This window comes from Notolepis coatsorum (genome assembly GCF_963971535.1).
Source record: "Notolepis coatsorum genome assembly, chromosome: 5".
NCBI classification, from domain to species: Eukaryota; Metazoa; Chordata; class Actinopteri; order Aulopiformes; family Paralepididae; genus Notolepis; species Notolepis coatsorum.
In genome coordinates this window covers 54058622-54119031 of record NC_140169.1, presented here as the reverse complement: position 1 = coordinate 54119031, position 60410 = coordinate 54058622, and the positions used below count along the sequence as shown (strand labels likewise).

The following is a 60410-nucleotide window of genomic DNA, read 5'->3' as shown; positions in this document are numbered from 1 at the left end:
TCCAAAGTGGAACTGTAATCAGGGACATTAAGTTGACTAGCTTTATACTTATTATGGCATAATTAATTAACATTTTGGGCTTAGGGAAAGTATGGAGTCTTTCAAGTCTCAAAGAGTCAACAACTACACATTAATCTGTAGTGGTCATTAGGATAATAGCTAATGAACCGTTTGTACCACGTTGAAATAAACAACACTGATATGTGCTTTAGTCTGCAGTTTCAACCCAACTTTCTCAACATACTTGAGACAGTGGCTCAGGAGGTAGAGCGGTTGTCTGGTCATTGGAAGGTTCCCGGTTCGATTCCCGCTCCTTGAGCGAGACACTTACCCTAATTGCTCCCGATGTGCAGGTCGCCTCCGCCGTCTGTGTGAGTGAATGGGTGAATGTGAGGAACAAATTGTAAAGCGCTTTGGATAAAAGTGCTATATAAATGTACCATGTACCATTTACATACTTGTGTATGAAATAGATACAAACTACTTCTCAATGATCATATTAAATAGATAAACTATTTCTCTCAATGATCATATTAGATACAAACTACTCCTCAATGATCATATAAAATGGATACAAACTTTCTCTCAATGATCTTATTAAATAGATACACAAACTACTTATCTCAATGATCATATTAAATAGATACACAAACGACTCAATGATCATATTAAATACAAACTTTCTCGCAATGATCATATTAAATACAAACAAACTTTCTCTCAATGATCATATTAAATAGAAACACAAACTACTTTGAATGAATGAATTTATTCACACACGATATATTACATATACATATCGTCATGTAAGAACATCATCGTCGAGATTGTGTGCCACGTCTCCCAAGAAGCTATTTTATATTAAGTGTCTTTGAGCACCTGGAAAAGCGCTATATAAAATAGATGTATTATTATTATTATTTAAAGCTTTTGGAGGGAGCCTGATCACAAATATAAACAAACAAAAACATACAACGTGGGTAGGCTTACACACCTATTAACATACATACATACATACAACATAGATTCATAAATACAGATAATTAATATTCCTAAGTATGGATTCTATTTAGAGATATGTTTTGAGCAATTCCTCTTTCAGTGATTTTTTTAAGGTTGAGATGGATTTTGACAGTTTCAGACTCTCGTCGAGCTCATTCCAGATCTGCGGGCCCCTGCATGCTATGCTTAGGCTGCACATTTGAGTTTTCTCTTGCTAAAGATAAGATGCCTATTTCTTATGGATGTGCAGTGGACGGCAGAGGACAAGCTCAGACAGTCTGTGATTCATGTTATTTACAACTTCAAGTTCAAGTTCTTTAATAGTTGTCATACAGAAGTACAGAATACTTTCATACAAAATGCTTCTTACTGTTACGCTCCAGAGACTGTGCTAGACAAGATAGTATCAAATAACATAATAACATAATATAGCATGAATTTAGAAGAAGAAAATGAAAGAAGAAAATGAGGTCACAGTGTTCGGTATAGACATATGTACAATGTTCTGAGTTACCATATAATATACAATACTATGCAGTGTACTAATGTACAGTACTATCTAGTGCAAAGCAGAAATGGGATGAGGTACAATTTTAGGTACAATTTACAGTAAGGTGTACGAGTTGTAGTGCAATCCTTCATCCATAAATATAAAGTGTGGGGAGTGGGTGCTACAGTGTGTTTGTTTAAAGTGGGTGTGTGCTATAAAGTGTGTGGAGTGGGTGTTACAGTGTGTTTGTTTAAAGTGAGTGTGTGCGTGTGGATGTGTGTGCTATGTGCGTTTGGTGGTTGTTGTTGTGTAGTGTTCATTCATTGTTCGTTTAGCTGCCTGATGGCCTGGGGATAGAAGCTACTTCTGAGTCTTTCTGTGCTCGCCTTGAGACTCCGGTATCGCTTGCCTGACCGCAGCAGTTCAAAGAGGCAGTTGTTCGGGTGACTGGAGTCTTTAATGATTCTCTTAGCCTTGCCCTTGCAACGCTTGTAGTAAATGTTCTGGAGGGTGGGGAGCCCCCCTCCAATTGTGCGTTCGGCTGAACGTGTCACTCTTTGTAGTCTGCTTCGGTCTTTTGCAGTGCTATTCCCAAACCAGGAGGTGATGTTGCCGGTCAAGATGCTCTCTATTGTACATGAGTAGAAGTTCTTAAGGATCTTCTGGCTGACTTGGAACTTCCTTAGGCGCCTGAGGAAGTAGAGGCGTTGTCGTGCCTTCTTCACCACACTGTTAATGTGTGTGGTCCATGTCAAGTCCTCGGATATGTAGGCTCCGAGGTACTTGAAGCTGTTGACTCTCTCAACCGGTGCCCCGTCGATGTTGAGGGGGCTGTAGTCCTTGACCCCCGACCTCCTGAAGTCCACAATCATCTCCTTTGTTTTGCTGACGTTCAGGGAGAGGCTGTTTTCCTGGCACCATCCCGCCAGGACCTTGACCTCTTCCAGGTAGGCCCTCTCGTCGTTGGCAGAGATCAGGCCCACCACCACTGTGTCGTCAGCAAATTTGACGATTGTATTGCTACTCCGCTGAGCCACACAGTCGTGTGTGTACAGGGAGTAGAGGAGGGGACTCAGAACACAGCCCTGGGGGGCCCCTATGTTGAGGGTGATGGATGAGGAGGTGCAGTTGCCTGCTCTCACCACCTGGGGTCTGCCAGTCAGGAAGTCCAAGACCCACTGGCAGAGGTCATAGCCCAAGCCCAGGTCCCTGAGCTTGGCTATGAGTATGGAGGGGACTATGGTATTGAATGCCGAGCTGTAGTCGATGAATAGCATTCTCACATAGTTCCCCTGCCTCTTGTCCAGGTGTGATGCTGCTGTGTGCAGCACATGGGATATGGCGTCCTCCGTGGACCTGTTGGGGCGGTATGCAAATTGCAGGGGGTCCATGTTGATGGGGAGGGAGGAGCAGATGTAGCCCTTTACTAGCTTCTCAAAGCACTTCATGGTACACAATTGATGCGTTTGTGTATATTCAAATCAGCAAGCCTCAGGAGACCAAAGCGATGGAACAAAGGACATGAGGGGGATCATGACACTACTCGTAGTATTTTTTTTTGTGTAAACTTTCAAGTTTACAAGTTGACATTACAATAAATAATGAGGGGTTCATACAATGTTTTATAGAGAGTGAGAAGGGCAGAGTCCTGCTGGTTCTCCTGCGTTAAATTGAAAAAAATAATCACGCATGCCGTACCCATGTACATGTCAAAATACTTCCCAAAGGTCAGTGAATACCACGATCACAACACCAGAGGGAGCTCCACAAATCATGTAAAACCCAGATTCGGCTCAAACAAGGGACTAAACACGTTTCGCAATTATGCCACAACAATGTGGAACGCCCTACCCAAAGCTGTAAAGGAATGTGAATCACTACCCACCTTCAAAAACACTCTCAAAGAACACCTACGGGAGACTGCAATTCAAAACTGGCCCCTACAAATGTCCTAACCCAGTTGTACAATAAAGACCAAGCATGGCTTTGTCAGTATTCCAATGTACCCAACCCCCCCCCCACCTCCAATGTACAGCCCCACCCAACCCCACCCCACCTACCCAACCTCCTCCAATGTACAGTTTCTATGTCAAATGTATGTCAGTATTCCAATGTACAGTGTGTCCCCCCTACCCAACCACCACCCCCCCCCACCCCCCCCCACCTCCAATGTACAGCCCCACCCCACCTCCCCAACCTCCCCCAATGCACAGTTTCTATGTCAAATGTATATACACTCTTTTTCTGGATTTTTTTTGTATCACAAACAGTACTGTATTTGAAAATCTGGTATGTCATAAATGTATAGATGTAGCAGTACTGTCTATATCTGTATGTCGTGTGTGTCATGATGAATTGAAAATGGGGGACCCTGATGGAAACAAGACGAAAGTCTTTCTCAGGTCTGCATCCTCTTAACAATTGTATGTATTGAGCTGTACTGTACTGTACCCATTCTGCAATCTGTTAATAAACTTTTCAATCAATCAATCAAAACACATCCGCAGTACTAATACACTCAGGTCCTTCTCTCTCTCTCACTCTCACTCTCACTCTCTCTCTCTCTCTCTCTCTCTCTCTCTCTCTCTCTCTCTCTCTCTCTCTCTCTCTCTCTCTCTCTCTCTCTCTCTCTCTCTCTCTCTCTCTCTCTCTCTCTCTCTCTCTCTCTCTCTCTCTCTCTCTCTCTCTCTCTCTCTCTCTCTCTCTCTCTCTCTCACACACACTCACACACAAAAATCATGGTTGTTACAAAATCAGGTCTGCTGTGAGCCTGTGACCATAACCATTAGCAAGTCACATCGCAGTCCAGCTGCCCAGCCCTTGTATGCTTGCCTACTAGCCTGACTGTCCTTATTGTGATTATGTGATTTATGATTATGTATATGTGTGATTATCATATGGTGTGCCTGCCATATGTGTGCCTGCCTATACGGTGTTTATACATGTATAGCTTTGATTTGTCCCTGTACACTGTTTTTTTTTATTTATTATATTTTATATAGATGCACAAAATGCCTAGAGAGTGAATGTACAGAATATGTTTTAAACTGTTTTTATATTAGCTTTAATATCCTATTTTTTCTGTTTCTTTTCTGGCTTAAACACCTAGCCCAGGGACTACAACTGAAAACTAGCAACCCTGCTAATGTTGGCATATTTACAGTTTTTAATTTGTATTCATTTATACATGTATAAACTGTTGATTGATATGCACTGTCCCTGATCAAATAAACTGAGTAAACTAAACTAAATACCTTCTATGCAAGGTTTGAGGCTGTGAATAATAACAACATCAGCCTACAGACCACTGAAATAGAAAGGAGAGCCACTGCCGATGGAGACTCAGTGTTCAGGATAACAGAACATGAGGTGAGCAGGACCTTTAAGAAAGTGAATATCAGGAAGGCAGCAGGACCGGACGGTATCCCCGGCCGCGTCCTAAAAGTCTGTGCCGACCAACTGGCCCCGGTATTCACTGACATATTATTCAACCTGTCCTTAGAACAGGCCGTCATCCCCACCTGTCTGAAGAACTCCACCATTATCCCTGTACCCAGAAAATCCACGCCCGCTTGCCTCAACGACTATCGCCCTGTAGCTCTCACCTCCATAGCCATGAAGTGCTTTGAGAAGCTAGTGAAGGGCTACATCTGTTCCTCCCCATCAACCTGGACCCCCTGCAATTTGCATATCACCCCAACAGGTCCACGGAGAACGCCATAGCCCATGTGCGGGGCCCAGAGAAAGACTTTCGTCTTGTTTACATCAGGGTCCCCCATTTTCAATTCATACTCACTTTAAACACTTTAACACACTTTATATTTATTAGCAAAGAGATTTGCACTACAATTCATACATCAAGTTTAAGTTTCTCAAGTTTCTTTAATAGTTGTCATACAGAAGTACAGAATACTTTCATACAAAATGCTTCTTACTGTTACGCTCCAGAGACTGTGCTAGACAAGATAGTATCAAATAACATAGTATAGCATGTAATTTAGAAGAAGAAAATGAGGTCACAGTGTTCGGTATAGACATATGTACAATGTTCTGAGTTACCATATAATATACAATACTATGCAGTGTACTAATGTACAGTACTATCTAGTGCAAAGCAGAAATGGGATGAGGTACAATTTAGGTACAATTTACAGTAAGGTGTACGAGTTGTAGTGCAATCCTTCATCAATAAATATAAAGTGTGGGGAGTGGGTGCTACAGTGTGTTTGTTTAAAGTGGGTGTGTGCTATAAAGTGTGTGGAGTGGGTGCTACAGTGTGTTTGTTTAAAGTGAGTGTGTGGATGTGTGTGCTATGTGCGTTTGGTGGTTGTTGTTGTGTAGTGTTCATTCATTCATTCATCATTGTGTAGCGTGATGGATTCTGCGTTGTGTCTGGTGTGAGGTGGACGTCAACACGCAGACAATTGTACCCAGTTTGGTGATCTTTATTGCCTGTTAAACACAACAGCACAGCCCGTAAGACACGACGGCGTTATTGTCCATTTATCAGCGTGCACTCCACCTCTGCTCTCATGCTGCACATACACAAAGAGCGCGGCGCGCGTACATTCAACACGGCGCGCCGTCTACAGTTACAGCCAGTAAATACATTTAGCTCCGTGCAAAGTAGCTTCAGTAACAACATAGGAAACAATATGAAATAAAAGCAGTGTGTACACATTAATAAAACCAAAATAAATACAAAAACAGCGGTTCATACCTGTTAAACACAACAGCACAGCCCGTAAGACACGACGGCGTTATTGTCCATTTATCAGCGTGCACTCCACCTGATATTTGCCACACAGAATGCCGAGTTTAGTACACAAACGTACTGTTGCTGTTTTACACAGGTGAATTAATGTCATTGCACAACAAGGTATTTCAATAGCAAAACAAGTTATACAAAGCATTTAAATCCCATATTAGATAAACAAACGCTCGTACCTCTGGCTCTCATGATGCACATACTCAAAGAGAGCGAGCACTTCCCACCGGCGTGTCTCTCGTCGACAAACCGGCGAAACCATTTTACACATTAGTTGAACGTATTTACAATACAACAATTGTTCAATGGAAAGATATCTTATCTTCTCTAAACCCATTATAAAGGACCCAAACGGTATTTCGTTTGTGGAATTGGTAACTCAATGTGAGGGAATTAATATACAGTAGTAAACCAGACACCCCTCCAAAACCTAGAATGGACTCGGTCCACGTTGATCCACTTTTGTTCCTTCAAAATAAGAGTGTTTCTGTTTTGACCCACATATTTAAGATAAGAGATACCAGTTTCTGTCCATGATACTAGCATAACCACTTCACTCTGCTACATACTCCCCCACTGACTTATGCCAGATCATGGACAGTGTTCCCTTCAATCAGCTCAACAGCGTAAGTATAAACCAAAGAAACAGAAAATAAAATAAAATAATTACAGCAAGTCAACGTGTCACCTGTAACTCAATGTATTCCCTTCATTCCAGACCTAGAAAATAGGTCGACCAGCTCAAAAGCTATCCGATAAAGGATCAGGAAAAATAAAGGGTAGCTAATCCCTTATCCAACCACAGGCAAAAAAACATGCCATGTACATATTTATACCACGGAATACACCAAAATTACCAAATCATGTCTAGTGCAATAGACACCCGTAACTACCAGTATGACTCAAAGAAAATCAAACAGCAAAATCAATGAAAGAAAAGAAAAAAAATTCCAGTAATAAAAATAATAACTCAAAAGAAAACAAAAAAAATTGTATCATCTTCTAGGATGACAGCAGAGCCCTGACTTGTACTGCCATCGTCTGAATGAGCCTGTTAACTGGCCTGATTAGTCTCCCCCGCCTAGTGTAAACCCCTTGAGGTGGCTCAACTACACTTGGTGTGACATCGACAATGGCCGATTCAGGTTCACTCACTGGTACCAATAAGGATGCATTACAAGGGGCCTCCTCCGAAGCAATCATGTCTCCAGTAAATGATTCCACAGTTGTCGTGTCTGACGACTGATCACTATCCTGATAAACAATTACAGAGTATGACTCCTCTGATTCAACGTCTGCATCTGGCCCCTCCTCCCAAAAGTGGCGTGGTTTCTTCAGTTTACACTCCTGCTCCTCACCACTATGTGACTCAAGTGCAATATTATGATGTTGATCACTACTCGTGCTCCCCACCTGCTCCCCTGCTGGCTCTGATACACCCATTGGTGTCGTGGTATCTACTACCCCCTCCATACTGGACTCAGGAAGATGAGCAACCCACCGGGCAGTTCTCAGCTCATCCTGATCAGAATCATCTGTCATTTCCTCACTCGGAGCAGTGCCAGGAATAGACACCTCAATCTCTGGCTCGTCCCATGACGGCAGAGGCAGGAAATTGACGGGCATAATCAAGTTCCTATGAACAGTCTTAATCCTCCCTGTGACAGGATGACGGATACTGTATACATTCAGCCCACTGTTCTTACACACTACAGTATAGACGGCACTCTCCCAGCGGTCAGCCAGCTTTTTCTTGCCTCGCTCCCCCTTATTTGCCAGTAAGACCCGATCCCCCTTCTCTACCGCATGTCCCTTTAACTGTCTGTTATACACCTCAGCTTGCCTGGTCTGTTGCTTCTCAGCATGCTTTTGAGCAAGTGCCATCGCTTCCCTTAGATCCTTTCCCAGTGACTGGACATACTTATCCACATCCACCGTATCTCCATCTAAAAGGACACTCTGAAACATGACATCGACAGGTAATCTTGGAGTGCGGCCAAACATCAAAAAGAAGGGTGGGACCCCCGTGGTCTCATGCACTGTGCAATTATAAGCAAACGTCAAAGTGTTCAACATCTGAGGCCATTTCACCTTGGAACGAGGTGGCAAAGCACGGATCATACTACCTAAAGTGCGGTTTAGACGTTCTACTTGTCCATTTCCCATAGGATGGTATGGCGTGGTATGGGATTTTTCAACCCCTGCCATCTGAAGCATTTCTGCTATGAGTGCACTCTCAAAATTAGCTCCTCTGTCGCTATGAATGCAGGCTGCAAAACCATAAACAGAAAAAAAATTATTCCAGAGCACTCTGGCCACCGTCTTTGCAGTTTGATTGGGACACGGATAAGCACACGCTAGTTTGGTAAAATGGTCAGTTATAACAAGCACATCAATGGACTTATTATTGGCATCCTCAGCCGACCAAAAGTCAATACACACCAACTCCAGTGGTGCAGTGGTGACTATAGATACCAGCGGAGCCTTAGCCTCCGGATCAGGTGCTTTGCTCAGTACACACCTCTTACAATGACTCACATATTCTTTGACATCCTTTTCCATGGAGTCCCAATAGAAACGTTGTCTAGTGAGCCACAATGTGCGCTGCTGGCCCTGGTGCCCAGCCTCGTCATGTACCCCTTTTAGCACCTGTCCTCTCAGAGCGCTCGGTACAACATATTGAAAGACCTTCTTCCCACTCACAACGTGTTTTGAAACACGGTACAACACTCCCAATTTTGTTGTGAGTTTTCCCCACTGTCTCAATGTGCGGTTTGTTTCTTTCGACTCATGAACTCTCTCTCTTCGAGATGGGCGGCGGCCTCTATCTACAAAGAATTTGACTCTACCAGTAACAGGGTCCTGGCACTGTCTGTTGTACAATTCCTCGTGAGAGAACAGGCAATGGGCTCTGTCCCATGGACACCAACCTCTCTAACTGCTGCACGTGAGAGACTGCTCTCATAGCTGCGCCATCCTCCCAACAGCGATGTGTGTGGAGTACAGCAGATACCTCTTCACGAGATATGCTCCCACTGTCACTACCCACCTCACCACTGGCCTTAAAGGAACTCTGAGTTGACAGTCCTAGACCCTTCCTCCTCACCTCTGGTTCCTCACAGGTAAGACGGAACATGTTCTGCACGTCATCCACTTCTAAACCTCTAGCCTCCCTCAACAAGACATCATACGAGGTCCTTGTCAGCCTGTGCATCACTCTAGGTTTAGCAAACGGCTCCCTGCTCAGTGCATCAGCTACTGTATTCTTAGGCCCAGGGATGTACTGAATGTCAAAATCAAAAGGTGCCAGCTTAGCCACCCATCTCTGCTCGCATGCATCGAGTTTTGGCTTTGTGAGGATGTACTTAAGGGGATTATTGTCTGTCCACACTGTAAATTTATGTCCTCGCAGCCAATGGCTAAACTTGTCGTGTATAGCCCATTTCATGGCGAGAAACTCAAGCCTATGAGCGGGATATTTAGACTGAGCATGATTCAAAGATTTACTAGCAAAAGCTATGGGCCTGGCTGTGCTACACCCCTCCTGCACCTGTGAAAGCACAGCTCCCAGTCCGCTAGTGGATGCATCTACAGACAATAAAAATGGCTGAGAAAAGTCAGGGTGAGCCAATAGCGTTTGTCCCACTAATGCGGCCTTTAACGCCTCAAAGGCCTCCCTACACTCCTCAGTCCAGTCTGCTGCACTAAGCCTACGAAGGGGGGCAGCTCTCTTGCTTTTTACTTTGCCTCTCCGTGGCTTCTTCACACCCGTGGTCAACTGAAACAGTGGTCTTGCAACTACAGAGCAGTTCTCAATGTAATGCTGATAATACACCATCATTCCTAAAAATGACCGGATCTTATTGGCAGACGGGGTGACCCCATCCGACTCCATAATATCGCTCTCCGTCACACCCACTATCGCCTGCACCTTATCGGGGTCTGTGGCTATCCCCTCCCGAGAAACAATGTGTCCCAAAAACTTCAGTGACTTTCTCAGAAAACTGACACTTAGATGGAGACAACTTCAGGTTGTGTTCTCGTAAACGCTGGAATACCATCTCCAGCCTCTGCAAGCTCTCTTCCTCCGACTTGCCAAAGACCAGAAGGTCATCTAAGTAACAAAGCAGACTCAGCGAGTTCTGATCACCAAAGATTGTGAGCGTCATTCTCATGAACGTAGCTGGACTGTTACACAGCCCCTGGGGCATACGGTTATATTCATGTAAACCGAGAGGAGAGGAAAATGCAGTGTATTTCTTATCATCCTCATGCAGTGGGACATTGTAATACCCGGATGTCAAATCCATGGAACTGAAAAAGGCATTACCTCCCAGCGCTGCAAGTACATCTGCTTGATGGGGTAATGTATGTGCATCTTTCACAGTACGAGCGTTTAACCACCTGAAATCTGTGCACAGTCTCAATTCCCCATTCTTTTTCCAACAGAGAACAAGGGGAGATGCATACTCGCTACTCGACTTCCTAATTATCTCCCTGTCCTCCATCTCGTTCAGAGTCTCTCTCAACTTTTGGTAATGGGCGGGGGAGAGCCTCCGGTAGGGTAACCGAAAGGGCCGATCGTCTGTCAGTCGGATACGGTGACAGAAGCCACCAGCCTCCCCACAATCCAACCGGTGTCTAGAAAACACATCTTCATAGTTCTCAATCAGATCAGTCAGTCTATCTTTCCAGACTGGTGAAACCTGACAGTCATCAACTGACAAGTTCTGGAGCCCTAGACTAGCCAGTCTATCGTTCCCCCTAGCTACATTGTTGCTATCACAACTCCTAGCTGTCAGACTGCCGAGAGAGCTGTCACTACTCACTCTACCGGCATTCTGGTGTACTGACGTGTCCGTATCATTGTCAAAATCTTCTAATGCAATGCATGGATATACGTCAGCCACTTTTGCATTTCTTCTCAAGGTGATAGCCTTGTTAGTCGGGTTTATAATCTTGACAGGAAGCCACCCATCCCCCCAGAGAGGTGTAACTACCCTGCCAACTAGTATGTTACGGTGTACACAACGAGCGGCGCTTGGCTCAACAATAACAGTACTTCCCATAGACAGTTTTGTCTTGGGTGGGAGACGACCCCACACTACATGCTCACTCATCGGCTCAAGAGTTACGGCCTGTTTCAACTTGACTGTTCCCACTTTGTCAGGAATTTCCTCCCCCCTCCATCTCTCAAGATTGGCCATGAACCTGATAAACTGACTGTTTTCGTCCGGACATGGTGACTCAGCTTTTCCCAATATGCGCCAGTAGGCTCCCGTGGATTTGAATTGTCTAATTAAGGGCTTCATTACATTGGTGCCTATAATGAGCTCATCTACCTGACCCTCCACTATCAATACTGGTACTATGTATTCAAACCCGTAAAGCTTAAGTTTCAGCTCACACGTTCCCACCGGGCTAGTTTGTTTCCCACCACACCCTACAAGAACAACATTGGTAGTCGAGATTAGATCACCCGTCACTACCCCTGCCTCCCTCAGCCGAGGAACCACATCAGCGCGCAGAGACGTAGCCATGGATCCACTATCTAACATCCCCTGTAACTCAACCTTGTCTCCCGTCAATACAGTGGTGAAAAATAAACTGTCACTTTGGGATGTTCTGGTCACATTCTGCATAATTACTGTCTTGTCCTTGGGTGCTGCTTCACAAACCGACGTATATACAGACTGGATATCATCATTGCCATTGGAGGAAAAACCATAGGGGCCCACATTGTCCTCCTTTGAACGAGGGCCGGCTAGTTTTCCTGAGAGGGACCAGCCTGTCTCTGACCAGGGGGCTGTCTCGGAGTGGTCTGCCCACAATAGATACCAATATGCCCTGGACTCAGACACTTGAAACACAGCCTGTCCGTCCTACAATGCGTCCTAGTATCGTGCTCCGAACTGCCACAAACCTGACATTGTTGAGAAGGTCTGGGGAACTGTTTCCGGGGGCCATTTTGTACATAAGGACCATTTGGTACGTAAGGACCATTTTGTACCGACTGAGTGTTGTTGCCTAACGCCATTTCTAACACTCTCAGCACCCTCTCCATTGTGTTATTCTCAGCTACAGGCGTCAGCTGCTCTAGCTCTGGGCTACTGACAGCCACTGGGGGCGCGCTTTGTTCGTGATTAACAACCACCCTCTCCTGTGATGACTCAATGGCGACCACTTGTTGTGTCAACCGACCTCGACTCGCTCTATGTTCTCTCAAGTATTCATCCAAATGTCCCTGCACCTCACCTGCTGTCCACTCACGAGATGGCTTACTTTTGAACACTAAGGACAGCTCCTTATCGGGGCAGTGACGGATGAACATGAGAACTAGATGCTTGCTCAGGCTAGTCTGGGATTCCCCCGTGCTAAGAAGACACTGCTCTGTGGCTTCTGCTGCTTTGTTAAGCCTAATCCAATAGTCAAGAGGATTCTCGCTTGCATATGGTTTGACTGCATAAAAGTCAGCTAATGGAAGTTCTGAATGAATAATATCACCAAAATGTTGTCTCAAAATGCTAAAGATAACACCCACTTCACTGTCAGTTGAGTTGCTACGCAGCCATACTTTGGTAACGTCCCGGGCCCTCCCCATTAGCTTGTTCATAACCTCTTCAACTTGTTCAGTTCCAGTACAGTTATTTTTCTTTCTGAGATACGTCCTCATGAGTTCCTCCCACTCAAAAACAGAGTACTTATCTGTGCTATCACCTCTAAAATAGGGTGGGGCATTTGCATCTGAACGTAACACGAGATTCATTTTGGATGCATCAATCACAGTATTCCCACATTGGTCAGGTTGGAACGTCTGTCGGAGATTTTGAGAAGCTAAAACAGGTGAAATCCCCGTAATTGTGTTCTGCATTAACGTCACTCTAATAGCTTCCCCTATTTCGGACCCAATGGATCTTATCAAATTGGCCATTTGACTGGGGGATGTCTCAACACTAGTGTTGTTGATTTCACTAGTTGAGGGAACAACCGGCGTGAAAAGTAACTGTTGGGCAGTTCCCTCTACGTGACCCTCTTCCCTCCTCCTTTCAGGGCTAGAGGAGCCCGAACCATTTTGACTCCCCGGGGTAGACTGCATAACCGGTGTGTAGTCGAGAACCCCTCTCCCTCTCCCCACATTCAAGTCCCTTGTAGGAGTGTTTCCTTCATTCAAAGTCATTTTCAATCTTCAAATGGTGCTTTCACCTTTTTTTTTCTCTTCAGTGTGTTCTGGGTAACACACTTGAAATAAATAAACTTGATTAGAGACTTTTTTTAAAGGATTCAGTGCTCTCCAGCCCCCTCAGGAACAGACCTCAGGACTCGGCGGCGAATGCAGCGTCCCCGTGGCTAGGTCGCGCCAGCAGCACCACGCGTCTAGGCCGCACCTGAAGCCTCCACGTCTCCCCAGCTACACCGGTGGTCGGCCTCTGCTGACCCGTTGATCCGGTTGTCTCGGCACCAGTTGTAGCGTGATGGATTCTGCGTTGTGTCTGGTGTGAGGTGGACGTCAACACGCAGACAATTGTACCCAGTTTGGTGATCTTTATTGCCTGTTTTACACAGGTGAATTAATGTCATTGCACAACAAGGTATTTCAATAGCAAAACAAGTTATACAAAGCATTTAAATCCCATATTAGATAAACAAACGCTCGTACCTCTGGCTCTCATGATGCACATACTCAAAGAGAGCGAGCACCTCCCACCGGCGTGTCTCTCGTCGACAAACCGGCGAAACCATTTTACACATTAGTTGAACGTATTTACAATACAACAATTGTTCAATGGAAAGATATCTTTTCTAAACCCATTATAAAGGACCCAAACGGTATTTCGTTTGTGGAATTGGTAACTCAATGTGAGGGAATTAATATACAGTAGTAAACCAGACACCCCTCCAAAACCTAGAATGGACTCGGTCCACGTTGATCCACTTTTGTTCCTTCAAAATAAGAGTGTTTCTGTTTTGACCCACATATTTAAGATAAGAGATACCAGTTTCTGTCCATGATACTAGCATAACCACTTCACTCTGCTACAATTGCACCTTACCCTGAGTTGTACCTGATCCCATTGCTGCATAATCTGCATTGTACCTCACTGTTATTCTTGTTTTGCTCTGTATTGTATATTGTGACAGATCTACTCTCCCCTCCTTGGGATATGTGAGGGAAGGCAGATCTATCCGTCACGTGGGGAGAGGGTTAGGACTGGTGTAGCACCTGCACAGCATTAGGCACATGCACACACACACACATGCACACACACACGTACACACACACACTAGCTGATGGCGCTGATATAATACACCTGCACATAATTAGTAGAGACACACCCCACGTGCCTCACAAGCATCTCACCCAGTACAGTAACCAGGGGAGGGACAGAGATCACAAGCATCTCACCCAGTACATTAACCAGGGGAGGGACAGAGATCACAAGCATCTCGCCCAGTACATTAACCAGGGGAGGGACAGAGCACTCACAAGCATCTCACCCAGTACATTAACCAGGGGAGGGACCGAGATCACAAGCATCTCACCCAGTTATTTAACCAGGGGAGGGACAGAGATTACAAGCATCTCACCCAGTACATTAACCAGGGGAGGGACAGAGATGAGTTGAGCGGAGTTTGGTGTGGGAGTGTTGGAGTTGAGAGAGAGAGAGAGAGTTATTAGTGTTCAGAGTTTGACGGTGAGAGGAAGTAGAGGAGAGGAGATAGCGTGATAGGTGTGCCTTGTTGATGACCCCTGGAACGGCTGATTGATTGATTGAAAAATGTATTAACAGATTGCAGAATGGGTACAATACAGTACAGCTCAATACACACTATTGTTAAGGGGATGCAGACCAGAGAAAGACTTTCGTCTTGTTTACATCAGGGTCCCCCATTTTCAATTCATCATAACATATATGACATACAGATAGACAGTACTGCTACATCTATACATTTATGACATATCAGATTTTCAAATACAGTACTGTTTGTGATACAAAAGTGTCCAGAAAAAGAGTGTATATACATTTGATGTAGAAACTGTACATTGGAGGAGGTTGGGTGGGTGGGGGCTGTACATTGGAGGTGGGGGGGGGGTTGGGTAGGGGACACACACACATTTTACACTGTACATTGGAATACTGACAAAGCCTTACTTGGTAATTTACTGTACAACTAGGTTAGGACATTTGTAGGGGCCAGTTTCGAATTGCAGTCTCACGTAGGTATTTTGAGTGTTTTTGAAAGTGGGTAGTGATTCACATTCCTTTACAGCTTTGGGTAGGGCGTTCCACATTGATGTGGCATAATTGCGAAACGTGTTTAGTCCCTTGTTTGAGCCGAATCTGGGTTTAACATGATTTGTGGAGCTCCCTCTGGTGTTGTGATCGTGGTATTCACTGACCTTTGGGAAGTATTTTGACATGTACATGGCTAAAGAACCCCCCCTGTGTACTGACCTTGTTTGGACCGGACGACGATTCTGCTGGACAATCCCCCCTTCTGTAGGCAAGCCTGATTTCGTATATCAACCCGGAACGGAACCCGACTATTCTACTGCTTAACCCTCTGGATTACTGCCTAAATCAATAAATATTCTTATTGATTGATATTGCTCTTGTGTGGACCTTCGCTTTTGTTTGTATTTGAACCTGCATCCTATCAGGTTCGTCACAATATGTTAAGGCTGTCAAAGTTAACGCTGCATTAATGCGTTAACGCACAATTCTGTTAACAACACTATTTTTTTAACGCATGATTAACGTTTAAAATAAATTAAAAACTAGACTTCACTCAGGTGTATTATTGATACTCTCATTGATACTATGTTTGTTTCTGACTCAAAGTGTGTGAGAGAGATAGAGAGGGGGGATGAGAGAGATGAGGAAGGGGCAAGAGAGAGAGAGCTGGGAGAGTGAGGGGGGGGGGTCATCAGCCCTTGTGTGGGTGAATGTAACAAGTTCCTAACGTTTTCTTTTCCCTATTATTTTTTGCACACTTTATTAAATTATTATTTTCAGTTATTTTGTGCATCACTGTTTTGAATTTGATGCAAATTTGCAATGCATGAAGGTCATCCTTTTGTGTTAAATGGCTGCATAAAGCAAGCATTCGTTGACTCATGTTGATAAGAGTATTAAAACTTGAAAAAGATCTGTTTATGGTTTAGAAAAGAAAATAAATGCGATTAATTTGCTATTAATCGTGAGTTAACTATGGACAATCATGCGATTAATCAGATTAAATATTTTAATCGCTTGACAGCACTAATATTATGTATATTGATTGACTAAACACTTTGTTTACGTACTCTTGACTTTTTCTATTTTATACTTTTTATCTATCTTATCTAGCACACTCTCAGGAGCTCATACAGAAAAAAGCATTTCATGGAAAAGTATTCTGTATTTTACTATGACAACTATTAAAGAAACTTGAATGGTTTTTAACGTTAAACAAATAAAACTTCAAATTCACATTCAGGTACTCAAACACTGTGATTGTCGTCCATGGTAACGCGGCCCCTGGTCATCCAGTCCGGTAGGTGGCGTTGTCGCGAAAACACGATGGTATCCGGGGCTGCATCCACACGCTACCTTCCCTAGGTAGAAAAGAACCCGATGGTTGTTGACGTCACGTCAGGTTTTTTGAGCCTTTGACGCTGGAGAGAGGGAGTAGCAGGCCATGCCGCGGGTTCGTGGGGGGCGGCTGTTGTTTGGAGAGGAAGACAGGAGTGTGGTTTGTTCATGTGGGAGGGTGGATTTTGAGAGGTGCGCCGGTGTGGCGGCGTCTGCGTCCGTCGGAACTGTGCCGCGAAGACTTGCGTGGGAGTGGTAGTAGTCGGTGGTGGGAGGCGCAGGATGTGGCTGTGAGGGATCAGGCTCAGCAGAAACCTGTTGATTGGTGGCCCCGGCCTGTGAACGGCTATCCAGGGTATTGGGAGGATCGTGATGGAAGTAAATGGTGTGAGGAGGGCGAGGAAGACAGTGGTAGGGATGAGAATGGCCATGACGACGGGAAGGGGACGGGTGGGGCCAGTATGGAGTGTAGTGGGGAAGAGAGTGGGGGAGAAGGGTGGACGAAGGTGGAGAAGAAGAGTAGGGTAAGTGAGGGGAAGGGGAGTAAGAGGAAGAAAGAGAGGGGAGATAGCTTGAGTGGGTCAGAGGATGAGGGTGGAGGAAAGGGTTTTGGAGGGTTGAATGTAGTGGTGCGTTTTGAGGGAGGAAATGGAGTTGGGGATATAGAGCCGAACCAGCTGTCGAAGCTCATTAAAGCGCAGTTAGGTGAGGTAAGGTACGGGAAGGTGTTGGGGGATGGGAACTTGTTTATAGCGTGTGTAAGTGTAGTGCAGGTAGGGAGGGCAAGGGAAATGAAGAGCATTGGGAAAGTGGAGGTCTGTGAAGTAGGGATAGTAGGGGAGAAAAGGGATAGTGGGTGCAAGGGGGTGATTGGGGGAATTCCAATTAGGGTTAGTATGGATCAGCTGTTAGGGGATTTGAGGAGTGACGAACGCAATGGGAAAGTTAAGAGTGTAGAGAGGATGAAGAGAGGGGCAGAGAAGGAGGAGACAGGGACCATAGTTATTCAGTTTGAGGGTGAGGTTAGTCCGAGAGTGGTGTTTTTAGGGTATTTGGCATATAGGGTTAGGGAGTTTGTGCCAAATCCGTTGAGGTGTTATAGGTGCCAGGAGTTTGGACATGTAGCTAAGTGGTGTAGGAAGGGACAGAGATGTGGTAGGTGTAGTGGGGAGCATAAGTATGGGGAGTGTGAGCTGGGAGTGGAGCCAAAGTGTTGTAGTTGTGGTGGGAAGCATAGTGTAGCGTATTGGGGTTGTGAGGCGATGAAGGTAGAGGTAATGGTCCAGCAGGTGCGAAGGGAAGGTAGAATTTCATATGCGGAGGCAGCTAGGAAGGTAGGACAGGGACAGCAAGACAAGGGACAGGGGATTAGGGAAGGGCAGTTGGCAGTAAGGATAGTGCAGGAGGATCAGGGAAAGCAAGATAGGGGGCAGGGTTTTGGGGTAGGGCATCGGGTGGTAGAGGAATTTCAGGCGAAGAAAGAGAGGGTGTTTAGGGAGAAGTTAGGTATGGTGGCCTTTGTGGCAGTGGCAGGAGTAGTGAATACGACAGCGGCGGTTAGTAGTAGGACAGAGAGGACTAGGTTGATAGTTTTAGCAGCAGTGGGACACTTGGGTATGGAGGGGTTGACAGTGGAGGATGTTTTGACGGAGTTAAACAGGGTGGCTGATCAGGTAGCTTTAGAGAAGGGGGGTGTGAGTGAGCGAGTAGGTCAGAGTCAGGCCACGGGGGGCGAAGCATGTGTCACGGAGGGGGAGACAGGAGGAAGCAGTGTTAGCTGCACGTCATTGGACAATGTGTGGGAGGAAGGATTCCAGTAGATGGCGGTAGAGTAGAAGGAGAAGGGAACTTGTGAGCAGATAAATCTGTTAGGCAGCAATACGCCGAAAGGTGTCCAGTCTGCCGGAAAGTACACGAAGAAGAAGAAGAAGACGTCACGTCAGTATCAGCGCTTCCTCCAGTGAGTCTCGGCTGCTGCCTCGAGTCCTCTGTGCTGCTCATGTCCTCTAGTGGGACCGACATCTGAGCCCCGTCCTCCTGCTGATGGAGGCTCGTCAGGTAGTGACTGACATGTGTTTTCTAGCTGCATGGAGAGAGAGTTTGAGGGGAGTTCTCCGTGATGTTATCTGTGTTGTTAGCAGCCTCCACGGCTGCTGCTTATTATCTCTCGTCGTGGTGGTTGATGTTGGCCTAGTTAGCAGAGCCAGTCATTAGCTCTCTCTCTCTCGCTCTCTCTCTCTCGTTTCAACTGCTCCTGCTTTGTTGGGAATGGGATGTATTTTCTTTCGGTCTTGCTCCACGTTCATTCCAATAGCTATTTTCGTCAGTTAGTAGTTTTCCTTCTGTAGCTGGAGCGAGTATTTTCTTAGCTGGTACCGCAGTATCTGGGACTAGTGTTAGCTTAGCTGGGGTTAGTGTCGTCTGTGATTGATTGATTGAAAACGTTAACAGATTGCAGAATGGGTACAATACAGTACGGCTCAATACAAACAATTGTTAAGAGGATGCAGACCAGAGAAAGACTTTCGTCTTGTTTACATCAGGGTCCCCCATTTTCAATTCATCATACATGACATACAGATATACAGCACTGTTTCATCAAGACATTTGTGACATACAAGACACATACACAATATACAGTACTGTTTAAGAGAGAGATCTTAAATGAAAAATATATACATTTGAGGGGAAGAAAGTGTACATTGGAGGGGGTTGGGTGGGTGTCTTTACAGGGGGGCATATCCGCGGGGTGATGTCCTCTTAAAAAGGACCCTAAAATATCATTTGACATTTTTATTTTTGAGCTCTTCCAGACATGTAAATGAAAAACAATCTATTGTTTTTAATACAAATCGACCTCCTGTTCACTGTAAAGTGCCACGTTTTGATACATTGAGCTTTACAATTCACAATGATGAATTGAAAATGGGGGACCCTGATGTAAACAAGACGAAAGTCTTTCTCTGGTCTGCATCCCCTTAACAATTGTATGTATTGAGCTGTACTGTACCCATTCTGCAATCTGTTAAACTTTTCAATCAATCAATCAACAATCCTATTAAAGAAACTTGAAATTGGAACTCACAACCTAAAACCCCTCCCTACCTCTCTCCCAAAGCGTTGCTACAACAATTGTTTCATATTGCGTGATCATGTATATCATGTACCTGCACTTGTCCAGAAGCTAATGGGGATAATCCCCTCAATAATCAAATGGTTCTATTCTCTTCTTACCAACAGGACACAACAAGTCAAGGTGAATGACACACTCTCTGAGGTCAAATTCTGCAGCAGCGGGGTGCCTCAAGGTGCGGTGAGCTCCCCTCTCCTATTTACACTGGACACCAATGAGTGTAGCAGCAGTCGGCCTAACAATCATGTCTGGAAGTTTTCAGACGACACACTTATTCTAATCCTATTGAAGGCTGGCGACTGCCCTCTACTTACTTTAAAGAGATCGATTCCTTTCAGGTCTGGTGTGAGAGACATCATCTCATTCTCAATACCACCAGAACTAAAGAGATGATCTATGACCCCAGAGAAGTGAGAGTACACGACCCTGTGGTAATTGGCGACTGTGATATAGAGCAGGTTGCATCATATAAATACCTAGGAATCCACATGGATAATCGACTGAAATGGGATGTACATGTTGATGTTCTGTGTTCCAAACTAGCCCAACGACTGCACGTCCTCCGTAGTATCAGACTGTTTGGTGTGAGCACAGCGATCGTGACCACATTTTATAAAGCTGTCCTAGAAAGCCTGATGAGATATGGGATGGCAGCGTGGTTTTGTACACTCGCAGTACAGTGTAAGTCGAAGATCGAAAGACTAGTGAGAGCAGCGATGAAGGTGACAGGGCTCTACAGTGCGAGCATTTCACCTGCATTTGCCCCTTAAAAACAGATTTGTGCGAATGACTTGTTTTGTTTACATCAGGGTGAACGCTGTTGCGCGCCACCACCCACTTCAATGGCAGAGCTCTCATATTTGCGAATGCAACAGCGTTCACCCTGATGTAAACAAAACAAGTAATTGATAAGCGACGGCCATATTAGACACATAGCCATAATTTAAGATATAGTTTATGCATTCGCAAATATGAGAGCTCTGTCATTGAAGTGGGTGGTGGCAGCGTAACAGCGTTCACCCTGATGTAAAGTAGCGATTTTTTATTGGTTTGTAATGACAAACCAATTACATAATCCAACATATGTGTAAAGAAACAACATATTCCAGTTAACAGTATATTTTTTTAATGATTCATTACGGTATAAATTAGGTTAACTGGAGCTGCGTATTGCTGGCTCTCATATTTGCGAATGCAACAGCGTTCACCCTGATGTAAACAACAAGTCATTGATAAGCGACGGCCATATTAGACACATAGCCATAATTTAAGATATAGTTTATGCATTCGCAAATATGAGAGCTCTGTCATTGAAGGGGCTTGTCGCGGCTCATGCGCATGTGCGGGCGTACGCGATAACTGGCGGCGATAAGGGGGGCGTGCTAGCGTAGGGTCACGTGGGCTTAGTGGCCAATCAGAGGAAACCTGGAAACCGAACAGCGTTGTAGAAGGCATAGACGCTCTCTGGTCATATGGTCATGTTCTTCTGTTATGTAAACTATATGATCATAAAAATACTGTGGTTTTTTGACAACTTGAACATTTCTGAGAAAAGTAATGAGACGGGATTGCAGACGTTTCTCAACCGGAAGCCATGATAATTGTCTGTGCATAACTCCAATGTTAGTGCGCTTTGAACAGTGGAGAGCTAGTCTTGCAGCCTTATTTTGAGCTATTTGTAGTTTCTGTATGTGTTTTTGCTGCTGATGACCATATGACGGGACATGGGCGTGTCAAAGCGCAATTGTCATTTCATAATATACACAGAGCAGTGCGGACCTTCAATTTTAGAAGCTACAGGTATGACATCTAACTATTCAGCCCTGCGTTTGACAGCTCTGTGACAACTTATCTCACGAGTCACGCTGTTTTTATGTGTAAGGAAAACTGCGAGCAATGGTCTAAACTAGAGATGCCCCGATCGATCGGTCACCGATTGTTATCGGCCGATAATCAGTATAAATATGCGATTGGTGAATTCCGATAATGAGTCATATTCGCCGATCGCGGAAACCGATCAAGCGGAGATCTCACTCGCTGTCTGTCTGACACACAGGACCTGCAAACTGCCGCTGCTCCTCTTCCCTAGCCCCGCCCGCACCCGTGTACAGTTAAACACAGAGGAGGAGGCTCTGCTCGAGTCTATAGTGCATTCGACCTGAGCTAACGTTAGCTACCTAGCTATCGTTACTGTTTAAACAAAATTACCCAGTCAACTATTCACTTTTAGTAGGCATTGTCTAACGGTATTTAGCCGGCTAGCTACTGATAGCTCCTGATATCAACAAATGCTCCAGCAAGTCTAGTAGTCCATGTTGATACCTCCGTTAGCTCGCGTTAGCCGACGTTAGTTCACTGTTCAAAACGAAATGTCCCATTGAACTAAATAGTTCCCTGAGGCGTCGTCTTAACTAGGGATGCCCCGATCGATCGGCCACCGATCGTTATCGGCCGATAATCAGTATAAATATGCGATCGGTGATCAGTGATAATGCTTTATTTTCGCCGATCGTCAAAACAGATCTCACTCGCTGAGTTCTGTCTCAGACACCGGGAGCTGCACACAGTGCTGCGCGTCTGCTCCTCCTCCAGCTCCTCCCGCACGCATGTAAACACGGGTCTAGTCTAGTGGGACGGGACCTCCATGAGCTAACGTTAGCTACCGTTACAAAATGACCCAGTCAACTATTCACTTTTAGTTTAATACATGATGAGGCATTGTCTAACTGAACGGTATCTAGCCGGCTAGCTACTGATAGCTCCTGATATCAACAAATGCTCCAGCAATAGTCTAGTTATCTAGTACTAGTGTATGATACCTCTGTTAGCTCACGTTAGCTTAGCTCACTGTTCAAAATGAAATGTCCCATTCAACTAAATAGTTCACTGAGTCGTTGTCTTAACGTTATATTTCCGGCTAGCAGTAGCTACAGACAGCTCCTGATATCAATGTCTTATAACACTCATTCGATGCATATTCGAAGCCCGGCTTGCGTCGCAGTCACTAACGGGGATAGCTGAGGGAGTAGGGTATATCTGCAGAGCCTAGGGTAAATCTGCAGAGCCGAATGTGATTTGATCAAAGCAGAGTATGTACACACAGACAGTGGAGATAGCGAGCATTTTGACTTGTTGCGTGGTGGCGTTGTCTCGCAGATAATACAACTACAAGTACAAGTCTAATTATATAATATATATATTTAATAAAAAAAAAAAAAAATTATATATATATTTTTTTTATTAATCAAATCGGATCGGTATCGGCCGATATGGCTCAAGACGATCGGTGATCGGTATCGGTGGCAAAAAACGTGATCGGGGCATCCCTAGTCTTAACGTTATATATCCGGCTAGCAGTAGCTACAGATAGCTCCTGATATCAATGTCTTATAACATTGATTCAATGCGTATTCAAGCTGAGGGCTTGCTGAATGTGATATGACCAAAGCACAGTAACGTTATACCAATAGGGTCCAGCTGCAGCGCAGGAGAATCCTTGCTGGAGCTGGAGGCTACTAGAGTACACACAGACAGTGGAGCTGTTTGCAGATAGCGAGCATTTTGACTTGTTGCGTGGTGGTGATGTCTCGCAGATAATACAAGTACAAGTCTAATTATATAATATATATATTTTATAAAAAAAAAATTATATAAAATAATAAAAAAAAAAAGTTTAATCAAAAACGATCGGTATCGGCCGATATGGCTCACGACGATCGGTGATCGGTATCGGTGGCAAAAAACGTGATCGGGGCATCCCTAGTCTAAACGCACCTCGTTGCGGTAAAAACCTCTCCCTCTCTCTCGCCACTGTTTCTATGTGTAAGGAAAAGTCTCTCCTCTCTCTCTATGTCTCTGCTCCCTCTCTCTCTCTCTCGAAAACTCTGCAAGCTTTGCATCCCCTCTCTCCTGATCCTATTTCATTCAAAAGGAAGATATTGATGGACATTAGCTATAGTATAGCTCAGCAGCTGTAACAATCATTTGATTATTTATGTTTCAACAGTGTCAAAATATTAATTTAAATTATAATGAAATAAAGAACTTTCCATGTCTGTCATCTAATAATATATTCCATTACCTTTCATATCTGTATCGAAGTCAAAATGTTGGTATCGTCGTGACAACACTACAACATACAAAATCAGCTGGACAACCTATATCCTTTGTCTAGTAGGCATGGACCAACGTGTGATTTTGGTGGTGCTATTGCACATGTTTGTCCCTTAGTATGCACACACAGTATAATATGCATGTAATAAATAGTTTGTTAATAAACTGGTACTTTTTTCACTGCCCTCCTAAATTTATTTGTGTGCTCCTAAATTTTTTCATTTAGGAGCACATGTGCTCCTTGGGAAAAAGGTTACCGTAGAGCCCTGCCATGTATCCTTCACTCCAATCTATCTTCGAGAAAGTAGTGGTCAGCCAGGCACAGAGAATCTTACAGGACCCTTCTCATATTCTTTATCCTGAATATGAAGTTCTTCCCTCAGGGAGATGGTTCAGAGCAAGTAGATATAAGAGCAACCGCTACCAGCTCTCCTTCCTTCCTACATCCATCGCTCTCCTAAATAATACCAGTGTTTCCCTTATATGCATTCAGCAGCGGTGCAGCTATGGATTAAGACTGCCGCTGCTATGAACTAGAGCAGGGGTTCCCAACCTTTTTTCCCCCAGGGACCCCCAAACATCTCTGATGAAATTCCTGGACCCCCCTCCTAATAAAATACCATAAAATACCTTTTTTTGTCATTTTAATAACAAACCGCTTATACACCGGCATATGCATCATAATTAGACCCACTATGCTTCTTTGACTTGTGCCTTCAATCAACAAATCTAATCTTGCACCATATGTATTTCAAAATGTTGGCCAATATTCAAATCCTGTATTCATCCTCTCAAATCAGGCCCTAATGGTGAACGGTTTGCATTTATGTTGAATGAAGTAAGAATCCACTGCAGTAAAAATATCCTCACCTCGAGTGGTGGTAGTAAGGTTGACTGACATGAGAATGTCCTGCTTCAGATCCTCATTTTCGATATATTGCACATAAACGATGAGCACAGCCTCGTCTGCGACAGTTGTAGTTTCATCAAGTTGTATGGCAAATGGACCCTTTCTAAGTGTAACTGAGGGGTTACAATACCCTGACTGTATTAAAGATTGTGATATATTAAACCACTACTAGTTATGTACTTTAATTACTGGCCATACAGTACATGAATATATATGGTGAACACCCACACAAGAATATGGCATTGACACATAAAGTTCTATTGGAGGGTTATTTATTATTATTAAGCAACATTAGGTTACAGATTGAGAATTAGGCTCGCGCTTGTATGGCGAAGAACATACGTAAAGTCAGTCAAGAGCATAAGTCAATGAGAATAGTAGGAATACTAGGATGGGTCTAAGCTGACGCCACCTGTGGTATAGCAATTATATGGGCCACACCGGTACCAGCTGGAGACACTGGGGGGTTCCCTCCGGGGTGTAAGGCCGGTAGGGGTAGAGGAATGTTCGGGTACAAAGTCTGGGTCAACGAGGAATAACGAGGCTCCAGATACAGGAGCCGGTGCATGTACTCCCTTGATCAGCAGACAAAGCAATAGTTGTAATCCAATATGCTCGATAGCATTGACGACAGCTAGCCAGCCCCTTCCAAGAGGCGGGCCCGAGTGGTGATCCTCACGGGGGTAAATCCCAAACGACAGTGGAATCAACGGTGCTCTTCTCCAGTGGTCACGGTCCCAAAGCAATATAATCCAACCAGAAATGGTTCTGCAATCGCCGGTGTAGATTCTCATGTGTACATATCCAACGGTTCTCGCCTAGGACTCCTCGGGTGTGGGCACGGATTTAGGCCGCACAGCCTGGATAAGTGCACTAGCTAAATACAAGTTTCAAGTTTCAAGTTTCTTTAATAGTTGTCATACAGAAGTACAGAATACTTTTATACAAAATGCTTCTTACTGTTGCGCTCCAGAGACTGTGCAAGATGGTAATGCTGGTCACTGAAGAACTGTAGCCGCACGATACACTATAAATGATCGACTATTACTTCACATTAGATTAAGTCGAACTCAACGTTACTGCGTTAAACTCTGACACTTTAGCATTCTATTCGCACATGGTTCTCAATTAGGGCTGGGCGATATAACGATAACGATAAATATCGTGATATATTTTAATAATCTATATCGAATATCGAAAAAAGAAAAAAAATCTAAAAATCGTTTTTTTTTTTTTTTTTTTTTTTTTTTTTACCTGCAACAGGGCAGTTTTAAAACCAGAGACAGTGGACAGACTTGTCTTTCTTGCCTGCAACTTAAAGTAATGGCTTTGCTTGTCCAAATGACAATACTGACCAAATTCAGATTTCTTTTTCTCTTGTCCATTTATTTTGTTTGCTTTCTAATTTAAAATACATTTTGAAACCGTCTGTACACAGTAGGCTATGTGTGCTAGCAGAACTAGACTCCAGTCACGAGTCACAGTGCACATGTGCGGTGGTTTGTCCACCAAAAAAGCGCCAAAATATCGAAAATAAACTAGCAGAGCCAGAACTGTTCAACTCCTCTGGAGCCACAGCCAGCAGAGAAGCCGGTTTACTTTAGCTTTTAAACCAGCTGCAGCCTGAGAACTGGAGTGTGAGGGGATGTAACACTAAAGATGGCGGCAATGACAAAGAATTGCTGCAAAATAAAATGTTGGTAAAAAAAAAAAAAAAAAAAAAAAAAAAAAAAAAAAAAATTATACTTATAGGCCATCTTGGTCTATGTAATTTGTTAAGTAATTGGTAAAGTATATTAGTATATACTTATTGTTATGTGTCTTGTAAGCCCATATGGGCTGGGCATACATCTGTATGTAAGACACGAAAATAAAAAATATCAAATCAAATAAAAAAAAATAACAATTCGATAATTATCGATATCGAGAAATAAAATAAAATTATCATATCGTTATCGCGATATGATTTTTTTCCATATCGCCCAGCCCTATTCTCAATGCTCTATTTAGATGCAAGGTTGCTCACTTCACTGCACGTTGACTCGTGGTGAAGGCATTAAGGTTTTGGTAAGACTACTGCTGTTTACACCTGCGCCGTATTTATACGTAAGGTGAATATCTAGTCCCAACCTCAGTTCTTGTCTCGTATTACTACGCAGACTCTGGGCATGTACCGACATGCCCGGAGTTGCCTTTGAACTTGCCGTTGGGGGTTTGGTCGTTGGCGCCTGGGGTCGCTGTCCAATAGGAGAGCGAATATTACTCTGGTTTGTACGCAGGTAAAGGGATATTCTGTGTATATATACAAATAATATACAAGGTATATCAAACGATACAAATATATATTCAGTTTAATCTGACCCTTTGCAACACTAAGCTTTTCTGACAGCTGCTGCTCGCAATCACTTGACATCTTGACGGTCTTTCACTACATTGTTCGAGAGTGGTACTGATTTTAGTTTATCCGCCACCTGTGGGCCGCACAGTTTCTAAACCATTTTGATGCAGGCTGGTTTGATGAGCTGCTCGCCAATATTGTGCGGTTTCTTTGCTTTTGCAATTAAAAGCGAACACTCAAAGGAGGCTTCGGTAGCCTTCTGTAAATCACTGCCACCCCTGCTCCACGCTACTCTAACATCAACAGGCTTGTTCGCCTTGAGAGACTGTTCTTTCCTCCGAAAAAAGTCTGGATCCTTCCCAACGGTTTCTGGGTGCTTAGACGCCTGATGTCTCTTCAGCTTGCTGGGCTTCAGGCTCGAGTTTGCCAACTTTTCTCCACAAATCACACACTCAGGTCGTTTGTCTGGTCCCTCAGTGAAGCCCATGGTGATGTAATTTTTGCGATTGCTGTAGGTCCTAACTTTTTTTGCAGATGAGCTGCCGTCATCTCCTTTTCGTTTGTCACACATTTTCGCCTCTGGCGGCTGACTGCAGACGAGCCGAGAAAGTTAACTAGCGTGCTAGGCTAGCTACAGAAAGTGATACAGTCAACTGATTCGCGTTTTAGCGGCTACCCGGTAGCCTACTGTTAACGTTCAAAAATCATGTCTAGATGTTTATTTATTTATCTTTATTTTTTATTGTAGTGGAGAGACTATTCATGCTTCTGATGATAAAAATATGCTAATTAAATATTTCTCTGAAAGAAAAAAAAAGAAAAAAAAAAAACTCAAATCATCTGTGGTCTGGCGGACCCCCAGGGGGTCCGCGGACCCCAGGTTGGGAATCACTGAACTAGAGTGACTATTAAAAAAATATATATATATATTTTTTTTAATCCTTTTATCATTTAATTTGGGCTGTGGGGGGTGCTTAAAACACTTTGAGTGCCACGGACGCTTTTTGTCGTTAGTTCATGCCGCCAGTTGAATGCCAGCAATGGTATATAGTGTTTGTTTGTCTTTTTTTATTAGCGATTTGAATTCATATTTCATCAATCGAGCCTCACGCTAGTGCTGCAGACTCTCTCTGAGCTCCATTGGGAAAATACTGCCCCCTATCGTCTCTCCCTGTGTAACTGCACCCCATTGGATTAGACTGATGGGGGGTGGGGGGGGGGGGTGGTCCAGTTTCCTCATTTTACTTATCCGGCGAGCCATCTGAAGAGACCGAAGTGATTGGCGAGCCGGAAAACAACGTGGAATACATATTTACAGTACCCAGTGCTGAATCAATAAACGCCATCGATATTTGGAATGGTGATCAGGAATTGGAATAATCTTTTTAGAGAAAATCTGATCTGAGGTAAGCAATTTATTTTACCAGTCTTGGGGTACGGATCTGTTTTCACCTATATATCAGCGTTTGCCCCGTGTGTGTGTGCTGATCAGGAAATGAGAGAATATATTTTTCAGCCCGCTTCTCTAGTGTGCATAAGTACACGTATACTATCAATAATCTAGCGTTTATTTGAAAACGATTCATAAATAGGCCGAAAAATGACAGTTTTTTGTGTATTCCAGAATATTCCAGTAAATGCCGTTTATCACGGAATCTATATTTTTTCCTGAAACTTTCAAGAAAACGAGTTTTTTTCAAAATGCTATAAAATGGAAATGAACCCATTATTATTAAAAAAAAAAAAAAATTAAAAATCCGTTTAGACAATGTTGACTGCAAACAAGTCATTGATAAGCGACGGGCAGATTAGACACATAGCCATAATTTAAGACATAGATTATGCGTTTAGAGCGCGATCATTGAAGTGGGTGGTGGTATTCAACCATGTTTTACCATCTTAACCAGTGGCAACCTAAGTGTAAAAGACTGACCTGAGGAACAGGCTGCAGGGAGACCATCTGGCCGCTTGTATGCGTCTCAGCATCAATGGCCCCTACCAGTGAATTCCCCACCAAGAGCCCTGGAGCTTTTCTTTCAAAAGCCCAGGAAAATGAAATGCTCTAAGGCAGAATGTAGCCTATGCCACTGAGACTTCTTGGGTGTAAAGTGCTGTTGTAGTGTTATGATTTGTGTATGTTAGACAGTATGTTAGTATTTATATTATCTATTAAATCATCTATATCTATGTTTAATACAAATAGTGTACAAGTGTTGAGGCATGTCATTAATCTTGACATTTACTTTGATTACAACTACACTGCAAAAAATGTATCTTATCAAGTGAACATATCTTGTATTTGGTACAATAAGTCTATTGAGTAGAATTATCTTGAATTATCTTATCCCACTGGCAGATAATTTAGCTTTTTTCTGATTTTGGTCAATTTAATCTTGTTTTAAGAAAACAAGATTAACATTTTCTTAAAACAAGATTAAATTGACCAAAATCAAGAAAAAAATAAGCTAAATTATCTGTGGAATAAGATAATTCAAGATTTTTTTTTTAAATCTTTTTCTCCTCCTGATTTTTCTGTATTTTTTTCCTCATCCCAATTTAGTCATTATGCCAATTCCCCCATCCCCTACCTGGTCATTGCGCGTATGTGCCCCCTACTGGTCATTCTAGGGAGCCCTGAGGTCTATCGCATGCTTCCTCCGATACATGTGGAGACAGCCAGCGGCTCTCTTTTCACCTGCCAGCACAGACTCTCATTGGCGAGGAGTAACGTGTAGGAGGCTCACACTGCCCCCGCCATCTCCTGTCTTCTGCTGTGCACGCAACCTGACCGACCTGTAGGAGTCGCTGTCCACAACGACCAGATTACCACCCATCGACTCTCCTCCCGCTGACTCTGCCAATTGAGTCAGTATGACGGTGGGGGGGGGGGTGTGAGTCCGGCTTCCACCAGACCTATAGGTGTTCAGCAGTATGATGGAGGTTTTTGTTAATGTAATGTAATCTACTTGCACAGATGTATGTTATATAGCCTAGTACTATTCTTACTGGATTAAACGTGCATTTAAACAATTCATCTTTTGTGGAAGCTCAACAACCACCCATAGAACTATGTGTTGGCGATAAGGGTTCCGCACGGACCATATTGTTGGTCACTTTCCTGTCAGCACACTAACTGTTAGCTTAACGTCAACAGAGTAAATAAATGTTTATCGTCGTCTTTCGACATCCCCGCCTCAGACTCCTATCCTTCTCATGATTATGAATATGTAACGGAACGTAGGCCAATCTCGCTAACGTTACTCGACCGAAATCAATTAGCAATATGATTCACCGGTACTACTAGCTAGCTGGCTAACTAGCTAACGTTAACTATCTCCCGTCAAAACGTTAGCTGTAATGGATCATACATGATGTGGTGTGCTGTTAGTTATCTGAAAATAATGCTCTATACACAGGGGGTAATTAACGTGAGCTAACGTTAGCCCTTCAACAAGTGGTTTGCATGGCCACTGGACAGTAACGTTAGCTACAGCTTCCGACGTTAGCCTAGCTAACGTTAGCTACATATCTAGCAAGCTATAGACAAAGAACCTTTAATGATTTTATTTTATTTTATTAGACATTTTTAAAGATACAAGATTCCAGAAAAACGTCAAGTATGCTACACAAAAAAGTCAAGACTTATTTCCATTGTGGTCCTTGGTCTCAGACAGACAAGCAATACAAAACGGGACCATAAATAACAATTTGACAAACTACATAGACATGAACATTTTAAAAGCAGTACAAACGTAGCTGTAATGTAACGTAGTAATGTGACTGATCTAGTGAGCTAGAATCAGAATATTCCACCCATCAATAGCTAATGTCAAATATAAATAACGCAATGGCCATACCAACCCGTTCGTTTTGACGGAAGCTAGTTAACGTTAAGTTAGCTAGTTAGCCAGCTACTGACAGTTTGTAAACAGACAGGCAGATTCGCAACATACCGTCGGCGCCTACCGTCTTGAACGTAATTTTAAAGGTTTTGACACCGCAACATTTTCAAACCGCGGTAAACTGTGAAACCGGCTACCGGGACATGCCTACAGTACAGTAGTAGTTGAACTTGAGTAGATAATAGTTAAGCATTACATCACACGCAGGAGTGGTTTGTGACCAATAAACCATGCCTAGGGGTGGTTGTTAGGCCCGAGGCGCAGCCGAGGGTCGTTAGACCCCCCTAGGCATGGTTTATTGGTCACAAATCACGACTGCACGTGGTGTAAAGCTTTTATACAACTGCCAGATTCATCCAACCTTATTTCTATACAATAAACACACATTAATCGAAGATTTATTGAAAAAACCATCCGCCAGAAAAAGTAGTTCCCACAACTCCATGTGGAAGCAGCTTGAAGTGCATCCAACCAAACTAACACATCCAACTGTGTATTATTGGAATGATTGAGAGAAGTTGCCTCATGTGGAAGCAGCTTGAAGTGCATCCAACCAACTAACACATCCAACTGTGTATTATTGGAATGATTGATTGAAAATTTATTAAAACGTTTTCTTTGCCCTATAGGAAAAAAACGTTTTCTTCGCCCTATTTTTTTATTTATTTCTTTTAGCCTAAACTTAACCAGTTGGAAACCAGGGGTACAGTAATAAAATTAGCAATCAACCAATCAATCAATTCAATAGACCATGCTCACTTAAAACAGCGCTGCTTCTCTCTCAGTCTGACTCCCCCGCTGTTGCAGACAGGAGTGTGTGTGTGTGTGTGTGTGCGTGTGTGTGTGTGTGTGTGTGTGTGTGTGTGTGTCACAGTGTGTGTGTGCGTGTGTGTGTTTGTGGGTACGCCAGCGTCGGAGTGTGAGAGAGAACGCTGCAGTCGGAAAGTAGGAAGGAAGAAATTTAAATCAATCAATTAATCTATCAATCAATCCGCGATTTTTCTTTTGTTCTAGATTGAGTCAAGACCCATCAATTACATCATCCAACATTGTTTAAAATACTAACACGTTCCCCTTGACAGAATCGCTTTATATTTAGTCGTTATGACGCTATCAACATATCCATTTGTTAAAGATTATTGTCCGCCATCTTGTTTTTTCCGACGGAGTGATCCGGCGGAGTGATGTGATTCGGTGGTGGGCGGGTCCTGGGACCAGGAGCGTGGATTATGAAGGATACATACGTGTAAATGGACTGTTTCAGCCAATCAGAATAGAGAAATTTGCATGCCGTTGTATAATAGTGTGTATAGTACGCACAGTAGCAATCTGATTGCAATCTGCTTGCATAAATGATAAATCGCATTTTGAGGTTGGTGTGTAAAGTGCCACATGGTGATGGAAGAGGTCTGGTTAGGGGTTAGATTTAGAGGACCAGACCTAGACCACCTCTCTGACTCTAACCCCTAACCAGACCTAGACCGTCCACCTCTCTAACTCTAACCCCTAACCAGACCCCAGGAGTATATGTTCAGTCTTATCTTCTGGAAATAACAAGCACTGATTGCAATGAAGGATGCAGTGAGACCCTTTTTGGACCATATGTCTAAACCTAAGGTTACTTTGCGTGCCATGGACAAGCTGTGCCTGCATTTCTCTTGTTGTTCCACAATCCACATACACTTTGTCCACCAGGTTGGATACTTTAGTCTTTTTTGGCACTCTGAACCTTTTATCAAATGTTCGCAACATCATTATGAAATCCTCATCTTCCACTGTACGTGCAGGGAGTGCTGAACCTTTAGAGGTGGTCTAGGTCTGGTTAGGCCCTAGACCAGACCTAGACCACCTCTAACTCTAACCCCTAAGTTAGGGTTGTGACTTAGAGGTGGTCTAGGTCCGGATAGGGGTTAAGAGTTGGTCTAGCCCAGGGGTGGCCAACCAGTCAGAGACTAAGAGCCACAAAAAAATGACTGTGGTACCACAAAGAGCCACACCATATACCAGCGTTTCTCAACCTTTTTTTTCAGTCACGGCACCCTTCATGTGTTTATAGGTCTCACCCTCTGGCCTCTGAAGTTGCTAATGTCTTTTTTATTTGGGCCTCACAGGGTTAAAAGTACCCTGTGAGACCCACGGTTGCAAAATTACAAAATCACTTTTAGCCATTTAAAAAAATAATGTTTATTTAAAAAATGTTAAAGGGGAACTATTTGACTATTTCTTTCACTATTTGGGCACTTTTACACAATTCCTGTGAGTCTATGGAACACCTAGGTTTTTTTCAAAAAAAATGCATTGTTTTGTATTTCTAATCAAGTACTAAAAACCGCATTTTTCTACCTCAAGATCTTAAGCCGTTTTGAGGCTGGGCTCCAACCACTGTGTGGCCTGGTGCCAACTGCCACATCAACTGCCACATTATTATGCAGCTGAGAAATCTCTGACATCACAGATATGCACATTTTCAGATGACTCAGTTCAGTGAGGGTGAATATTGTGAGAGGAGAATTGGAAGAATTCGCCAATATGAGAATTAGAGACATATATCCTATTAATATAAGTCCACATAGCTAAGAAACAATGGTAAACACTGAAAAAAGCCATTTATAAGATAGTTCCCCTTTAAGCACATGTATAGTCAATTGGTCCTGTTGTTCAGCCTCACAATGCTATTTGATAGTAAATGTGTTTATATGTCCCACCCTCTGGCCTCTGAAGTTGCTAATTTCTTTTTAATTTGGGCCTCACAGGGTTAACCTCTTAAGCCCGAGATATACAGTAAAAGTGTATATTTTCAGCATTATGTTTGTTTACCAATTATTTTAACTGTTATTAGTGAAATATAAGATTATAGAAATCTCAGGGCATTGAGTCGGAAACCGGCGCATATTGACAGGAGGAAGTGGCACAGCCAAAAGTGAGTGTAGTCTTTTGAAGGAAGAGACTCAGGGCTTTCAAATTTCGAAAAACTACCCTACCCAGCTCACACCAGCCCGTCAATCATCTGACTTCTGGATTTACTTTTTAATTTCTCTTATTTTTTGGGATTATCTCCCACAAACCTGAACGTTATTGCCATAAAACAGAACGCAGTTAGTTTCTCTACCTTTCTGTGAACGTCTTGCAAAAAACGGTGTTGCAATATGATGAAAAATGGTGGAGAAATTTACATTATAAAAAAGATGGCAGAATTCAGTACTGTATCTACAAAACCTTCTGTTTAATCATCTTCCCTTTATTCATTTGCTTAGATTTTTCAGGTCTGGTCAATTTTAGCATGGTGTTATTTACAGTCAAAGATTTTTTTTTTTTTGTTTAAATAGAATTGATATTCTCCTTTGGTTCATTACAATTTACTCAAGCCTAGTAACAGACACACTATTTCTGACACTGATCCATATATGTCCCTAGATTCAGATACCAAGAACATGCAAATGGACCATTTAAAAAAAAATTTTAAATGTTTATTCTACGTCCTTATGGAATGAGTGACATAAAAAAATAAAAAAGTAAAAAAAAAAATTTTTTTTTATTTATTTTTTTACTTTTTTTTTTTTTTTTTTATGTCACTCATTCCATAAGGACGTAGAATAAACACGGATGGAAGAGCCGCACATTGACGGGCAAAGAGCCGCATGCGGCTCGCGAACCGCGGGTTGGCCACCCCTGGTCTAGCCCTTTACATCCATCTATCTAAATAATAATAAATTATAATGAATGCTACAATAACAACCTAAATTAAAATGTTGAGTTTGTGTCAGTCTGTCTGTGAAACTGAACTGAAAACGTAATGAACATATTTTGACCAGTCAATGGATGAAAGCAATCTGAACCTTACTGTCCTGTCCTCCTCCTCCCAAATGTCTCAAACACGAAACACCGTCTTTGATACCTGGAAAAGAAAATGTCAGCATTACCAGTAACTGGAAAGTGGTAACCATTACCGCATTCACAATTGAATATTTAGACTTGTTCTTGTTCATCTTGAGAAAAGCACTTTTTCCAATATGTCTCTTGCTCTGTTGCAGCGGCCATTTGAGAGGTAACCAGTTACACTGAATACCTCTTTCTGTATAAATAAATGCACCTTTAAAAAATATAGCTTCGTATCTTTTCAATGTAATGTAAATTATAACGGTAACCTCACGATACGAATTAATAAAGTAACTAATAGTAGTAACTTAAAGTGTGTATATGTGTTAATACTTAATGCCACACAACGTTACGTATGCCTTTGTTAATCATAACGTTGATGCAGTAGCGTATGGCATAGTGTTGGTTGTAACGGACATTGAGAATAACAGCAGCACTACTGCACACATTGAAATTGCGATTCTAACATTTTCAAATCGATGCAGTTGAATTGTCACCTTAGGTTACTGTTAATCAATCTGTTGGTCATTAATTGTGTTCGTCTGGCTCACACAGTCACAGTACGTTGGCTAGGTGTCACGTGGCTAGCGTTAGCAAGCATCAGGGGCCTAGCTAGCTAGTAGCTAGCAACAGACGGGCTAATCCACCACAAATGGCTCCATGGTATACTAGTCCATACAAATTATACTAGTCCATACAAATTAACTCTGTCATATGGTGCTAATGCATTTTCACATTTACCTGGATTTCCTTGTGGAATGTCTTCAGATGTCGTTTGAGATTAGTGGTGTTTTTTCCCTTAATTCGATGACCACATTTCTCCCCGGGCTGAGCGGGCTCTCCTCGTGTTTCACTTTTTTCAACAATACATTCTGTAGCTCCTTCGAGCTCTATATATCTAAAGTATGCCCAGAGGTCTGGTCTTCGTTTTCTTCCAAGCCCACGGGATAATGGGTCATTGTTGAGACGACCCTGTTGCTGTTGGCCCGCGGCCGCCATTGTCTGACTGAGGGGGGCGGCTCAGCTCAGTCAGCTGAGCTATTTGATAATGCCAGTAGGTATGCCACCTACTGGGCTTTCGACCTCCGTGCTTGTGCTGTGTGAGGGAAAGAATGAGCCAAAGCCCACGCGCTGCTTTGGCTGCAGTCACAGCCGGAAACGGAAATACTGAAATAATAATGTGAATTATTCGAAAAGTTATAGTCACGTTAGCGTGACATGGTCTTCAATAACGTGACGTCACAAAGAGCAGAAGAATTTTGCCAAAACAAACCAATAGTAGTATCCAGCTGCAGAACGGCAGACTAGCCACACTCACTTTTAATTTTTATTTTTTTTAATCCCAATTTCTCACATTACATTCACCCTGAATGTTGACGTTATCCAGGTGAAAAGTTAACTTCATTCAAGCGAGGCATTGCAATCCTTGACATAAATCATTTGATGTATAATTAAATCAAAGGAAATGCGTTTGAGTCTGATGTGGCTGGTCTGCCGTTCTGCAGCTGGATACTATTGGTTTGTTTTGGCAAAATTCTTATGCTCTGTGTGACAATAAATAAATGAATGATGATGCAATTTAAAACCAAAACTAAGGCCTCAGTATGAGTTTAAGACGTGAACATGGTCATGCTTGTTGAAAAAAAATAAATAAATAAAAAAAAAATATATATATATTATTATCGGATCGGGAAAGATCGGTATCGGTAGATACTCAAAATCACATGATCGGATCGGGAGCAAAAAAACCTGATCGGGACATCCCTAATTGTGTGTTATCTCTCCACTCCATGCTATGGTAGTGCTTTTGCCAGCACAGGAGATACGATTACAATTTATTTTTTATATACATATTTAAAACGATATCTTCCTTTTGAATAAAATAGGCTCAGGAATCAGGCTTGTTAAAGCTAATTGGCCTAATCCATGTCAAAAAGAGTAGCCTATAGTAAATGTATACACACACACACACACAAGAGAGAGGGAGAATAGCTTATAGCAGACTTAATGATTTTACAATATTTATAAATTATTATATAATTTAACTATCCAGTTCGTTTTTATAGTGTAACGTTTGGCTACTTTATTGAACGTAGAGTGAGAAAGAGAGAGAGAGAGACAGGCTCAGCCCCCCCCCCCCTTTCCACACTATTGGAACTCCACGAAACTAATTTCTCCTGTATCTGTGAGCTATTTAGCTTAGCTTAGTTAGCAGCTAACGTTAGTTAAAGGGGACATGCATTGCTATTCCTTGCATTATTTGGGAAACTTTACACAATTCCTGTGGAAGACATCTGTCCTTTTTACTAACTGAACGAATGAATGATTGTATATATTTTTTCTTTGTTTATACTGTTATCGCAGAATGATGCAGCACTGATGTTTCAAGTAAATTTTCCCCTCTGGGACAATAACGTTTATTCTTATCTTATAACACCCGTCCGTTACTATGACATTATTTATCAGTACATACAATGTATCCATGCCTGTAGCTAGATGCTGAAAAACAGGGATAGTATATGTATTGTGTGTAGGGATGTCCCGATCCGATCACGTGATCGGGGCCGATCACGTGATTTTCCGAAGATTACAAGATTACAAACATCACAAAACAAACTGGTCAGACTACTACTTGACCTTACCCCCAGAACCCACCTCACCCCTGCCCACTTTGACAACCTAGGATGGCTTAGAGTAGACGACAGAGTACAGCAACTTGCAATGGGCCTGGTCTACAAGATACATTATACGACTAAGGTACCCATGTACATGTCAAAATACTCCCCAAAGGTCAGTGAATACCACAATCGCTACACCAGAGGAAGCTCAACAAATCATGTTAAACCCAGATTCGGCTCAAACAAGGGACTAAACACGTTTCGCAATTATGCCACATCAATGTGGAACGCCCTACCCAAAGCTGTAAAGGAATGTGAATCCCTACCCACATTCAAAACCGCTCTTAAAGAGCACCTACGGGAGGCTGCAATTCGAAACTGGCCACCGTAAATGCCCAAATCCCCCACCACCTCCTAATAGACAGTCTCCTCCCCACCGCATGTATATATTCCCTCCCCGCCGTATGTATATTTCTCTCCCACCCACCCCCTCCAAATGTACAGTCTCCACCCCATCATATGTATATACTCTGTCAGGATCTAGGGGTAACGGTACTGTATATTTGAATACCGTTTGTCACAAATGTATCGGTACTAAATACCTATATGTCCCTATACCATAAATGTCATGTATGTTGTGTATGTCATAAATGTCTATGAATTGAAAATGGGGGACCCTGATGGAAACAAGACAAACGTCTTTCTCAGGTCTGCATCCCCTTAACAATTGTGTGTATTGAGCCGTACTGTATTGTACCCATTCTGCAATCTGTTAAATAAAGTTTTCATTCATTGTTTTATATTTCTAATGAAGTACTCAAAAGCATCATTTTTCAGCCTCAGGATTTCAGGCTGTTATTGGATGGGCTCCGCCCATAAGCACTTTCAGTGACAGTCACCCACACATAGGGTTGGGCACCGAGAACTGGTTCTAATAGGAACCGGTTCCTAACTTCTGGTTCTGGAATAGTATGAAAAAAAAGAATCTCCTGTGAAATAAGCTGTGACCTGTTTTGACCTGCACCTCAAAGAATCGGAATCGAGAATCGTTTAGTACTGGAATCGAAATGGAGAATTGGAACCGGAATCGTTCAAATCCAAACAATGCCCAACCCTGAGCGTGATACATGCGAGAGAGAGAACGAGCAAGCAAGAGAGAGAGGAGAGATGTGTCCCAGACACACACGCAGTCATGTTTGTGTGTAAATGCTCCGACGAGGGAGAGAGATTGCGCACACACATTTACACACACTTCTGCACGGTCCCGCCGGTCCCTCTCTCTCTCGCTCGTTCTCTGCCTCTGTCAAAACCCGTTTGAGGAAGTGTCGGGTTACACTATGCGCTACAACCATAGAGGGGGCGTTACTGCAAATCAGTACCTTATTCACGCCAGCAATACTGTCAAATCAGAACAGCTTAGTTGAGTGAGGGAAGATCTCGTGAACGCGAGACTAGACTGATGAGTCAATATGATAATTAACGACACAGACCACATTGATATAATCCCCAATTGCTAGGATACAATGCTAAACACTGGAAAAGGCCATTTATAATGCATGGGACCTTTATGGTTTTTACCGCAATGTTTATTTATTTATTAGACCCGTTGCTTGCAGAGTTTACATAGAAACAGCACGACTCGCAAGAGGAGTTGGCACAGGCTGTCATAGCTTTTAAACCTGAAGGTGGCGGGTATTGGGCTCAGCCCCTCCCTTTCAGCTGGAGTTGACGTGAAACATCAAATGCGAGTGAACGCGCACTGTCGAGTCCTGGCTCTAGGCAGAATCACAAATAGTCGATTAAGAGAAGTTATATATATTTCTAATGTGATTCATTGCGCACTAGTTAGATTACACGTTGCGAATGTTATGACTTTGAAAGTCTGCCATTTCCACCGCAAAAGGCATTGGGGCGGCTTTGGCTCAGGGGTAGAGCGGGTCGTCCAATGATCGAAGGGTTGGTGGTTCGAATCCCGCTCAAGCCCATGTCCATCCCATCGCCGTTGTGTCCTTGGGCAAGACACTTAACCTACTTGCCTCGTATGAATGTGTATGCATGTGAATGAATGTTGGTGGTGGTCGGAGGGGCCGTAGGCGATGATTATTCGCCACGCTTCCGTGAGTCTGCCTCAGGGCAGCTCTGGCTGCAATTGTAGCTTACCACCACCGGTATGACTGTGTATGAACGAATAATGGACTCTGTGAAGCGCTCTGGGTGCCATGAAGAGCGCTATATAAATCCAAGTCATTATTATTATTATTATACAAGTAACAACAATATGATGCTTTGATCATGAATATGCAAATCGATGAAACTTCATAGTCGACATGGTCGACGAATCGTGACAGCCCTAGTAAATTGTAATGAACCAAAGGAGAATATAAATTATATATATTTTTTTCATCTTTGATGGTGAATAACCATGCTGACAATGGCTAAAAGATGCAACTGAGCTCATTCAGCTACTTCTTAAGATCAAGTATAGTCAATATCTAAACTAATTAACAATGGGCAGATCATTTACTGGGGCTTTTGTAGATGCAGTACTGGATTTTGCCATCCGGACACATGCAATATGAATGTAGAATATAAAATGCCAGGCCTATAAATGGCTTTATAGGGTCATGTGAGGAATCATTTGAAAGGCCAGAATCTCCTCTATTATAATACCATAGTTAAATATGTAACCCTCTTACATAGAAACTAAATCACCTATTCTTTCTTTCCTTCCTCTGACACTCTTCTCCATCACTATCTCCCTCCAGATAGCTGTCCTGTCAGGCCTGGGAAGAAACCAAGAGTTAATGTACTATAGGCTACTCTTTTTTTTTAGTTTTTTTTTACATGGATTAGGCTAATTAGCTTTAACAATCTTGATTCCTGAGCCTATTTTAATAAGGAAGATTTGATTGATTTAAATATGTTTATAGCCTATATATAATTTTTTTTATCATATCTCCTGTGCTGGCACAAGCACTACCATAGCGTGGAGTTGAGAAATAACACACAATACATATAATAACTCATGGAGATAAACTAAAACGCTATTTATAATTTTTGGCCAGTAAAAATATATCTGGCTGGTAATTTTATCTAAAGCTAAAAAGTTAATTTTGTTCCCTGAATGAAAAACACCATTTAGCTACAGTATGTATGTAATAGAGCTGCCGCAGTATCGGTATTACCGCGGTATCGCTGTGACATCACGCCCACCGCAGAGTTTGGCTGAATACCGCATCACTGCTGTTTTTTATAATAATAATAAAGTACCCTGCTCTCGTCGGGCTTGCGGCTCTGCAGATATACCCTACTCCTCTGTCAAGGTTCCAAGCGACCCTATTGGGTACCAGAAAAGTCACATGAAACACTGCAGACCACTGATTGGTCAGAAGAGAGACGTGTCACACGTTGGAGCGTCCTGCAGTGTGTTACCACCAATCGGCAAGCGCGTATTAGGTTTTTACTTCCTGAATGTCAGCCATTTATCAGAGCTCACAACACGGCTAATACGTTAGCTCCCGCCGGAGACCGGAGTGGCTTACCGTCGCTCCTCAGGGGGAACGAGGCATAATGATTTTACTGCAACAAATGTTATAATAAAAGCCCTTCGTTCTATACACTTGTCTGATTGAAAACTTTATTAACAGACCGCAGAATGGGCACAACTCGGCACGCTCTGAGCAAAGAAAGGAACTGAGATATGAATTGAGTAACGCTTGCCTTGCTATGGTCCGGTAAAAACGCTGATGTTATTGAACGTGTAACTATATAACGTTAATGCCACAAAACGAATGCCTTTGTAATCATAAGTAGTAACGTTATAATAATCATAATAAGAAGAAGAAAGGGTCGGGGGGGTAACACAACCAGAGGGGAGACTTCGAATCCGTGTTTCACTTTTAATAACGAATGCGTGCTTGCCGAATCACAAACAATATTCATGCTGCAAAGTCATCCTCTAAAGATAGACATTTAGACTAGAGGCAGGCTATATGCTATAAAGAGTAGACTACAAAAAAAAAATGCATTTCAAACTTTTTATTTTTATTTTTTTTGTGTAATAACCGCAGCGGTAGGAAATATTTTGCAAATTTGTGCGGTAAGGAAAACATTAATACCGCGGCAGCTCTAGTATGTAATGATAAATAATGTCATAGTAACGGGCCGTTGTTATATTATTTCAAAATAATAAAGTAGCTATAATGAGTCAATAGATAAAAAGCAGTTCATTATAACTAAATGTTATTTCTGTTGTAAAACTAAACTAAAGTCTAAACTTCTCAATTTCAATAAATTATTGTTACCACACAAACTAAAACTCCTCCCTACCTCCCTCTCCCAAACTACTCCTACAACAATTTATTTTAATGTTGCATGATCATTTTTAAGTTTAAATATAAACATTATCTGGCCATCCTCAGTACTATCAAACTCCTCTGACCTCATCTGGTCTTTCTACAGACCAGAGATGGGACGCGAGCATGCACGAGCACACACACACACAAAGGGAGAATGGCTTATAGCAGACTTAATGAATTTAGAATGTTTCAGCTAATGAAATTAAATGTTTATCATCAACTATCCAGTTCATTTTTATATATATTTTTTTGCTTGACACATTGGACCCATTGCTTGCGGTGGTCTGTCTATTATGAAATACCAATTGCGCGTCATTGAAGGTCCGCGCTGTCTGTGTCTATTATGAAATAACAATTGCGCGTCATTGGAATTCTGATTATTTTCTAACTACCCATGTGACCTAAGGATACTAGTAAAAAAAATTGAAATATTAAATTGCAAATAGAATCGATTTGTTGTTTTTCTGGTAAAATAATAGTTTAGATTAACACATTGACGACCAAAGTCCCGCGGCGATTTATAGTCCAGAGGACCGAGCTTTGTCAACAAACCGATGTACTTTCTAACAGCTATATATATACTTTATAGTAGGGGTGCACCGATATATCGGTCGGGTATCGGTATCGGCCGATAAGTGCCTTGTTGACTGCTATCGGCCGATAAGCTCAAATGTGCCGATAGCAGTCGCCAATAAATAACCATCAATGTGTAGCGTCAAAAGGCAAAAAAAATAAAAGTTCACTCGCGACCTACCTGCACAACGCCCGCCGTCCCCCACACACACACACACAAGCTACTGCATCAGTTACTACTTATGATTAACAAGGCATTCGTTTTGTGGCATTAACGTTATATAGTTAGTGTTACACGGACAATAACATCAGCATATTATTATTACCCATAGCAAGGCATTACTCCGAGTCCGTTCATAGCTCAGTTCCATTCCGTTGCAGCATGAGCTACCGGGAGGCAGAAGACTAACGTTACTGGTGAAAATGTGATTTACGTTGGAATACTCCTTGGCCAACTTGCTGTACTTTGCTTGCAGGTCTGCAGCCATTATTGCTGGATTATGAATAGCCCCAACTTTAGCCAACGTAACGTTATGGCTAAACCTTTAACATTAGTTAACGCTAGCTTTCGGTTAGCTGTTCAATGCTAATAACACAACCAAGCGAACCCATCAGAGCTCCCCATCAACACCGCTCTGTCGGGAGGATGGCATTTAAGAAGGTATCTGCTGTTAAAATGACAAACATTCGTTTTGTGGCATTAACGTTATATAGTTAGTTACACGTTCAATTACATCAGCATAGTATTTACCCGAAGATAGCAAGCAAGCCGTTCATAGCTCGGTTCCATTCCGTACCCAACTACCCATTCTGCAATCTGTTAATAAAGTTTTCAACCAGACAAATGTATAGAAAGGCTTTGTTTTATTATAACATTTGTTGCAGTAAAATCATTGTGTCTCGTTTGGCCATCCTGTGGAGCGCGCTGGTCGGCGGGCACTGCCGGGCAGCTAACGTATTAGCTTGTTGTGGTTCTGAGTTTGACTCGCATTCTCGCAAGCAGATCAATGGCGGCATGCCCCCGAAGTAGAAAATGAATAAACGCTTGCCGATTGGTGGTAAGAACAGCAGGAGGTGGGTGCTAGCGGTGTGGCGTAATTGGCCGAATCGACTGTCAATCAAAATGGTTCCATTGCATTGGTTGAAAGCTCTGGTTGAGAGAATAGTATCCCGCTGCAGGCCGCCAGAATGGTTCCATTGCATTGGTTGAAAGCTCTGGTTGAGAAAATAGTATCCCTCTGCAGGCCGCCAGACGATACTGGGAGATAGTGATACCATAAATTAAACATATTTCTTGATGTTTCCTTTTTTTAAGTAAGTAAAGAGGCCTACAAATACAAACATACACATACAAATATACAGTAGTTTCATTAAAAAAAAAAAAAAAATTAAAAAAAAAATTAAAAAAAAATTACAAATACTTATTTTTTGCCACAAGTATCGGTATCGGCCGATTGTGTTAGTTGAACAATCGGTATCGGTGGCCAATTTTCATATCGGTGCACCCCTACTTTATAGTATTGCTATCTGTCCATTATCATTGTCACTTGAGTGCATAAACCGTGCCTTCATAATGGCTTAAAGAAAATAAAAATCCATCGGTTGGTTGTCATTTTATAGCGCCGTGAATATAAGGTTTATTGCACTTTTCGCCTAGTCTTTTTTCTGGAAAGCTAGATATGAGGCTAAAAGCTAGTCACGTTATATCAAACGCCATTTCTGCTATATATATAAACGAATGAAATAAAACAAACTGTAGCATCCGGACTATTACAGAGCATCTATGGATGAAATGGGAGCGGCGGGCGACGCCGATTAATATTATTGATTAGCAATATAGTGTGCGTTCAATCAGCCATGTTCATTGATCGATCACGTTAGGTTTTAAAACAATGTCCAATCCAGCTGTAATTTGGGGGAATAGTATCCTACCGTCAGGCCATGTGATCGCCGGCAGCATTTCGTCAGTAGTCATCGGAATCTGGTAGATCGATATGTCCATTGGCTAATCATAAATCCCATTATTCCAGGCTGAAATATGCGTTCGGTAACGGGATCAAAGATGGCGGGTGTTCGTTTGGAATCGAGGCTCAAATGAAACGCCCACAGATAGTAAACATTTCTTTTTTTTCAATCACCCTCAATGATACTGCAGTGGAGCGATGGCGCCCCTAAGCGGATCTGGCCGGTATTTCATGTTTCGAAAATCAAATATGCGGGTAGGTCCTGCAAGTTGATGGCGGACGTTAATACCGTTATAAATATGGAATAAAACAATAACAACTCGCCACGAGTTAACTCGTGGGTCTGGTCCACAATGCATGGCACCGTAACACGTATATATACGTGGACGGTCCTTAAAGTGTTAATCAATAAAAAATTATCTTTAGTTGCAGTTTAGTGTTGGTGCCATGTACAGGAGTTCAGTCGTAGGTGAAGAGGTATTCAGCATAATTATGCTTCCAAATAAAAGGAGAAAAGACAAAGTGCCTTTAATTTTTATTTAGTTTACACTCATGATTATTAAAAAGTAGTCATGGATTATGTGGTTATTTTGTAGACTAATGTTTCATCCAATTTACAGAAATTTTACTATATTGCGATATAAACTCAAAAAAAGTTCGGAAACGTTATTTCGGTTGATTATTCCTCCCCTTTAATAATACCAATTGGTGTTGTATTTTATATCTTTGGAAAGGCTGATTAGTCACCTTTACAACGAGGTACAACTTGTAAGGATTGTGCATTCGTGGAATGAGCAACACAGCTAACCGTGTGGGTAGTGGCCCAAAATAATTTACCAAAATCCCCTGCAAGGCCCGTTTGGTATTATTGGTATTATGGTATTATTAAAGGAGAGGAATAATCAACCGAAATAACGTTTCTGAAACTTTTTTGAGGAGTTTATATTGTTACTGAGATATGAAATTTCCCATAGCGTGATATAAGGTTTGATCCATAAGGTGACACTTAAATCTGTCATAACCTGAGACTAAAGGGGCTTTTGTCCCGGACTAAATTTAAAACCGACCTTAACCATAGCCATGATGTAACCACTCCTGCTCCAGAAACTGTTGACTAACTGGTGCTTGAAACAAAGTGGTTTAAGTCTACAACTGTAGATGACTCTGGACTACACTGTGTTCTTAAACTATGTAAAACCCAGCTACGTACCATTATAAACCTCTTACATGGAAATTAAAGCTGAATAAATCACCAAATCTCTCCTTCCTCTGACACTCTTCTCCATCCAGATAGCTGTCCTGTCAGGCCTGGGAAGAAACCAAGAGGCTTGGATGGAAGAAAAGGTCTCTGCTGTGACCAGTGTGGAAAAAGCTTCAGTTCAAAGAGCAATCTCAATAAACACCAGCACATTCACACAAGGAGAGAAGCCCTACACCTGTGACCAGTGTGGAAAAAGCTTCAGTTCAAAGATGAATCTCGATAAACACCAACGCATTCACACAGGAAAGAAACCCTACTCCTGTGACCAGTGTGAGAAGAGATTTAGTCAACCGAGTGGTCTGAAATTACACCAGATAATTCACACAGGAGAGAAGCCCTATTCCTGTGACCAGTGTGAGAAGAGCTTTAGTCTACTGTCTCATCTGAAAACACACCAGAGAATTCACACAGGAGAGAAGCCCTACTCCTGTGACCAGTGTGAGAAGAGCTTTAGGCAACTGTCTACTCTGAAATCACACCAGATAATTCACACAGGAGAGAAGCCCTACTCCTGTGACCAGTGTGAGAAGAGCTTTAGTAGGCTGTCTCATCTGAAATCACACCAGATAATTCACACAGGATGGAAGCCCTACTTCTGTGACCAGTGTGAGAAGAGCTTTAGTAGGCTGTCTCATCTGAAATCACACCAGAGAATTCACACAGGAGAGAAGCCCTACTCATGTGACCAGTGTGGGAAGAGCTTTAATCAGGGAAATCATCTGAAATCACACCAGAGAATTCACACAGGAGAAAAGCCCTACTCTTGTGACCAGTGTGAGAAGAGCTTTAGGTGTCAAGATGGTCTGAAAAAACACCAGGGAAATCACACAGGACGGAAGCCTTATTGTTGTGACCAGTGTGAGAAGAGCTTTAGTCAACTGCATAGTCTGAAATCACACCAAAGAATTCACACAGGAGAGAAGCCCTACTCCTGTGACCAGTGTGAGAAGAGCTTTAGTCTACGGTCTACTCTGAAATCACACCAGATAATTCACACAGGATGGAAGCCCTACTTTTGTGACCAGTGTGAGAAGAGCTTTAGTAGGCTGTCTCATCTGAAATCACACCAGATAATTCACACAGGATGGAAGCCCTACTTCTGTGACCAGTGTGAGAAGAGCTTTAGTCATCTGTCTAGTCTTAAATCACACCAGAGAATTCACACAGGAGAGAAGCCCTACTCATGTGACCAGTGTGGGAAGAGCTTTAATCAAGGAAATCATCTGAAATCACACCACAGAATTCACACAGGAGAAAAGCCCTACTCATGTGACCAGTGTGAGAAGAGCTTTAGTTGTCAAGATGGTCTGAAAAAACACCAGGTAATTCACACAGGACGGAAGCCTTATTGTTGTGACCAGTGTGAGAAGAGCTTTAGTCGACTGCATAGTCTGAAATCACACCAAAGAATTCACACAGGAGAGAAGCCCTACTCCTGTGACCAGTGTGAGAAGAGCTTTCGTCGACGGTCTGCTCTGAAATCACACCAGATAATTCACACAAGAGAGAAGCCACATCATTGTGGTCTGTGTGAGAAGAGATTCAGTAGATTAGGATATTTGAGAAAACATGAGAAAATTCACTTGGGAGAGAAGATTCAGGGAAATGTCAACCCTGTCTATTCACCTGCACATTAGAGGAGATGAACCCTACTGCTGGACCAGTGTTAGAAGAGTTCCACTCATAATGAATGTGTGGCCCAGTGTGGAAAACACTTCAGTACGTCATTACAGCTTTACAGCATTATCAGTCCATCAACAATCATAAGAATAATAGTGGTAGTAATATTCGACCGTTCAAGCTTTTGTCCTGCACAGAAGTTTCTGTGAGAGAGAAGCAGTACTATAGACACAGTTTTCATTGACAACAACAGTTGTGTTTCTGTCGCTCTGAGGAGTGAGACAGACGGTGTGGATGTTCCTGGGACAATGTGTCATTGGTATAAGAGTGAACACACATTGTTCTAGTGTTTTACATACTGGGATCATAGGAACTTTCTGACCTCAGTATGGGGTGACCAGAGCCAAGCTAGTTAACAAACATGTGGTGTACACACTGGAGGGGAAAACTGCTTCTGGTATGGACTCATATTTTTATGTGGACACTAGTGATTTTAACTAATGGCACACATATTGTCCTGAATTTCCCCAAGGGGATCAATAAAGGAATATCTTATCTTATGTCAACATTCCTAGTTGGGCATGGTTTTTTTTACTTTCACAGGATGTGTTTATTTTAGAGTAATGTTCCATGTATTGTCTTTTTCTAGATGTTTCTCCTACCATATAACTGCTTGTGGGTTTATGGGAATTGCAGAGCAACCTGTTGCACAAGTAACTAACTATTTTGTCATTATTGTGTGTATATTGACGAGTAATGACCTTACTAATGATGAAACTATCAAAACATTATAGGGTTGGAATCAATTCACTTCAAATTCAATCAATTAAAATTTAAACAAATTGTTTACTTTCTGATAGAACATCCATTCACATTTACTTGTCATTAGGTTGGATAGTAAAACCTTTTCATGACAACTTGTAAAATACTTAAAATAAAATTGACATCTTGAATTAAAAAGTGAATTGATCCCAACTTTGAAATATTCTCATTTGAATGTATGATTAGCTAATAATATGGATGAATTATAAGTGTCAAGATAAGTGGAAAGGTGTGAATTGAGATCTCAGATGTCAACTGTATCTCAAGTGATAATTAAATATTACATTTGAACCTACTTTGTATGAAAGGCTTCATCTTCTGAATGCAAAAATGATAATTTTTTGAAAATAGCGGTTCAACCTTGAATTCTGGTCCGAAGGGTCGTCTCCGAGTGAGAAATTACATCTATCTCCACCTTTATGTAATGGAGATACATGAGCTGTATATATATTTATAAACTGACTTCATGAAACTAGAGATATGGGGCATTAAGAGAGTTTTCGGGACCACCGATTCATTATGCTGTGGTGGGTTATGTCGTGGCCCAAATGGACATACGATCTACCAGATGGCAATCGAATAATTGGAATAATCTTTCTGGAATCCCACCGGTCACATGTAAGAGAAATTTAACGTCAATTTCAGCTTGATTGTGCCTTGTTTTCATAGCCATCAGGGTATGGGGTTGTACTAACGAATGCCGTTATTGACAATCAATTAATCAGAAACGACCCCCCCCCCCCCCCCCCCCCGCTTTCATGCATTCATGATGGAACATAATACCGATCATATGCATTTGAATCTTTAAGTGTAGCGTGTATAGGGACGAAATGCCAATGGATTTAATATAATACACGTATCTGGCTATTACTAGCCTCCCAGGAATTAGCCAAATCTGGACCTTGGAGAAGTTCTGTATTGAGAGATCGGCCTTCGTACGACGAGGAACAGTCAAAGACAACTCTGAGTTTTTTTCTTCTGTTTGTGGTAAACCCTGTGATGAGGTATATACCACACATGGCCGTCGTGCCTTTGGAGCTGCTCTTGCGGCACCTTTTCTGCATGCCTTTTAGCCAGTACCTTCTCCATAAAGGCCTTGTACTCTGCAGCATAAGCAGAATCTCTTTTGAACCTTTTGGCTAGGTTCACTGTGCGTTGCGCTGCCATTTGATAGTTGTCAGGCAGGACAACATCTTTGTCTCGAAAAGGCAAAGATAAGTTGTAGTGACCGTTTTTAAAAACAACAATTTGTTGCCAGGTCCATGAACCTCCTGTCCTCACATGACATCTCCCTTTTTTCTTCATGCTTCTTTTCAGGGAAGTCCTGGTTGTACTGCTTGATCAGCATATCCTTCAAATCTTCCATTGAGGCGATTAACTGACACTGACTTCGTTCCAGATTCCTCCATAGCAGAACAAGAGTTGAGCGGGCCATTGACCACCCATCCTAGCTGTGTCTTGACTGCATACGGTCCGTTTCCTTGACTATTTATTATTTGCCAGGGTTCCATGGCTTTCGGAACATCCATTCCTATTAGGATTTCAATGTCAGCCTCGATCTCATTTAATTGGATTCCACTGAGATAAGGCCAATTCTTCAGATCAGACTGGGTGAGTAGGTTTTCCTTCGAAACAGGAATCTTCGCTTGGGTGTATACTTTAGGCAAGTCAATCCATACATCACCCTCTAAATTGCCTACCTCAAGTCCTTTGAGCTCATAGCTCTTGACAGGTCTTTCCTGTCCCATTGTTCGTAGAAGAATTTGGGTTCTGCGTCCTTTGGCCTTCAGCCGATTCATGAGGTTTTCGGTGCAAAATGTAGCTGAGCTTCCTGGGTCAAGAAAAGCATAGGTTAAAATAGTATTGTTGTCTTTAGCGACTTTTAACTGAACCGGCACAATTGCTAGTGCGCATTCCTTGCCGGCCCCTGTTCCTTGATCTGCTGAGACTAATGCACTGTTGATTCTTGTTCCATTAGAATCTGTGGGAATCAGGTGTTGTGCAGTTTCCTGCTTTGAGCCTTTGCCATCAATATGCAGCAATGTTGGATGTATTCTCTGACATATCTGGCAATCTAGTTTCCTTTTGCACTCTTTGCTCATGTGACCTTTCTTTAAGCATCCAAAGCAGTGGCCATTCCTTTTTAGATGTTCCACTTTCTTCTCATGTGGCTCCGATTTAAACCGCAAACAATCCAATATTGCATGTTTGCCTTTGCAGAGACTGCATATGGTCGGAATAGCAACCCGAGTGCTTATGTGTTGCTGTACTTTGGCTGTTTGTTGTTTGGTACTGCACTCTCCAGCTGCTGCTGCTACCGTGGTAACAAAGCTACTGCCCCTTTTCTGTGCTCTCAAGTCGAATGTTTTGCTCTTTGAGATTAAGCTTTTAATCGGAGTTGGGTCTTTAATGTCTCCAAACACAGGGTGCAGTAAGATGTTAGCCTGTGCTTCCATAAATTCCACCAGATGTATGAATCAAGCTCTTATGTTTGTTTTTTGAAACTTTTCATAAGCTTTAGTCCGCCATCGTTCTCAGAGCTTGTATGGGAGCTTGGATAATATCAGCCTTAAATTGGATGTCACATCCAGTTCATCCATGTACTCCAAGTCTTGCATAGCATTGCAACATCCCCTCAGGTATAAGGCATATGAATGGAGTGATTTTCCATCATCTGCTTTAACAGCGGTCCAATTCAGTGCTTTATCCAGGTAAGCATTTGCGATCTTCATCTCGTCACCAAAATGTATCTTTAATTGTCGCATAGCCTCTGGATATCCTTTTTGCCCATTCATGTGCATGCAGCTGCTCACTATGGCTCTGGCTGAACCTGATGTGAATTGTTCAAGAAAGTAGAGCCTATCCTGGAAACAACTAGTCTTGTCCTCAATTGCATGTTTAAAAGCCAGCATGAAAGACTGGTAAAATAGCAGATTTCCGTCAAACACTGGGACCTCTCTTTTGGGAAGTAGGGAGAGATTTTGCTGTCTGATCATTAAATCAGCTATTTCATTTAGTTTTTGTACCATTGCACTGAGATCTCTATGAGAGACATTACTGACATCATGCTCTTCCTGCTGTGGAATAGATGCCTTTGTGGCTCCATGAGAACTACTGCTGATGTGTTCCACTGCCCTCTGCAGTGGGGTCTTAGGTATTGCAGTCAATTGAATGAATTCCATTGAAGTCAGTATTAAAGGGGAACTATTTTACTATTCCTAGCACTATTTGGGCAACTTTACACAATTCCTGTGAGTCTATTGAAGACATCTGTACGGTTTTTTTCAAAAAAAAATGCATTGGTTTATATTTCTAATCAAGTACTCAACCATAATTTTTCAGCCTCAAGAAATCAGGCTGTTATGGCCTGGCTCCGCCCATAAGCACTTTGAGTGACAGTCAGTCCAGAGAGAGAGAGAGAAAGTAAGTAAACACTCTGCGTGTCCTCCTGGGAGAGGGAGCCGGGAGGACACGCAGAGTGTTTACAGTTCTCTCTCTCTCGGTTCGGGAGCATGAGCTGTGGCGCAGCGCGGTGGTGGACTTCCTCGAGAGGGAGAAGGAGAGTGTTTACAGTTCTCTCGCTCTCGCTCGGCTGGCAGCTAGAGGGGAGCGGGTGTTATTATGCAAATACGTACCACCTGACGTCCCGAATACGCTAATTTTCAGATGACTCACTTGAGGGAGGGACATTATTGTGAGAGGAGAATTGGAAGAATGCGCCAAATCGAGAATTAGAGACATAGATCCTATTACTATAAGTCCACATAGCTAGAAAATAACCCTAAACACTGGAAAAGGTTCCATCATCATAATATTGATTCATAGCATCCATCTGTGATCCAGGCTCGTCATTGCTTAGAAGGACTTTAATCCTGGCATCTGCTGCTGCAATTTGTGCATCCAGCAAAATCTTTTCCATTTTTGATTTGATCATTGTTTCTTCCATTGCTGCCTTTGATTTGATCGTTGTTTCTTCCATTGCTGCCTTTGATTTGATCATCGTTTCTTCCAGTTTTAAAGTATGTATGTCCTTTAAAGCAGCAGACCTGGCCTGCAGTGATGCCTTTTCAGCGGCTGCCAGTTTAGCTGCAGAAGATACCTTAGAGGATGCTCTAGATGATTTAGAATATTTTGATGTTTTGGTTTTTGAAGATTTAGATGAGTGGGAGGATTTGGCTGTTGATGATGCTTTTACAAAGGAGATGTTGTCCTGTGGACAAACATTGGCTTGGTCATGTTGTTCAATGCGCCATGCTTGAACTTCCTTTAAAAAGTTTGTGAAATTCATATTTTTGGGTTCATACCACTCCACTTGATCTTTCACCTTTCCTTCATCTGATAGCAGCTGTTGCACCTGCTGGTGTACCTGGTCAAATTCATCAACAACTTGGTTAAACACTTCCACATGTATATTGACAGACTCCACATTTCCACCGTCTACAAGCAGTGTTTTAGTTTCATTTAATCTCCTTGTGCATGCTGCAAGTTTGGCTTTGCGAGTTGCAATCAGAGTCTTTAGGAGAGTCTCTGCCTCCTCTGCGGTTGCAGGTGGGCTGGTAGACATTATTAGAACCTTGACACTTGGCACTTTTTATACACAAATTGTTTATTCACAAGTTGTTTATCCACGAGTTGCCATCATAGCCTTTGACGTCATTTTAAATAATAGCCTGTCCATTGGCTCCTGTAATGTATGGAGTTAATACAGGGACTACTTAACGTTAGTCTATATACGCCCCTCTGGTCATGCGTGCTTACGTTACGCACAGGTCGTATAAATGTACTGCCGGGTTGGGGTACGTCATTAAAGCCATGGGTTCAACGCTATCAACATCTCCGTGATTATTGGATTATGTAGTTGTGTAAATAGACAACATACACGACAAATTGGCGACGAGATTAAAAGTACCTACGTTTTTTCATTCATGGAACCACCGGAGGATGCCACCAGTCACGAAGGAGAGAAGAATAACTTGAGGTTCACGTGAGTCGGGTGGAAAAGTTTGACAGGAGTAATCTTGGACTGAATGGAAAAAAAGATGTCGTTGATTGGCACTTTGGCTGCATTTGATAGCAGTATTGAAGACTGGACATGTTATGTTGAAAGAGTGGAGCTTTATTGCCAGGCGAATCTTATCGGCGATGAACAAAAAGCTGTTGTTCTGTTGAGTGTGATGGGCGCAAAGACTTACGGACTGCTGCGCAATTTGCTAGCACCTGTGAAGCCCGCGGAGATGACATTCAAAGAAATTCAGGATACTCTTCAAAACCACTTGAGCCCCAAACCATTGGTAATTGCAGAGAGATTTCAAATTTCACAAGCGAAATCAGGACAAAGGGGAAAGCATATCTGAATATGTTGCAGAGCTACGCAGATTGTCAGAACACTGATTTCAGACTAGGCCTAAATGATGCGTTGAGGGACAGACTAGTTTGTGGTATGCATAATGAAGCCACACAAAAGAAACTACTGTCAGAGAAAGACCTTGATTATAAAAAGGCGCTCAACATAGCAATATCTATGGAAATTGCAGCAAGGGGAGCATCAGAAATACAACAAAAGGGGTTAGAGTATGAAACCAATAAAATGTCACTGAAACCAGGAAAGCAATGTTATCGTTGTGGCAAGACATCACACGATCCAGATGAATGTTGGTTCAAAGACAAAGAGTGTAGAAGATGTTAGAAGCAAGGTCACATTGAGAGAGTGTGCAAATCAGGGAAAAAACAGTACTCTGACAAAACACAAGGTGGCAGGAAAGAAGCACCCAAAGGGAAATACAAAAAGCTGCATAGAGTGACTGAAGAGAGTTCAGATGAACATGAAAGTGATGCAGAGAGCAGCGACTTAGGATGTCTAGAGCTGCATCGCATGAAAGAGACAAATGCACGGAAAATAATATGGATCACTCCAGAAGTGGCAGGAGCGAGACTCAAAATGGAGTTGGACACAGGCTCCGCCTTATCAGTAATTTCTGAGAATGACTACAAAAGACTGTATCCACAGATAGCTCTGAAAATTACAAAGGTGTTGCTGAAGACTTACACCGGAGAAAGTGTGGCTCCAAAAGGGAAAATACGGGTCACAGTGAAATACAAAGACAAAACTAAGGAGCTGGACATGTATGTTATACCAAATGGGGGTCCTCCGCTGTTTGGCCGTGAGTGGCTCAGAAAAATTAAACTGGACTGGCATGCTGTTAAATCTTTGTGTGTGTCAGCAGGAGATGAGAAGAACGCCACGTCTGGGAGACTGTCAAGGATACTCGCAGAGGCACATGAAGTGTTCGGGAAGGAACTGGGAACACTAAAAGGTATAAAGGCAAAGATTGAGAGAGGAGAATGCAAGCCCGAAATTTCATAAAGCCCGGCCCGTGCCTTATGCAATCCGCCCCACAGTAGAAGCGGAGTTGAAAAGCTTGGAACAGACAGGAGTGCTTTCCAAGGTGGAGTGGAGTGAATGGGCAACGCCCATAGTCCCAGTAATGAAGAAAAACATAGACACAAAGCCAGGAAGTCAAAGTAAAGTGCGCATTTGTGGGGACTTTAAAGTAACTGTAAATGCAGTGCTCCACACCGTACAGTATCCTCTGCCCCGTATAGAGGACATCTTTGCCTCCCTGTCAGGAGGGGCACGTTTCACTAAAATTGACCTGGCTCAAGCTTACCTGCAGATGGAGGTTGAGGATTCATCAAAGCCGTATCTGACTATCAACACACACAAAGGCCTTTACCAATACAACCGCCTTGTGTTTGGTATAGCTTCAGCCCCAGCTATCTGGCAGAGGACAATGGACCAGGTACTACAAGGAGTCCCAGGTACACAGTGTTACCTTGACGACATTCTTGTCACCGGCAAGGATGATCAGGAGCATCCATCAAACCTGGAACAGGTGCTCACAAGGCTGCGGGAATATGGACTGCGAGCTAACCAACCAAAATGTGAGTTTTTCAAAAAGGAAATATCCTACTGCGGACATGTGATCAACAAGAACGGCCTACACAAATCTCAGGACAAGATTGAAGCTGTGCTTAAAGCACCACCACCAGAGAATGTGTCTCAGCTCCGTTCTTACCTTGGACTTGTAAACTACTACCACAAGTTTTTACCCAATCTATCAACTGTGCTGCACCCTCTGAACACGCTGCTGCAGGCAGGAACACACTGGAAGTGGACTGACAGCTGCAATAAGGCTTTTCAGGAGTCTAAGAGTCTCATCACGTCAGAACAGGTGCTCGCTCACTTCAATCCATCTTTACCCATTAAATTAGCATGTGATGCCTCACCTTATGGCATTGGAGCGGTGTTGTCACATACATTTCCAGATGGCTCAGAGAAGCCAATAGCCTTCGCCTCAAGATCATTAACTAAAGCTGAGCGCAACTACGCTCAAATTGACAGAGGCCCTCAGTCTCGTATGGGGGGTCAAGAAGTTTAACCACTACCTGTATGGTCAAAAGTTCACGCTTCTGACCGACCATCAGCCTCTCATATCTATCTTCAATCCCCGGAAAGGCGTTCCGATAATGACGGCGCAGCGGCTACAGCGGTGGTCACTCTTCCTGGGGGCACATCAATATGACATCGAGTTCAAGGGGACGAAACAGCATGGGAATGCTGACGGACTGTCACGTCTACCCCTGCAAACCGCAGAAACAGCCGCAGCTGTAGACCCAGCAGAGGTGTTTCACACCACAATCGTCAACCAGCTGCCAGTGACCAACACTCTCATCCAAAGAGAGACACGCAACGACCCCACACTGTCACAGATCTGTGACATCACTGTGAAGGGGTGGCCACGACACGGTAACTCAATATATCCAGCATTCTCAGCGAGGAGAGAGCAACTGTCAGTGTGCCAGGGAACGCTGATGTGTGGGTCACGAGTAGTGATTCCGTCCAAGCTGCGCTCCAGAGTGTTGGAAGCATTACATGAAGGACACCTGGGAACCGTAAAGATGAAGAGCCTGGGCCGCAGTTATATGTGGTGGCCAGGAATCGATAAGGAAATTGAGGACATGGCAAAGAGCTGCCCCGGATGTCAGAAGATGCAGAATGCACCACCACAGGCTGCTCTACATCCATGGGAATGGCCATCATCACCGTGGCAGCGAGTACACATTGATTTTGCAGGACCATTCAAAGACTCGATGTTCTTGATCGCTGTAGATGCGCATTCAAAATGGCCGGAAGTGATAAAAATGAAGTCGACTACATCTGAGAAGACCATTTCGGTGCTGAGGACTGTGTTCGCCAGGAATGGTTTAGCACAACAGATATGCACAGATAATGGACGCCAGTTCTTTTCGGATGAATTCCAGATGTTTGTAAAGAGAAATGGAATCAAGCACTTCACATCTGCACCATACCATCCAGCCACGAATGGCTTAGCAGAAAGGTTTGTGCAGACATTCAAGAAAGCAATCAAAGCGATGGATAATGAAGATCTACCGATCCAGCACAAAATCGACAAATTCCTCCGTCCGAAACTGAGATCTCTAGTGCTGATACCTCACCACCTGCGATGTCTCCACAGCCTGGTTCCCCGCTCTCAAGCGAGCCAGTGAGGCGCTACCCAGAGAGGCAGCGTAAACCGCCTCAGAGACTTGATCTGTAGCCAGTGTAGCCCAAAGGCCATATTGTTGTGTATTCAGACATGTTTGAAAACATAATGTCATAATTATTTTGGTTATTTTTTGTTATTATATATAGGTCTACCGTTAAGCTAAAGGGGGAGGATGTGTAATGTATGGAGTTAATACAGGGACTACTTAACGTTAGTCTATATACGCCCCTCTGGTCATGCGTGCTTACGTTACGCACAGGTCGTATAAATGTACTGCCGGGTTGGGGTACGTCATTAAAGCCATGGGTTCAACGCTATTGATTGATTGATTGATTGAAAAGTTTATTAACAGATTGCAGAATGGGTACAGTACAGTACAGCTCAATACATACAATTGTTAAGGGGATGCAGACCAGAGAAAGACTTTCGACTTGTTTACATCAGGGTCCCCCATCTTCAATTCATCATAACATATATGACATACATGACATACAGATAGACAGTACTGCTACATCTATACATTTATGACATATCAGATTTGCAAATACAGTACTGTTTGTGATACAAAAGTGTCCAGAAAAGGAGTGTATATACATTTGGCATAGAAACTGTACATTGGAGGAGGTTGGTTGGGTGGGGTGGGGTTGGGTGGGTTGGGTGAGGGCTGTACATTGGAGGTGGGGGGGGGGGGGGGGGGGGTTGGGAAGGGGACACACACACATTTTACACTGTACATTGGAATATATATATCAACATCTCCGTGATTATTGGATTATGTAGTTGTGTAAATAGACAACATACACGACAGCTCCTTAATCCTCTTCTATATGTGTTGCATTTAGACACTGCCTTTAATACATATTATGCGCCGTTTTGCATGATTCCATTCAAACACATACTTGTTCCATAGCGCGAAAATGCGCTTCCAACAATGGACTTCAGCGTTGTCAACCGCGTTGTAATTGACGCACGGACGTTGCCTTTAAATACATATTATGCGCCGTTTTGCATGATTCCATTCAAACGCATAATTGTGTCCATAGCGCGAATATGCGCTTCCAACAATGGACTTCAGCGTTGTGCCGTTGTGAACTGCGTTGCACTTGTGTTGTATACACAGACGTTGCCTTAAATACTTATTATGCGCCGTTACAGGTTTCCATTCAAACCCACAATTATGTGGTCTTTAGCGCGGAAGTGCGCTTCCAGTTATGGATTTCACCATTGTGAAATGCGTTGCATAACAGTGTTTGGCTTCGCCATACGTGAAGTAAAGCATTCATTCATAAATCCATTGTTTGGGTTTGTTTACTCACGACCGCCCTTTATGTGATAGCAGCTGGTTTGATTGATTCATTGAAAACTTTAACAGATTGCAGAATGGGTACAATACAGTACAGCTCAATACACACAATTGTTAAGGGGATGCAGACCAGAGAAAGACTTTCGTCTTGTTTACATCAGGGTCCCCCATTTTCAATTCATCAGGACATATATGACATACATGACATACAGATATTCAGTACTGCTACATCTATACATTTATGACATACCAGATTTGCAAATACAGTACTGTTTATGATACAGAAGGAGTCAAGAAAAGGGAGTATATACATTTGACGTAGAAACTGTACATTGGAGGAGGTTGTGTGGGGGGGGTTGGGTACATTGGGATATTGTCAACCATACTGGGTAATTTACATTGGAGGTGGTTGGGGGGGGGGGGAGAAACACTGTATAAACAAGCAAAACTGTACATTGAGGGGGGGAGACACTGTACAAACAAGCAAAATTGTACATTGGACTGTTGACAAAACCATACTAGGTAAATGACTGTACATTGGAGGGGGTTGGGTTAGGACATTTACAGGGGCCAGTTTTGAATTGCAGTCTCCCGTAGGTGTCCCTTGAGAGTGGTTTTGAAAGTGGGTAGTGATCCACATTCCTTTACAGCTTTGGGTAGGGTGTTCCACATTGATGTGGCATAATTGCGAAACGTGTTTAGTCCCTTATTTGAGCCGAATCTGGGTTTAACATGATTTGTGGCGCTCCCTCTGGTGTTGTGATCGTGGTATTCACTGACCTTTGGGAAGTATTTTGACATGTACATGGGTACCTTGGTCATGTAGTGTATCTTGTAGACCAGGCCCATTGCAAGTTGCTGTACTCTGTCGTCTACTCTAAGCCATCCTAGGTTGTCAAAGTGGGCAGGGGTGAGGTGGGTTCTAGGAGTAAGGTCAAGCAGTAGTCTGACCAGTTTGTTTTGAGATGTTTGTAATTTTGTTTTTAGCGCCTTTGAGGTGCTTTGGTACCATGAGGTGCAAGCATAGTCGTAGTACCCTTGAATGAGTGCTCCAGCCAGAGTCTTCAGGGTATTCTTGTTTACCAGAGAGGAGATCCGGTACAAGAATAGAGTTCGTTGGTTGACTTTTTTTTATTACATTGGATGCCATTTTGTCACAGGAGAGATTAGCCTCTAGGATGGAACCCAGGTAATTTCATCTTTCCTTGTGACAATATTGTCACCCACTGTAACTGAGAAGTCGTCGGTCTTGCTGAGTTTGTTATTTGAACCAAAGAGAATGGACTCTGTTTTGCCCATGTGTAATGATAGTTTGTTATCAGCGAGCCATATGCAGATTTTGCCTAGTTCCGAGCTGAGGGTTTTTTCAACCTGTAACTTGTTCTTGTCAGAGACCAGCAGGGCTGAGTCGTCCACAAACAGGAACAAGTTGCAGTCACAAGCTGACGACATGTCATTTGCATAAATTAGGAACAGTAGCGGTCCTAGTATGCTTCCTTGTGGAACACCACAGCTCACTGTGAGGGGGGGGGGATAGGGTACCGTTTACCTCCACCATCTGTTCCCTCCCCTCAAGGTAGGCTTGCATCCAGCTCACTGATTGACAAGCTAAAAGCAATTGGTTTTGATAGTCTATCAGAATGGAGTGATTGACAGTGTCGAAGGCCTTTTGTAGGTCCAGCATGACCATGCCGCAGTATTTGCCTGCGTCCACCTCTTGTTTGATGTGGTCATTCAAATAGAGAAGGCATGTGTCAGTGGAGTGGGATGTTCTGAAGCCAGATTGGAATTCGTAGATTAGATTTTTTTCCGCTAGGTACTTTTCGACCTGGTCGCGTCCTGCGTTCACATCAAACAAGCAGCGAGCCTTCATTCACAACCGAGGTACCGTCCAGTAGCTGGTCGCGTCCTGGGTCCAAGTTTCCTCGTTTATCTTGAAGTCCAGCTCGCTCGTCTTTGCTTGAGTTTTTCGACTATGAAGTGGCTAATCCTTCATAAATTTCCATTTAGCCACTGGAGTTAGTTGCAGATTTGGCCGACGCGCATTCATCATAAAGCACTCAGAGAGGATGTAAGTAGATTGACATTTATTAAACATAAACTCCGGTTGACTTTGCTAAACTAAATAAAATAATATCGAATAGGATCTTGACAAAGAAAATGATATAATTGGTCTGGCTTGATGCGGTCGAAAAACTATTGCACACCAAACGCCGCT

The 60410-nt window shown here is 42.8% G+C and overlaps 1 protein-coding gene across 2 annotated transcripts; it reads left to right on the top strand.

Annotated features, from left to right (window-relative positions):
• Nucleotides 1–18773: 18773 nt before the first annotated feature.
• On the top strand, nucleotides 18774–48533 carry LOC311228095 (uncharacterized protein). 2 transcript variants are annotated; one of them, XM_084314007.1, is made up of 3 exons: nucleotides 18774–18892; nucleotides 20075–20142; nucleotides 45910–48533. In XM_084314007.1, the coding sequence occupies exons 2-3, from the start codon at nucleotides 20095–20097 to the stop codon at nucleotides 47515–47517; spliced, it is 1656 nt and encodes a 551-aa protein (XP_084170133.1). In that variant the 5' UTR covers nucleotides 18774–18892; nucleotides 20075–20094; the 3' UTR covers nucleotides 47518–48533. The 2 variants fall into 2 exon arrangements, with proteins under 2 accessions (XP_084170133.1, XP_084170134.1); XM_084314008.1 differs by having other exon boundaries at nucleotides 18795–18892; nucleotides 20075–20090.
• Nucleotides 48534–60410: the final 11877 nt, after the last annotated feature.

Excerpts from the sequence above, each read along its gene's own strand:
- LOC311228095 (XM_084314007.1), top strand. The coding sequence starts at position 20,095 with ATGACACACTCTCTGAGGTCAAATTCTGCAGCAGCGGGGTGCCTCAAG. Across the intron at positions 20,143-45,909 it reads CAGCAGCGGGGTGCCTCAAG|ATAGCTGTCCTGTCAGGCCT; the intron begins GTGCGGTGAGCT and ends TTCTCCATCCAG.